The sequence below is a fragment of the Triturus cristatus genome, chromosome 10 (assembly GCF_964204655.1).
Source record: "Triturus cristatus chromosome 10, aTriCri1.1, whole genome shotgun sequence".
Lineage (NCBI taxonomy): Eukaryota > Metazoa > Chordata > Amphibia > Caudata > Salamandridae > Triturus > Triturus cristatus.
Genome location: NC_140593.1, coordinates 184,718,376 through 184,790,464, shown reverse-complemented (window position 1 = coordinate 184,790,464; position 72,089 = coordinate 184,718,376).

The following is a 72,089-nucleotide window of genomic DNA, read 5'->3' as shown; positions in this document are numbered from 1 at the left end:
ATAAGCTGTTCAGGTTTAGCCCCACCAACTTGCTGGGCGTCTGCCGCCGCAAGAGCAGCCCAGTCACCGCCTAACTCAGCCGCGTGATTCTCGTGACGGATTTTCGCCCAAATCGGCTGAGGCACTACATTGCCAAACAACATTTCAATATCGGCAAGGTTCATAACGGTAGCCTCCACTAGTTGGGACAACTCCTTATAATAACCTGCAGGATTTTTATGGGGGTCGGGCAAGGTTTGCTTTACCTGCAAAACTTCCGATCGCTTCCAAGGGAGGTGTATCCAAACTCTCTGAAAACGTGCTGGAATAGCAGGATTAGCATTAGGATCACCTGGCATCCATACTGGGGGAACTTCCCGCATAGGATACTGACCAGGTTTTGCCATCCACTCTTCAGTCTCGTCCTTAAACAATGCTCGAGGTTGCACTGTACATCGAAAAGATAACAGACGCTCTAGAGCACATCGAACATTATCACCTACAATCACACCAGTCGTAAATTGATTCTGGAGCTCAGAGACCTCGGGCGGTACATTATCCACCGCATCATTATCCCACTCTTCTCTCAAAGATTTACACATTTCCTCGAACACGAATCTTTGTGTGGGCGCATTAAACTGAGAAAATGTCTCAAACACTATACGCGAAGTGTACTTCACAGGATGGCGAATCCATTTACGCGCCATTTTTACCAACGACTCACGTTCCCTACCATCAGGAATCTGACTGCGCCTCTGAGCAACATCGGAAAGAGTCGACCCGAGTATTGGCCCAAAAAGCGGAGAATAGAGAGTAGCAACAGCATTAAAGAGACGGCTACAAACAGAAGGAGAAGAAGAAGGAGGTACAGGAGCAACAACAGTAGGAGTAGAAACAGTAGTAGTGGACGGGGTAACAGGAGTAGTGGTAACAATAGGCTGAGGAGGGACTGGCAAAGGAGCAGTAAGAAGAAGAGCTGGTAAAGGAGGATGAACAATCTGCGGCACAAGAGGATTCGGGAGAGCAGGAGGAACGACGGGCTGACCAGCAGCCGCCAGAACAGCAGGTTGAGGAATAGGAAGAATCACAGGACCCACAGTACCTGGAGCATAGGGAGGTGGCGATTTCAATAAATAAGACAATAGCGAATCTTCTATCACTTCCTCTCCCGTCTTATCAGAATTAGACAGTAACACCGGATAACATTTATCCACCGCCATATGATGAAGTCGAGCACTGACTTCCTGCTCCTTCTCATCTTTGTCTCGCTGATACTGTTCTGCATTTCGCATCACCGTAATAACACCTTCTCTCTTATTTTTCTTAATCTGTTTGATTTCTTTCTGCTTGGCCTCTTTGCGCCATAACCGGAAGGAATCAAACATGGCCGGCCTAGCCTTCTTTTTAAACAGTTTAGCTTCAAGATTATCTAAGACGGCAGTTTTGAAACTACCATGTGATGGCCAACTAAGAACACCATCATTTTTAGTGTAACGAACCCAATATTCATTATATACGATTGGACCTACGCCATGGCGACTATAGAGCTCATAAATTGGAGTTCCAACCGGAGGTATCGGACATGAATCCTCCAGCCGGGAATCCATGCTGCAACATTTAAGGAAACCAAACAAAGTACTACGGCCAGGCATCGTGCACACTAACCGAGTTTACAAACTTCGAGGGCTATCGAATTATGATGTCCTCGCACAAAAAATGCAAGACCCTCAGTTTTTGGCAATTGCAATCGTCAAATAAAACCCAACAACTAAGAACCAACAACTAAGAACCACAAATGCAATGGAACCATGCAAACAACAAGGTAACTCTGGGAGCGACCCACAAATACTTAACTGAAAGAGCGATGGCGTCACCAGGAAGGCCCGTCTATCGTCTCGCCGTACAAAGGACTACGCCAGGCGCCAAAACAGGTTGACAGTCAGGGCATCAGTCCGTCGCAGCCGTCTGGAAGCGGGAATCTTCGCGGGAAAAAACTTCGGGCCACTTATTTCGACAACTGGATCGATGAAGCGGGGTGCACCTTCCCTCGGAGATTTCACACGAAGTTCCTCACGATCGTCGGGCTTTGGACCGGTACCGCTGATGTCGCCCCACGTTGGGCACCAACTGAAGGACTGGGTTATTCTAAGACCCAGCGGTGCCAGGGGACAACACCTGAAACCTTCGTGGGTTACCTGTTCTGGCGTACAAAACACAGAGACACGGGACACTTCCAGCGACGTCAAAGATCGGCGTTTATTTACTGCAGGGATACAGAAATTGCAGGAAGTACACAACGTGTAGGTTCTAGGAGACTGCTTCGAATTGCAAAAGTGGATCGCTCCTTTTATACACATTTTTGCCATTGCACAACATGGCAAACAAAGGTTACAACTCAGTTCCCACAATAAACTTCAAAAGAGTCGCGTTCATGTTTCAGGAGGCCGGAACATAATTACAGCAGCATTGCCGGTTCCCAACTGTAAAAACATATTATCCCCACAGTTAAACACATTCCATTCTGACTGTAAACACATTAGGAGAAGGGACAGAAACAGATGTAAAGAAAGAACAAGGATGCACGACAGATTGGAAAAGAGTGTTGGGAGTAATAACGGAAACTTGATTACAGGATCAAAGACCTCGTGCCCAATGCATGCACGACTGAAACAATAGACCAGCACGGTAAGATGAGCCTTGAGCGGGGCCATCTGCCTTTGTCGTGTCATTTCCACTATCATAAAAGTCACCCTCAAAGAAACACGTGTCCTTAGTTTAAGGTTGGGAATCCCAGGGTCACAGAGCGGACAAGGTCCGTTCGCTGGCTACTTGAGGGCAAGAGACAAAATGGATGCCGCATCTAAAATGGAACCCGAAGGTTCGGATGGACAAACCCAAAAATGAGACGAACCATACGTGGTTGCGTAGCGAAACCGCGTACACCCACTAAACTCGTCATTTGCGGTTCGTAGATACCAAACTCATCCATATTCGACCACACCTAAAAAGTGTCGTTCCGTCTCGCACGGAACCTCAGTAACCACCGATCCATGGCATAGCCGGGGCTCAACGCCGAGCCATAGACGCCATGATTAAGCGCGCACAACTGGGTGGCCCAGTAGTATCTTCGAATGTCCGGAAGCGCAATACCACCATCGTACCACGGGAGCGTCAACTTAGCGATCGCTATGCGCGGCCGCCCGTCCCACAATAGCGAACGCTGGAGGCTCTCGACCTCTCGAAAGTAACTGGTCGGGACCCATTCAAGGGTATTCTGCAAGGCATAGAGGAAACGGGGAAGAGACATCATTTTAAACAACGCGGCGCGCCCGAGGAGGGAGAGCGGCAACCGCCGCCAGCCCGCCGCATCCCGCCGCAGACGCCCCAGGGGGGGGAGCAGATTCTAGTCATATCGCAGGATAGAGTCAGTGGAGATGTAAATCCCAAGATACTGGAAGCCCTGCTGGGCGATCTGGATCGAACAGTTTCGGGGGACAGGCGGAACATCGCCACACAAAACATACAGATATGACTTTCCCCAATTGATAACAAGGCCCGAGTTCCTACCAAAAGAAGTCAAGACGTCGCAAACCACTATGAGAGACCTCTGGGGCGAGGCGAGGTATAATAGGATATCGTCGGCGTAAAGTGAGATACGGTCCTCGTGGTCGGGCGACCATCGAAGGCCACGTATACTCGGATGCCATCGTATCCACGCTGACAGCGGTTCAAGAGCAAGGGCGAACAACAAAGGCGACAGGGGCAACCCTGCCGGGTGCCCCTCCCAAGCTTGAACGGCTTGGACGCCCTCCCGTTTACCACAACACTAGCAAGGGGACCCTCGTAAAGCAACCTCACCCAGTCCACAAAACCAGGCCGGAAGCCGAACTTAGCTAGCACCGCCCACAGGTATGCCCACTCCACCGTATCAAACGCCATCGTGGCGTCAAGAGACGCCATAATAGCCGGCTCCCGCAGCGTGCCCGCCCTAGCAATCACCCCATGGAGACGCCTAAGGTTTAATGCAGTGTTACGATGCGGAATGAAGCCCGATTGGTCCGGGTGGATCAAATCCTCAAGCACCCGGACCAAGCGGTTCGCCAGGATCTTAGCGAGGATTTTCGGCTCAGCATTAAGAAGCGATATCGGCCGATAGGAACTACACTTGTCCCGAGGCTTACCGTCCTTATGTATCACCACTATGGTTGCCAGTCGTTGATCAAGCGACAGAGACCCATTCACCCGCGCCTCCACGAACATGGCGCGCAGGTGAGGAGCGACCTTATCCGGACAAAGCTTGTACAATTCAATAGGCAAACCATTCGGACCGGAGGCCTTACCCGAGTTCAACGCCCGAATAGCACCCGCTACTTCATCAACCGTTATATCACCATCTAGGTCGTCCCTATCTACGTCAGAAAGGCAGGGCAGAGCAATATCACGCAAAAGATCACACGAGTCCGCAGTCGGCCTGTCCGAAACCGAGGTGTACACTACGCAGAAATAATCCGAGAAACACTGGACTATACCTTCGGGGTCAGTAACAACCTCTCCCTCCTCCATCGTTAACTCCGGCACCACTCTATTGACCCGCTCTTTTTTGTCCAACCAAGCTAGCAGTTTCCCGGCCTTATCCCCAACATCATACAGACGGCCCTGCTGCTCCCTGCTAAGGGTCTTGGCAGCATTCTCCGCCAGATCCCTGTACTCCGATTGCTTCAAACTCAGATTATGCAGAGTGTCCGCTGTAACCTCCTCCTCCAGGGTTACCTCTAGAGCCGCGATCTCATCCTCAATCTGTATCACCTCGGTGTCTTTCCGTCGCTTGGCTGCCACCACCAATGAGAGGGCCTCCCCTCTCAATACGGTCTTGAACGCCTCCCACAGAGACACCGCTGAATCAACCGAATCCTGATTGTCCTGAAAATAGTGATCAACTGCCTTCAGCAATGCCCTGCGCGTCTTGGGGTCACGGAAGTACCAGGGGTTAAAAGGAGCCACCCTACCCCCTCCTACCCAGCCAATGTCGAAACGGACTCACACCGGCGAGTGGTCAGATATGCCACGTGCCATATGCTTAGCCTCAGAAACTAGCGAGGCATGCGCAGCCAGGGTGAGCAAGTAATCAATCCGGGAGAGACTATCATGCGCCCTGGAGTGAAAGGTATACTGACTCTGGGTAGGGTGCCGGAGTCTCCAGCAGTCCGCCAAACCAAAAGTGTCTATGAAGTCAGGAAGCCACTTCTGAGCCCCCCCGGTATCCCTGGGCGGATGCCTATCAAGCAGCCCAGAGCCAACAGCATTGAAATCTCCCCCCACCACTAGCAGCCCCTCAGGGAGTTCCAACAAGGCCCTGCCCAGATCCGCAAACGTGGAGGCCTGCAGGGCCGGAGGAACGTACACAGAAACCAATACCAACGTTCTACCCTCCCATCTCCCCGCCACAGCTACGAACCGCCCCCTATCGTCAACAATGGTGGAATCAACCTCGAGTGGCAGTGAGGCTCGAACAAGTATGCCCGCCCCCCTGGAGCCCGATGAAAAGCCAGAGTGGGCAATGAATTTGTAACCCTTTCTATTAAGTGCATAACACATATTCCCTATAAGATGTGTCTCCTGCAATAGGGCAACATCAGGCGAGGTCCGCTTCAGGAATTGTAAGACGATCCCCCGCTTAATACGATCACCCAAGCCATTAACATTCCAGCTAATAATATTTAGGCCCCTACCCCCATCCCCAAACACCAAGAGACCTCCACCCCCCCCGAAAAGCCACCACCAAACTATCCTGACAACCATTACTACGCCTTGCAAGAAAACCCCCCCCAACAACCACCCCAACATCCCAAATCCTCCCCCCTCCCTGCACCCCTGCGTCAGCTTACAAAGCCCCCCCAACTTGCAGTGTGCCTGTCGCCCTATCAAAAACAAATCTACAAAAAGAACCCCGAGGGAGGAAAGAGCTCCAAACGGCCCTCCGCCACCCCCCATTACTGCAGTTAGCCACAAGTCATTGTCCGGGGCCAAATAAAAATAACCTGACACCCGGGGCATCACTCCTGCTCAGCCCGGCCACTGTCCACTCCCGTGACACAGTCCCCGCCGGTCCGTCTCCGTGGCAGAGCGTCCAACCAATCTCCGGCCATTTCAGGCGAGTCGAAGAAGAAAGTCCGATCCTCATACACCACACGTAGTCTGGCAGGGAAAAGCATTGTCAAGAACGGCAATACGTGTTCCTACACGGTTTCCCCCAGGTCTGATCGCAAAAGAAAACTTCTCAATTACCCTTGGAGTAAGCTGTTTCACTTCCCTTCCTTCAGACGTTCCAAAAAGAAGACTAGTCTGCTAAAGACCATTACCAACAGGGCGCCCGTTCTCGGGGCGATCTTGTAGGTTAGCGGTCTAGTGTTTGAAAGACAGTTTGTTAGAACGTGCGCGCGTTCCCTGACCGCGGCGCACTTCAACTGTAGAGATTTGTGAGGAGGCTGTGTCGTTCGCGTCTCTCACAGAGTTTCCTGAAGTATTCGTTGGGAGTGTGAGATAGTTTATTCTCCGCTGCCTAACAGATTCCGGAGGTGGAGTTTAGTAATCCTCTACCTCAGCTCGTGTCACTTGAACATTCTTGTTTGTTTCCAGCGTGTGGAAATTCACCTGAGTCTCGACCTGCGGTGCCTTTGTGGAAGGATTATCAAGGCAAGAACTTATCTCTGAGAACAAGTCTACGGTCATTCCCCGGTGAGTGACTACAATGTATAAACGCGCTGGTACAGGAGCAGCAGTGCGTAGTGAAGCATAAACGCGCTGGTACAGAGCAGCAGAGCGTAGTGAAGCATTCAACAAGATTGAGACTGTTCAGGCTTCTAGTATTCCATTACAGCGTTCCACTTCTGTAGAACAAGTTGCAGTCCCCATAGACTTACTTATTCCTTGGATTGGGTGACTGACAGAAATTGCAAAAGAGTACAGATCAGGCTTCAAGCTCCAAGTTTCTATGAGGAACATTCTTCTCCGGTTCAGATATCAGAAAAAGAATCCACTTCATCATCTAGTATGTAAATATATATAAATATTGCTTACCACCAATTGCCGCAGCAGCAACCATCAAGCACAGCAGCGCCTGCCCAGCGAGGAGTTCATTAAACAGCAACCGAAAAGAGAGAGGCTAATCCACAGTAAAAGTCAGGTAAAGGATAGGGCGTAGGGAGTGGGTAGCGAGGGCCTGTTAAGGGGACTTCTCAGTAATCCTCTGTTAATTTCAATTACAGATGCCAGCGTAACCCACTCTAGTCCAGGAGAAGCAGGCATCACAGTGGAGTCTCTCTTATTATCCAATTCCCCTTTCCCCCTTCTTGCTGGAAGTGAATTTAATTCGCTGTAGCGAGGCAGGGGAGCTGGGAAGTTATCATCAATAGAGTCCAGGTCCTCAGTCCAGCTGCTCCCGTGGCGGAAGGGAATTTCAGGTGCGTGGTACCTTCTTTCGCTTGATCTTGACAGATTGAAGTGCCATCCAACTTATTCCCACCTGAGCGGTATGGCTGAGGGTCTGGATGTTAAAACATTGGCGGTAGTGCTAGAAAGAATTCAGGAACAGTTAAATGTCACCATGGAGGCAAATAAGACTCTCAGTGAGGAGGTCAGGAAGTCTAGTCAGGAAGCGAATTTCCTTAGACAGAGGGTGGAAGAATTTGTTACCGGAGCTAGTGCTGAGTTTAAGGCCCCAAAACCTTTCCATTTCTCGCCCACGCCATCTACATCTGAACTGACCACTCAGGTTATCCATGCCATGTCTCCCACAATACCTTTGGCAGCCCCAGAAAGATTTACAGGTGACCCCCATAAGGCGCAAATTTTCCTCACCCAATGCTCTTTGCATTTACTTTGCAAGCCAATAGTTTTTAAGGAGGACCAATCCAAGGTGGCCTTTGTACTGTCTTACCTGAGCGGAGATGCGGCAGCCTGGTCTATGCCGCTTGTGAGTTGCAATGACTCAATTCTGTATAACTTTGAGGAATTCAAGGAAGAATTTCTTCGCATTTTTGATCGTCGCACTGTGTCACAAACGACAGACAATGAACTTTTGGATCTGAGACAAGGGAGTCGGGAGTTAGTAGCTTATATTGCCCAATTCAACAAACTAATAGTGGAAACCAAGTGGCCTATGGAAAAGAGGGCGGCAATTTTTTATCGAGGACTGAGAGATGAAATAAAAGATGGGTTGGCACAAATTCCTAGGAGGCCCACAGATGTTTCAGAATTAATGGACCTTGTTCTTCAGATCGACTCGAGACAAAATGAGAGGCGGAGTGAGCGTCGCAAGGAGATGCGGCCTTTCCTTCCGCGTTTCGATAGAGCAAGGTCTGATCCGGTTAAGTCGTCTGAGACAACTTCGGGGGAAGAACCTATGCAAATTGGGTCAGTTAGGGGCCCATTAACTAAGGAGGAAAGGGAGAGACGACGTAATGGAAAGCTGTGTATGTATTGTGGAACAGCTGGGCATTTTGTCAAGGAATGTCCACGAAAGCCTAAGATCGGCACAGGGCCAAAAGACAAGCCCCACCAGTAGGAGGAGTTGCTCTGGTGGGTGCAGGAGATAAGTCAACTCCAGATCCACAAATGCTTGCTAATACCCTTCAGTCCTCGGCTCCTCATTTGATTATCCCCTGTGGAATTAAATTTGGAATAAAAGCTATGGAAAACATTTCCGTTATGATTGATTCTGGGGCAACAGGGAATTTCTGCGACATCAAATTTGCCAAATCCTTAGGAATCCAGTTTGTTCGCAAGATCAAGCCAGAACCGGTGCGGGCTGTCGACGGCACAAATCTCTCTTCTGGCCCCATCACTTGGGATACAGAAGAAATCATCGTGGAAGGTCCAGGGAGCCATAGAAGCATTTTAAAGTTTGCTTTGATTGATGCCCCTCAGTTTCAGCTGATATTGGGTTTGCCCTGGCTCACGGAACACAACCCAAGGATTGATTGGGCTAGAAGATCGGTGGAAATGAGCTCAGATTATTGCAAGGAACATTGCTTTCAAGGAGAGGAAACCAATCTCCAGCCCTCCCAAGCAACGTTATTGGCGGAGCCGTCCTTGGTGGTCTGTGCTTTGGAGGTTCCAGCGATTCCCAGTGAATATTTGGATTTGAGAGACGTTTTCGATGAAAAGGAGGCAAATAAATTACCCCCACATAGGGAGTACGATTGTACTATTGAATTGGAACCAGGGGCACTTTTGCCGTGCAGTAGAATCTATGCCCTCTCTGAAGCCGAGAACGTTCATCTGAAGGAGTATCTGGATCAATATTTAGCTAATGGATTCATCCGGCCTTCTCAGTCTCCGGCATCTTCTCCCTTATTTTTCATTCCTAAGAAGGATGGGAAGCTTCGCCCATGCATAGATTATCGCGCCTTGAACCAGGTGACAAAGAAGAACAGATACCCGCTACCACTGATTTCGGAACTTTTGGATCAGGTGAAGGATGCTTGCATATATACTAAGTTGGACCTTCGCGGAGCCTATCATTTGGTCAGAATGGCTGAGGGGCATGAGTGGAAGACTGCTTTCCGGACGCGGTTCGGCCTCTTTGAGTACCAGGTAATGCCATTCGGCCTGTGCAATGCCCCAGCTGCCTTTCAGCATTTTGTAAATGATATCCTTCGAGAATTTCTTGACCGCTTTGCAGTGGTTTATATTGACGACATCCTTGTTTTTTCTGCTAATTTGGAAGAACATGTACAACATGTGCGTGCCATCTTGAAGAAGTTGCGGGATCATCAGCTTTTTGTCAAGTTGGAAAAATGCGTTTTTCACACCACAGAGGTTGAATTTCTGGGATTCATTTTGTCTCCTGAAGGAGTGGCTATGGACGATTCCAAGGTAAAAGCAATAAGAGACTGGCCCCCACCACATAATTTCAAGGAAATACAAAGGTTCATTGGATTTGCTAATTTCTACAGGCGATTCATTTCAAATTTTTCTGAGAAGGTTCGTCCAATCACTCTCCTTTTGAGGAAAAAAGAACCTTTTGTGTGGGGACCAGCGACTGAGGAAGCCTTTCAGTCTTTAAAAAAGGCCTTCATTTCCGCTCCAATCCTGCAGCATCCAAACATTGAAGAACCATTCAACGTGGAGGCGGACGCTTCCGATCAGGCGATTGGAGGAATTCTGTCGCAGAGACATCGAGAGACTGGCCAACTTCATCCAGTTGCTTACAGGTCACGAAAGTTAACTGCGGCTGAAGTCAATTATTCCATTGCTGACAAGGAACTATTGGCAGTTAAGGATGCTTTCCAGGACTGGCGGCATTACTTATTAGGGGCCAAGCATGAAGTAACAGTCTATACAGATCATAGGAATCTGCAGTTCCTGAAGTCTGCTCGAACACTCTCGCCACGACAACTGCGATGGTCATTGTTTTTCGCAGATTACAACTTCATTTTGACATATAAGCCAGGAACAGACAATGGAAAGGCAGATGCCTTGTCTCGGTTGAATTCAAGTGAGCAAAGAGAAACTTCCCGAGAAGTTCACATAATTCCTGAGGAAAAGATAATTGGTGCAATACTTTACTCAGAATTGGAAGAGAAGATCAGAGACTCAATGTCGCAAGAAGACCTGGCAAGATGGATAAATGAAGCCCAGAGAGAGAAAGCAGAGATGGGAAACCTTATCATCACGGAGTATTGTTCGTCCCACAGGCTGATCTACAAAGAAGAGTCATACAGCATTGTCATGATGATCCTTTGGCTGGCCACAAAGGGGTCACGAAGACCATTGAATTGATAAAACAAGACTTTTGGTGGCCCGGTCTGGAAGCTCAGGTGAGACAGTATGTGGCATCTTGCGCCAGTTGTGTCAAGGGGAAGGCCGTAAGACAAGCCCCACAAGGGTTGCTCCAACCTTTGCCCATAGCACCAGCTCCTTGGCACACAATCTCAATGGATTTTATTGTGGATCTTCCTTCTAGTCAGGGGTTGTCCGCTATATGGGTGGTGGTAGATCATTTCACCAAGATGGCTCATTTTGTTCCATTGAAATCGCTCCCAACTTCAACTCAACTTTCCACTCTGTTTACTCAGCACATAGTCAAGGCACATGGGATTCCAAAGGTGGTCATATCCGATAGGGGTCCTCAATTCATTTCACGATTCTGGAGAGCCTTCCTAGACAAATTAGGGGTGGATTCTCGTTTGTCCACCAGTTTTCACCCACAGACTGATGGGCAAACGGAGAGGGTAAATCAAGAGCTGGAGCAATATTTGTGCTTGTACTTGATGGATCAGGAGGGAGATTGGCCAGAGTTAATTTGGGCAGCTGAATTTGCATATAATAACGCAGTTCATTCTTCTACTGGATTTTCCCCGTTCTTTTTGAATTCAGGCCGACACCCCAATACCTTAGTGAATAAGTCTGAAAGTCTAGTACCAGCTGTAGAAGAGAAGGTGCGTAAATTACAAGAGACTTATAAGGTAGCAACTCAGAACCTGATTAAGGCAAAGGCAACACAGAAGGTGCAGGCAGACAAGAAAAGAAGGAAGAATCCCGTTTTTGAGCCTGGGGATAAGGTTTGGTTATCTACTCGATACATGCGCCTCAAGGGGAATCGGAAATTCCAGCCTAGATTTGAAGGTCCATATGAGGTAGAAAGGATGATGAACTCAGTTACAGTGAAACTCAAGCTTCCCACTAGTCTAAAAATACATCCAGTGTTCCATGTATCGTTAGTAAAGAAAAACCCCGTGGGCATGAGAATGGAGTTGCCTCCAGCTCCAATTCACAGACTGGCTGGAGAAGAATTTGAAGTTAAGAGGATTCTAGACTCAAAATTGAAGAAAGGGGAAGTGTTTTATTTAATTGACTGGAAAGGGTTTGGTCCAGAGGATCGTTCTTGGGAGCCCAGTTCAAATGTCCATGCCCCCAGATTGGTTCGTGAATTTCATAGGACACATCCCAATAAACCAAAAGAGAGAGGAAGGGAGTTCTTGGTGGGGGGTACTGTCAAGAACGGCAATACGTGTTCCTACACGGTTTCCCCCAGGTCTGATCGCAAAAGAAAACTTCTCAATTACCCTTGGAGTAAGCTGTTTCACTTCCCTTCCTTCAGACGTTCCAAAAAGAAGACTAGTCTGCTAAAGACCATTACCAACAGGGCGCCCGTTCTCGGGGCGATCTTGTAGGTTAGCGGTCTAGTGTTTGAAAGACAGTTTGTTAGAACGTGCGCGCGTTCCCTGACCGCGGCGCACTTCAACTGTAGAGATTTGTGAGGAGGCTGTGTCGTTCGCGTCTCTCACAGAGTTTCCTGAAGTATTCGTTGGGAGTGTGAGATAGTTTATTCTCCGCTGCCTAACAGATTCCGGAGGTGGAGTTTAGTAATCCTCTACCTCAGCTCGTGTCACTTGAACATTCTTGTTTGTTTCCAGCGTGTGGAAATTCACCTGAGTCTCGACCTGCGGTGCCTTTGTGGAAGGATTATCAAGGCAAGAACTTATCTCTGAGAACAAGTCTACGGTCATTCCCCGGTGAGTGACTACAATGTATAAACGCGCTGGTACAGGAGCAGCAGTGCGTAGTGAAGCATAAACGCGCTGGTACAGAGCAGCAGAGCGTAGTGAAGCATTCAACAAGATTGAGACTGTTCAGGCTTCTAGTTTTCCATTACAGCGTTCCACTTCTGTAGAACAAGTTGCAGTCCCCATAGACTTACTTATTCCTTGGATTGGGTGACTGACAGAAATTGCAAAAGAGTACAGATCAGGCTTCAAGCTCCAAGTTTCTATGAGGAACATTCTTCTCCAGTTCAGATATCAGAAAAAGAATCCACTTCATCATCTAGTATGTAAATATATATATATATTGCTTACCACCAATTGCCGCAGCAGCAACCATCAAGCACAGCAGCGCCTGCCCAGCGAGGAGTTCATTAAACAGCAACCGAAAAGAGAGAGGCTAATCCACAGTAAAAGTCAGGTAAAGGATAGGGCGTAGGGAGTGGGTAGCGAGGGCCTGTTAAGGGGACTTCTCAGTAATCCTCTGTTAATTTCAATTACAGATGCCAGCGTAACCCACTCTAGTCCAGGAGAAGCAGGCATCACAGTGGAGTCTCTCTTATTATCCAATTCCCCTTTCCCCCTTCTTGCTGGAAGTGAATTTAATTCGCTGTAGCGAGGCAGGGGAGCTGGGAAGTTATCATCAATAGAGTCCAGGTCCTCAGTCCAGCTGCTCCCGTGGCGGAAGGGAATTTCAGGTGCGTGGTACCTTCTTTCGCTTGATCTTGACAAGCATAGCGTACTTCAAATCCATCTCCCTATGGCGTCTCTTAACCCCCAGGAAACACTGCCTTTGCTTCTGCACCATCTGGGTGAAGTCAGGATAGAAGCTCACAGAGGCGTTCTGAAAAGGAACCGGGCCCGTCACCCGCGACGCTTGCAGGATAGCGTCCCGATCTCGAAAATGGAAGATCCGGGCGACAATCGGTCTCGGGGGAGCTCCCGCCTTAGGCCTCCCGCCAGGCACCCTGTGAGCCCGTTCTACGGCAAAAAACTTTCCAAGGCCCTTAGGCCCAAGATGGTTCACCACCAAGTCTTCAACGAGTAGGTCCACTGAGCGCTCTTCCGAGGATTCCGGGACTCCAGTAATGCGCACATTGTTGCGCCTGGCCCGACCTTCAAATTCCTCTAGCCGGCGGGCGGAGAGGTCACTAGCAGTCCGCAGCTTCTCGACCTCCGCCTGCAGTCCCAAAACATCATCCGCAAGGCCAGTAGTCTTGAGGTCCAGGCACTTGACCCGCTCATTGGTTTTGGCCAAATCCGCGCGTATCAAGTTAACATCGACCAAAATCGTGTCCACTTTTTGTGCCAAGGCATCAAACCGTCGCCCGATCGATGTTTGCATCCCCTCAATAGCCCCCATGACATCCTGCAACGACAGCTCCGAGGCCGGGGACGATTCAGCTTTCTGTACTTCCAGCGACTGTCCCGATCCACCAGGCGACCCCTTCTGCTGGGCATATCGATCCATATTGTTGGATTGGGTATAGCTTCCCCGCCTGGTAGCCTTGAATTTCGGCTTGTCAGCCTCCGCTTTGGCCGACATTGCAGACTCGATGTAGGCAATTACGGAGAAACGTCCCTCAACCAGCTAAATGAAACAGGCCGGACCGTCACTCAATGACCAGGGTCGGGCGCAAGTCCTCCAGATGTCCGTGGATCCTCAGGAAGCACTCTCAGGCCAGAGCCAACATAGGGCGAGAAAGTGAAAGTGAAAGTGCGGCGATCTTCATCCGCCCGTTCACACCCCACAGGCCCGCTGTTGTTCAATTAGAGGCCGGGCATCTTGCCAACGCAAGCTCCTGGCATCCCTCGGAGGTAGGCCGCAATCTGCCGTCGTCCACAACTCCGGTCCCCGGCGGGCGATTTGAGCCCGGGCAGCGCCAATCGCCCCCGCGATGACTCATCTGCAGGATACCGTGCATAAGAAACAGGATGAGGAACAGGATAGTTGACGGAGGGCGCGAGGGTCCCGGGAGCTCAAAGCTCACGCAGCCATCTTGGTCACGCGCTAGGCTCCTCCTACAAGCATTTCTAAATCCAACAGGTATTGGCTCTCAAATGACGTGCTTTTATATTTGTTATTGTTATTTTATTTGCTTTTGCATTCAAACACATTTGTCATGGGGACGCATGGCTGGCAATTACTAACGGAAAACCCATTCGAAGAGAGCCACCAATAGGTACATGCGTGGATCGTAACGCATTCATGTATGATCTACTTTGTGAATAACTGAATAACGCTTGCTTATATATTCTCTTGTGGTGGCCATGTTTAGTTAACGGTTCTAACATTGCAGACCGCCATGTATAGAAGAAAACATTAAAAGGTGTTAGTGTGAATTGTTTTACTTCTAGAAACTAAGGTTGCTTATAAAGAAGCCTTATTCTTTCGGAAAGAATTGGTCCTGGATGTGGCTTGCTCTGAAGCTTCTGGTAAAAGAAATGGGATTATAACGTTTTTTTTCCAAGAATTCTGGTCTAACTATTGTGGCTGCAGAGCACGATTCAGATGGTTGATGGCTGCTTTCTCACATGTCTAATGGATCAACTGAGTTTTACGTTATGAATATTTATGCCCCCAATAATGATGATCAATCTTTCTGGCGTGCTATTAGTAAAAAACTTTCTGACATCCCTCAAAATGCTAAAGTGATTGTTGGCGGGGATTTAAATCTTCCTATGGATCCTATTCTAGACAGAAAATCGGCTTGTAATTTTCGTCCACCTAGAGCGCATAAACAACTGCTGGATATATGCTCTTCTCATCATCTTCTGGATGTATGGAGAATGCATAACCCTAATGGTAGTGATTTCACCTTTTCCTCCTCTCCACATTCTACCTTTTCTCGTATTGATTATCTCTTAGTGGACGCAGCACTTTTGTAACATACTATTAATGTGACGATCCATCCAATTGTTGTCTCTGATACTACTAATGTGACAATCCATCCAATTGTTGTCTCTGATCACGCGGCGGTTTCGTTTACTCTTCTTAACTTCACCGATAATCATAGATCGCGGCCTTGGCACCTGAACACAGACATTTAGATGATAATGAGGAGGTTAAACAATTGAATGTAGATATTCATAATTTTTTCAGACAACTTGCCTTCAGTAAGCTCCCCAGTAGTCTTGTGGGATGCCTTTAAATGTACTATTAGAGGTCATATTATTAAAAAAATTTCGAAAAGGAACGCTGATATCAGAAGATCACTCATTGCCTTGGGTGATGAAATTAAAAGTAAAGAGATCTTATATAGAGGCTCTAAGGGCAAATCGCTTCTACAAGAGATCAAGAACCTAAAATATTCTTACAACTCCATAGTTACCAAAAGGGCTCACATTGAGGTTCAGGCGCAAAAATCTAAACATTTAATTCTACCTAACCGCGCAGGTAAGATGCTAGCTGCTATTCTAAAATATCAGGATACAAATGTTAAAACGGCTCAGATCTCTTATATCGATGATATTTCTGGTTCCAGGAAGTTTCATACTCAGGACATTCTTGGGGTTTTCTGTGATTTTTATAAAAAATGACATACGCCCAAAGTTCAGTGTAACTTAGCTACATGTCAACAATTCTTGGCCTCTATTCCGACAAAAACTATTTCTAATGCAGACATGGCTGACTTGGGGAAACCAATTGATGCTGAAGAAATAATTCAGACCATTAGGGTTACTAAGTCAGGGAAAGCTCCAGAACCTGACGGGTTCCCTATTGCCTTCTATATGACTTTTCTATCTTCTTTTTTAAATTATCTCAAAGATGTTTTTGACAATTTTGTCTCGTCTGGTAAGGTCTCTGGCTCAGCTGCGGAGGCCACTATTGTTGTAATTCCTAAGGAAGGAAAGGATCATTCGGACCCTAAAAATTTCCGCCCAATTTCCCTTCTAAATATGGAAGCTAAGATTTTTGCCAAAATTCTGGCCAAACGCTTGGGCCATATCCCTAGTCTTATCCACTCCTCCCAGACTGGATTTGTGAAAGGAAGTTTGGCTAGAGATAATATTCGAACTTTTTCTCATATTCTGGAAAAAGCGAAATTTTCTAACCTTCCTTCAGCAGCGATTGCCCTCGACGCTGAGAAGGCTTTTGATAAAGTGTCTTGGCCTTTACTACAAGCAGTTCTTCAATCTCATAATCTTGGAGATTCATTTATTAATATGGTAATGTCCCTAAATGCTCAACCTAAAGCTAATATTAGGGTCAATGGGGCTACATCTTCCTTTTTTGATCTTTGCCAGGGCACTAGGCAACACTGTCCATTGTCTCCTTTTCTTTTTCTTCTGTCTATAGACCCACTTCTTCAGTTACTTAACCTCAGTCAGGACATTAGAGGTTTTCAATTTGGTTCGCAGACCATTAAAACGGCCGCTTATGCAGATGATGTGCTTATTTTTTCTCAGGATATCGTGAAGGCGATCCCTTCCGTTTTCAACACTATTGAAAAATGTTCTCTTGTTTCAGGGTATACTCTGAATAAGGATAAGACGGAAATGTTCCCCCTGAACGCGTTATGATTCCCTTCTCAAATGGGGAATGTAGGGTTTAAATGGCAATCGACGCGTATTAAGTATCTGGGGATTTGGTTCTGTAAAAATATGTCAGATACTATTTCATATAATGAATCTCTTATCATAGCCAAGGTTAAAGACCTACTGAACGTGTGGTCGCCTAAATACATTTCCTGGTGGGGACGCTTTCAAACCTTGAAGATGATGATTACTCCCATTGTTAATTTTGTTTCGTATATGCTGCCTATGAAGCTATCCTCATCCTTTTTCCACGAGATTGAGTTTCTTACTTCAAAATTTTTATGGAGTGATAAACGCGCTAGAATAGCATATACACATTTTAGAAAACCCTATGCCCTGGGGGGATGCAATCTTCCGGACTGGAACTTGTATCAAACTGCCTTTTTAGCATCCCAAGGGGCTCTCTGGTTTGCACCGGTTTCCAGCCACACCCCTCCTTGGATCTTTATTGAACAAGAGTTGCGCTCTCCTCTTCCCACTTCTACTTTTATGACCGCATCTACGTTGACCCTTCCGTTCTCAAGTAGCATTATCTCAGATACAATCAATGCATTAAAATGCATTGACAAAAAGGTTTCTAAACCAATTCATGAATCCAGGTGGTCCTCTCTATGGCATAATCCGAAAATTGTGACTGATATTGACTCTGGTACAATGTTTCCTGGGCGAGGAAGGGTATTACGTTGGTCAAAGACCTTTATGATTCTAAGCAAGACCCGATTCCTTTTTCCTCTTTAGCTAAAGACGATAATCTCAGGAATATGAATTTTTAATCCTTTCTGAAACTGAAGGTAGCTTTATCTAAAATACCTTTTTATCCTGAGTCAACGTTTCGCTTCTCTCTATGTGGTACAGATCAGGTCATATTGCCTCCAAAATGTATACGTTTTAATCTGCTACGTCACCCTTACAGTCTACTCTTACACAGGAGAAATGGCTACACCATTTTGAACATGATACTTTTAAACATATCTCACAGGAAGCCTGGCAGCTCATCAGGAAGTTTTCGCTAAGGAATAAGATTGCTCCTTCTCTTATTCAATCAAAATGTTTTACTCTGAATCTCCTACACTGGACCCCGGTTCGTCTACATAAACTAAAACTTAAAGATAACGATCTTTGTTGGAGTTGCAAACTAGTTGCTGGAACCCATCAACATATGTTTTTTGAATGCTCGATATTGCAACCTTTTTGGGAATTGGTCCACAAACACTTACTGCTAATTTTTGGTATTAATTTTGAGCTCTCAATAGCTTTAATCTTATTAGGCCCATGGGCTGCACCTACCCCGTTACCGCTTGATGATACGGATATGCAATTGCTAGACTTGCTTATATCAATTGCTGTTAAAATGATATTAACAGAGTGGAAATCTTTTAATTCAGTATCGTACCATACTTGGTGGGCTTGGGTTTCATTTCTTCGAGGGGCTCATACCTTGGTTGAAGACAGGCACTATACGCTGTCTATTTATAGTGTGGTTTGGACGTCTTTGGATAGATACATGGACTTGGCTTCGCAAGGGTTGGTGGCTCAATTTCCTTTTGTGTCTTCCTCTTAAGCTATTTCTCTCAAAGAAGCAGGTGTTCCCATCTCGTGCTTATTCTCTTGATTATTCTCCTCTCTTCCTCTTCTTCGTCTTTACTTTCCTTGTCTTTCTTTCCTCTTTCTCTCTCTTCTTGATTCGCATTATTTATTTATCTAAGCAATACAACCACTTTCATGAAATTGTTTTTTCTTCTCAATTAATTATGTGGGTATTACATTTAACTTATTTATTACCTGAAATATACTTCTATTTATGAATTGCTCATATTGGTATGATTTATAAGACTTGTTGTATTGTATTCTATATAATCTTAATGATCTGTATTCCTTTATTAAAACAATAAAGAATATTGGAACAAAAAAAGGTGTTAGTGTGAAAGCTAGAAACAAGTATCACGGAAGAGGAGAGGGTATGGCGCAGTGAGAAGAGCTGCTTACTCGAGCGCTGGGGATTCTGATTCGATTCTCCAACATGCAACATCCTGCAATTCTAGGCTAATCACTTAATCTCTCCTAAGGCTATATAAATCCGCTAATTGTAATTTAAAGTATCACGCAAGCGAGAAATCAGAAAGAGGCAACAAAACTATGAAAAAATAAAATAGTTTCCCCAATGGAAGCAGATCAGGAACAAGCATTAGTAAATGCAGGAACATATGCCACAGCCAATATAAATGGAGTAAAAGAAAGTGGCAAAAAAAGGAACCAATGAAAACCCAGGAAAGTAAAAGAGCAGGATGTAAGCACCGTTTATGAATTATATCAAAAACAATAGGTTTCACAAGCCTTTGCAGGCGAAAACTGAAAAATAAATACAACGAGCTGTCCAAAGGCTAAGTCTGTCTTGATAGGATGTAAACGTGTCTTTCAGCTTGCAGAATTTTTCCCAGCAGATCATTCAACTCCCTGAGTCACCCAGGCAGAAGTACATCCTCCTTTCATGTAATCCCACCACTTATAATTACGAAGTATACTGTTAGCGAATTTCAGAAGGTTCACCCCTTTGAAGAAGTAAACATGCATTGGCAAAGCCACTATATCTGCCTTGCAGCTCTATTTATATGCCTGACCTACTGGTTGTGCCTGTGCTTGTTTAGGGTTCCTGTCAAAAGACAGCAAAAAAGATAGTTTTATTATTTGCTCTCTCGCTTTCACCTCAGTACTCGAGGAACCGGCATGTGTTTGTGTAAACATTTTTCTCAAGCTCTTGGCACACTTAGCTGTTCATCATTGGCCCCTCTGGACACATGTGGATGTAGAGCAGACCTAGTTTTATTTGAAGGGTAGGAAGTGAAACACTGTTTTGTGGCTTCCCCTTTCACAGCAAGCTTTCTAAACAGACATTATTGCTTTTGTAAGAGCCCTACAGAGACAATTTAGCAGAGCAGATGGGAGCCACAACAGTTTTACAGGGGAAATGATACATTTTGATGAAATTTGCCCAAACACACTTCCTGTTTTGCCGAACAAGGGCCATTGTGTCCATAACAGAAATAGGAATCATAGAGAGAAGGTTAATTAAGAAGTAAGTAACTCTTTCAATATCGAACACATGTACTTGAAAAAAGTATGTTCCATTCTTTTGCAAAAAATAAAAAAGTCAGCGTTTGCAGAGAATCTTTTCTTCTCCAGTAGTGAAGCTAATTACTCTCAGCATGCGCTGGTAGTGTCTAATTGTGATCCAGGCAGTGCTGTGTGCTGCAGGAATTAAAACCCAATCACCAGAGATAATGAGGCGCTGCACAGCACATCTAGCCTTTCAGCTGCCATTTGCTAAAAAAGTCATTTGGAGAAACAATATGAAAATCTCAGTTCTGTACTTTTAGGAGACACTCTGGAGGAGGACACGAAGGACATAGCCACAGCCACATAGCTTAATCGATTGTTTACAGCTTAGCAACACCAACTTTCTATTGTTTATGATTCGTGATTAGTTATTACAGCACTTCACGCATTTTAGACATGTAAAAAGCTCTATATTGAATCCCGTTTCTACCGGTATCTAAATTGGAAATTGAACATTTAGATGTAAAGTCGCTTAATTAACTACAATGTAAATACTCTGATTTGATAGATATTACAATTTATTAAATTCCTACCACACATCTCCCGTTTCTAAGCGCTGTAAATAACATATGCTACAGTGGCTTAGTTTATGTTACTCAATTTAATAGCCACTGAAGGATGGACGGATGAGGGTGTCTTGCCAGAATTTAAAGACATGACCTCTAGAGGGTGGGTTGATAAGCAAATCATCCACACATGTGTCTTTCTTTGCCTTCTGAGACATGTAGGGCCACATGTTCTACCATCAGGTTTTGCGACTCACAAATTGCGATTTTTAGCGACTAGCAATTTGCAAGTCGCAACACCTGAGGTACAACAGTGTCTCAGACACTGTGATTCCCAAATGTTTCGCAAGGGCCAGTCTCATTAATATTCATGAGGCAGGTCGCAATTTGCGACCCATTGAGAATGGCCGGCACCTCACAGGGATGGTGGACTGCTGGCGTTAGAAGATCCACCATGTCTGTGACTGCTTTCTAATGCAGCCCCGTTTCCTTCAAGGGAAATGGGATGCATTTCAAAAATAAAAATCTAAAGGTTTTTTTTATAGTGGGCAGTGATCACCTGGACCACAGCCTGCTCTGCAAAAATGTTGACATCTCCTTTCACATAGGTTTGAAATTTGTGGTAATCTGCAAATGTTTTGTGACTACATTCCTGGTTGAAAAACATTTATACATACCAGTGTGACTTGTTATTAGGAAGGCACACCCTTTAAACGCCCCTTCCTAATAGCGACTTGCAAACCCTATTTGTAAGTCGGTAATAGGTTACTGTTAGAAATGGGGGTCTCTAGTTGGCAGAGGTAGGTACCTTTGTCCAAGTAGGGACCCTACATCCTAGTCAGGGTAAGGGGATACACTTCTAAAATAACCCCTGCTCACCCCCTTGGTAGCTTAGCACGAGCAGACAGGCTTATCTCAGAGGCAGTGTGTAAAGCATTTGTGAACACATAAAGTAATACAGTGAAAACATTACAAATGGACACCCCACCAGTTTAGAAAAATATGTAATCTTTATCTAAACTAAACATGACCAAAACAACAAAAAATCCCAATACAGTAATCAAGATGTGACTTTTAAAGGTAAAAGTAGTTCTGTTCAAAGCAAATTGCAGATGTGACAATTTTCACACAAAGCACCTTGGATGTGATGTGTGATGATCGGGGATGCGTTGGTTCTGGATGCGGCAGCTGCAACGGAATTGCGTTGGTTTCTTCAGCCGCAGTCGCACGATGCATTGATTCGTACAGCCACACAGCAGGGCCCGTGTTGGACTCAGTGCGGTGATCTCAGCCATCGTAGATCGGAGCACTCGATGCGGTGTGCGCCAATTTCTCGAGCCACTGGCAAGCGCTGTGTTATTTCTTCGGCGACGAGTCAGAAACAGTACGGATGCATCGTGCTTCGCAAAGTTGAGTTACTTCTCCAGCTCCCAGCAGCAAACGCCTCCAGAGGTCCCAAACAGCAGCAGGCACCTCATAGCAGGTCAGAACTCCTAGTAAGGAAGTTCAGGGAAGCTGGTGGGTAGGTCTTTGTGTCCCTGGTATTTCAGAACAGGAGGCAAGCTCTATTTCAAGCCCTTGAAGATCTTCCTGAAGCAGGGGACACAGGACAGAGCAAAGGCCTTGTGCTTTCCTTGGCAGAAACAGCCACTGCAGGCCAACCCCAGACAGCAAACAGGGCAGTACTACTCCTCAGTTTCCCCAGCTCTTCTCCTATGCAAAAGTTCCTCTTGATTTCCAGAAGTGATCTCTGAAGTCTTTTCTAACCCTGAGACTTACAACAGGAGGCAAGCTCTACTTCAAGTCCTTGGAGAAAACTCTAACAGCAGGATGATGAAAGCACAGTCCAGTCTTTTCCCTGCCCAAGACAGGAGCAACCACTGCAGGCCACCCAACAGCACACAGCACAGAGGCAGTACTCCTCCTCCAGCTTTCCCAGTTCTTCTTCCTGGCAGGTTCATTAGTTCAGCAGTAATCTGAAGTTCATGGGTCTGGGCCCCACTCTTTATAGCACAAAACCATTTGTTTTCTGGTGGCAGAGAAGCTCTTTCCCCAACCAAACCAGTTCTGTCCTCTCTGGTGCAGCTTCCTGGCAGGAGGTGGAGACAGCATTGTATAAGGCATACAGGGCCTATTCAAGAGCAGGGGAAATCTCTCCCACCACTCAAAATGCAGAACTGGCCTATTCATGTCCAAGTGAGAACTCCTCCCCCCACTCTGAAAGGAGCCCAGGTCTATTCAACCCATCCCTGACTCATTCACCAAAGGCACAACACACATCAAACCTCCCCCGTCTGAGAGAATGCACCTCCCCAGCCGCTGTCACTCCAAAGCCAGACAGCCAATACACAAACCAGCAGAGGCTCATAGAATGGCTAAGCAAGAAAAGACATACTTTCTAAAGGACTGATAGCATCTCAATAGTGAAAAACGAAATTGGCAGTATTTATCTATCAGGACATGCCACACACATCAGGGCATGTCCTACCTTTCACATACACTGTACCCTGCCCACCAGGGTACCATGGGCCTATCTTAGGGGTGACTCACATGTATGAAAAGGAAAGATTAGGGCCTGGCAAGAGGGTGCACTTGCCAGGTCGACATGGCAGTACCAAACCATGCACAGACACTGCAGTGGCAGATCTGAGGTGCATTTACAGGCTGCTCATGTGGGTGGCACAATCAGTGCTGCAGGCCCACTAGCAGCTTTTGATTTACAGGCCCTGGGCACACACAGTGCACTGTAATAGGGGTTGACTAGTAAATCAAATATGCCAATCATGCAATCACCAATCCATAACCACAATTTTCAGGGAGAGCATATGCACTTTAGCATTGGTCAACAGTGGTAAAGTACCCAGAGTCATAAAACCAACAAAAACAGGGTCGTAAACAGGAGGCCAAAAAGCAAAAAGTCTGGGGATAAGCCACTTGAAAAGCCAGATCTGACAGTTACCAACTCGCAAAATAGCGTTGGTACATAGGAAAATGCAATTGGGGATTGCAGCCAGTAAAATGCATCGTACGTCTAGGCCGTAATATTCTATTTTACAGTGAAAATTTAGAACTGCGGGTGCAGGTTGTGTAGAATAAAATCAGGTTAGGCTGTGTTACTCACATCTTCACAGAGAACAGCTGAAGAGCTCCGAGTGAGCATTGCTAACCGATACTGCTTAAGATGGCAAATGTTGCATTTAGGCTCTTGAGGCAAGACAGATTAACAGAAGGCGATGACATGTTTCTTAATATAATGCTGAAACTATGAGTCCAGTCATGCTGTGCTGCTGGATGGAAAACATTAGTACTGGTCACCTCATGATAAGAGGCAGAATCTTAGTTCACTCCCCCCATTTTCCTGTTCTTTCTTTTTTTTATCGCCCATTATTTCAGTAATACATGAAACACCGGAGGAAATACCAGGGGTATTTAACTGGGAACAAAATGCAATGTAACCTTCCCAACAACTTGGTGCAGGAATCTGAAAGCAATGCCAGACAGATTTGACCTCCTGGTTTCAAAAGTGCCTGTGCTGCCTTAAATGAGGTATGTTTGGCTTGGCAAACTTTAGTTTAATGAAATATTTCACAATGCAAAGGGTCACATATAATAAAGAAGGAGTCAACATTGTATTTTAATCTTGATTTGGACATTTAGTGTGGACAGATATAGGCTGAACCGCTGCAGTGAAATACTTTCCAGTGAATAACTGAGGTCAGTCTCCGAGCAGCTGTTTTACAGTGTCAACGCTTTGAAGTTTCCCTTCTCCATCCAAGAACAGCTCCTACAGCCCAGGTGTTTCTCTGCATTGTCCTATACGCATTCTCACATTTATGACGAGATGACCAGAGCTACCAGCATCCAGGCGCACAGGTAAACGCCCTGGATGGGAGGATCTCCTGGCATGGAGTCCATGTAATAAGAAAGCGCAAATTTGCACTTTTGAAATGTTTACTTTTGGCTAGAAACAATTAGAATTCTCAAATGAACAGGACAGAAACCATGCATATGCTAATCCTAACAATCAAAGCCCAGCTCGTCGTGCTACTATCACAGAATGGGCTAATTAAATCACAAATTAGTTTGCAAATGAACGCATTATCTGGACCGATAACTTGGTCAGACCAACTCATTGGAAACTTCATCCGCAAAAAACTAAAAGAATTCACTCTTAGGTACATACGCATAAAGGTACAATTTTTTATTAGATTGATACGGGGAAAATCAAGTGATACATTTAATCTGCACTGAGTAAAACAGAGCAATATATTATTTGGGTATTGATACTATTGAACAATGTCATGTAATATGTTCAAAAACGTACTTGAACACTTCCTCACACATTTGCAGGCTTAGCGAGAAAAACGACTGTCGGACTCATCCTGCTATCTGCACAAGGGTGGCCTGTCGCAGAAGGGACCTTGAATATATCTTGGATATGGCATTCGTAGATCTTTTCAAAAGGGACCTGAGAGCAAATAAAAGATTCATTTCAACATATTTGCCCGCCTTTGTGCTCTTAAAAAAAATATTTCCCTAAGCCAATTCCAATTAAATTTGGTTTTCAAAGTACCCTACTGGGCCAAGTTATATCTGCTGCTGGCCAATTGGCAGTTCAAACTAACTCTTCTACTGCATAGGGCAGAGGATGGGGAAGAAATACGTATAGGGTTATTAGATGACCAACTGACAAGCCTGAGCATGCACTCCTCAAGAGACAAAAGGGAAACAAGTGGAACTCTGTCTGCAGTCACACCAGGGTTTCGCCTTGTAGTGTCTGGTAAAGGCAGAACTAAGACACTAGCAGAGCTCTTGCAGACCACAACTTGAATCTGCCATTTTGAAAATACCCAAGATGCTCTTCAGGAGGGTAGGTCAGCATTTGGCTTGCTCTGAAGAAGTGTCTGTGAGGGGCTGATGGGTGATATGGCATCTCTTAAGTGGGCAGAGACAGCCACCTACTAAAGCTTTCAAGCTCCACTTTAAAACCCCTGCAAAAGGGAAAGACATTGACAAAATGGGGAACTGCAGAAAATAAAAACGACCCACCCTGGTACAAACCTCTGTCTGCAGAGGACTTCAGATTTTTACACCAGAGCCAGTGGCACTTGTCTTCCTAGTCCCTCTGTGGAGAGTAAGGTAGACATCCTGGGGCCCCCATTAGCAGATGTTCACCTGGGACTTCTCCTGACATGTTATGTAAGGAGGGTCCCTAGGTTGGAGTTTCCCAGACTCCTGATAAATACACACTTGCAAGTGGTGAGGATGCTGTGGGATATGGGAAGCGAAGGCAGGTGGTGTGTTCTGCCTTTAAAGCCATGGGCACTGGTGCTTGAAAACCCTTGGGGCAAGAAGGTATTAAACGCTGAATGGCAGGTGTGCAGGTCCCTGAGGATGTTCCTCAGTAGATGAAGAGCAGGCAAACAAAAAGCTCAAGGAAATCACAATAGAGAAAACCACTCAAAACGTATATAGGTCAAGAAGCCCTGAAATTATACTCTTGGTGGATGGAACATGCCAGGGGTGGCAACCAATAAAATCCCCATTAGAAAATGGCCAACGGGCCTGGATAACTGTGGTTGTTGGCTTCACTTATGCAGGGTCTGCTTGGTGAGTCCAGAGGCTGCCGGGCCAAAGAAAACACTAATGTATCCTGTGGTTTAATAATTATTCTGTTGGAGCGAGCCAGTGCCCCAGAGAACCACTCCCCAAAGAGTCAACTCTTGTGCAGAGAGGAGGAGTCCACCCCTGGAGGTTCAGTGCCCTAGCGGGACCACCCAGTTAAGAGTACATGATGCTGCCTGTCCTGGGAGACACTTGGCTGGTTGGAGCTGGCCAGTAATGAGGAGTTGTCTCTTGGCACAAGGCATCCCCCAGATGCAGGGTCATGCCACCTTTCATCTCGCTCCTGTGCCAGGATTGGAACACAGAAGCAGAAACTGGCAGGAGGTAGAAAAAATTATGTTGGCTCCCCTGAAGGCATGAGAAGCACCCAGTGGGTGAGAAACTGGGATTACCCCAAAGATTTGGGGTTATGTGTAGGTTTGGAGCTGAGCAGGGGCGGCTCCTCTGCCGCATCGCCCCACTGCTCTTTGAGCAGGAAGAATAAAATGATGATAACGTAGTTATTATCATTTTATTTTTTACAGGTTCGAGGCTGGGTTAGGGAGGAGCATGGCTGGGGGCACAGGAGGAGGAGTGGTTTGCACACTCCAAGTGCTCATGACTGCTTGGCCGGCCGTCTTGGCCCGGCCAAACAATCATGCGCAGTTTGCATGTACCCCACCAGGCTGCATTACACAGCATGGTGGGGAACATGCCCAGGCCCCCAGTCCCCATTTGAGCGCCGATGCACTGCACTCAGACCAATCACAATGCATTGCAGCATTGTGATTGGCTATGGGGAGCCAGGGTGCTTCCTGGTTCCGGGACTTCAGAAGCGGAGGAAAGACATGGCAGGCGGAAGAGGTAAGTGGATTTTTTTTAAACTTTTATTTTATTTAATAGAATAGGCACTGACTGGACACCAGTTTATTTTTGACCTCTTTTCAAGTTCAGTGAACCTTACCTGGAGTAGTGGGATTTACCAAGTGTGATCAATATTGCGGCCTAATATGCCTAACTTGTAATGAGGGCTTAATTGTTGTTTTCATTTAGCTGAGTTCTGAGTTTATAGCTCATAATACTTCCCTTAAGTAAGAGTTAGACTTCCCTGCCTAACTACCCTGAGAGTTAAGTGCTAAAAAACATACTTCGTTCTCGGTTTGGAAGTCTAAAGAATGAAGTTTGCAAGACACCAGAGGAGAAAGACCCCAGTTGTTACAGTTGGAGCCTGGTACCTTCTGACTGCTCTGGAATCATCCGAACCAGATTTCTCACAGTAATGCAGTTGATAGGCAGTCACTTCAAATTATACACACCTAAAGAATTTTTCATAGCTACTGAGAGCCTGTTCAAATCACCTGGGGGTCGAATTTGAGGTTGTCACAAACTGCTTGTCCCAACCCACAACAGCAAAAGAAAAAGACTTGTGAGTGAGACAACAGCCAATATATGCCAACCACAAGTAAGAGTAGAAAAAAGATGGTTACTTGCCTTGACCTACCAACAACAAGCATTTGCTAAGCTATTGGTCTGGCTTTTGTAATAAATGAAGTTACTTCTTCATTGGTTATTGAATTTGTCTGTATGGTTGTGGATAGGTGTGAGTTGGAGCATGTGGAAATGTGTCAACAGTTGGATAAATGAGTCAAAGGATGCATGGAAGAGCGTACAAACAGCTGAGTGCACAGATAATAAAAGACTAATTGAGTGTCTTATGTTATGTTATGTTAATTTGTATACTGCACTAATCACCAGAGAAGGTATCCAAGCACTTGGGCAGGTATGTAGGTGTGTCATCCTCAAGATGCTTATACAAAGAGCCATGTCTTCAGATTCTTCTGAACTTAAGAAGAGAGGAAGAGGATCTAATGTGTTGAGGAAGGTAATTTCATGTCTTGGGTGTGATGTAGCAGAATATACGACCTCCAACTCTGCTTTTGCAGTTGTGGGGAGTGTGTACAAGTGAAAGTGAGGCAGAGCATTGCTATCTGGTTGGTGGGTGAAAGTGTATGCTGCTGCTCAGATGTTCTGATTCTGTGTTGTGTTGAGCTTTGTATGTGTACGTTAAAATTTTGAATTGGCTTAGTTTGTGAATGGGGAGCCAGCAAAGCTTCACGAAGTGCTGTGTGACATCGGTGTCTAATGCAAAAACAACAATTGATGGACAGAATGCAGAACAATGTCATACATTCACCCCAGTACAGAGATCTGGGCCTAAATCCATCGTTTATTTGCTCACCATGCCTTTCTAGTTTGAACCCAGCCATATGCAAATCAGTCTTGACCCTGTGCCTCAAGGGAACAGTCCAGCCCGAACTGCCAAGCCAGGTCCTCCCTGGACTGGAAACAAGCATCCTAGGACCGGTTTCGGGGTTTCAACCCTCCTCAGCCAGGATAGCTTGATTCCAGTGGCATGGAGAGCAAGGGACCCACGTCTGGCATACCCTTCCCACTCGGGGTGACTAATGCAAAAACAACAATTGATGGACAGAATGCAGAACAATGTCATACATTCACCCCAGTACAGAGATCTGGGCCTAAATCCATCGTTTTTTTGCTCACCATGCCTTACCAGTTTGAGCCCAGCCATATGCAAATCAGCCTTGACCCTGTGCCTCATGGGAACAGTCCAGCCCGAACTGCCAAGCCAGGTCCTCCCTGGACTGGAAACAAGCATCCTAGGACCGGTTTCGGGGTTTCACCCCTCCTCAGCCAGGATAGCTTGATTCCAGTGGCATGGAGAGCAAGGGACCCACGTCTGGCATACCCTTCCCACTCGGGGTGACTAATGCAAAAACAACAATTGATGGACCGAATGCAGAACAATGTCATACATTCACCCCACTACAGAGATCTGGGCCTAAATCCATCGTTTTTTTGCTCACCTTGCCTTTCCAGTTTGAGCCCAGCCATATGCAAATCAGCCTTGACCCTGTGCCTCATGGGAACAGTCCAGCCCGAACTGCCAAGCCAGGTCCTCCCTGGACTGGAAACAAGCATCCTAGGACCGGTTTCGGGGTTTCACCCCTCTTCAGCCAGGATAGCTTGATTCCAGTGGCATGGAGAGCAAGGGACCCACGTCTGGGCATACCCTTCCCACTCGGGGTAACTAATGAAAAAACAACAATTGATGGACAGAATGCAGAACAATGTCATACGTTCACCCTAGTACAGAGATCTGGGCCTAAATCCATCGTTTTTTTGCTCACCATGCCTTTCCAGTTTGAACCCAGCCATATGCAAATCAGTCTTGACCCTGTGCCTCATGGGAACAGTCCAGCCCGAACTGCCCAAGCCAGGTCCTCACTGGACTGGAAACAAGCATCCTAGGACCGGTTTCGGGGTTTCACCCCTCCTCAGCCAGGATAGCTTGATTCCAGTGGCATGGAGAGCAAGGGACCCACGTCTGGGCATACCCTTCCCACTCGGGGTGGCTAATGCAAAAACAACAATTGAGGGACAGAATGCAGAACAATGTCATACCCCAGTACAGAGATCTGGGCCTAAATCCATCGTTTTTTTGCTCACCATGCCTTTCCAGTTTGAACCCAGCCATATGCAAATCAGTCTTGACCCTGTGCCTCATGGGAACAGTCCAGCCCGAACTGCCAAGCCAGGTCCTCCCTGGACGGGAACCAAGCATCCTAGGACCGGTTTCAACCCTCTTCAGCCAGGATAGCTTGATTCCAGTGGTATGGAGAGCAAGGGATCCACGTCTGGGCATACCCTTCCCACTCAGGGTGACTAATGCAAAAACAACAATTGATGGACAGAATGCAGAACAATGTCATACATTCACCCCAGTACAGAGATCTGGGCCTAAATCCATCGTTTTTTTTGCTCACCATGCCTTTCCAGTTTGAACCCAGCCATATGTAAATCAGTCTTGACCCTGTGCCTCATGGGAACAGTCCAGCCCGAACTGCCAAGCCATGTCCTCCCTGGACTGGAAACAAGCATCCTAGGACCGGTTTCGGGGTTTCACCCCTCTTCCGCCAGGATAGCTTGATTCCAGTGGCATGGAGAGCAAGGGACCCACGTCTGGGCATACCCTTCCCACTCGGGGTGACTAATGCAAAAACATCAATTGATGGACAGAATGCAGAACAATGTCATACATTCACCCCAGTACAGAGATCTGGGCCTAAATTGATCGTTTTTTTGCTCACCATGCCTTTCCAGTTTGAACCCAGCCATATGCAAATCAGTCTTGACCCTGTGCCTCATGGGAACAGTCCAGCCCGAACTGCCAACCCAGGTCCTCACTGGACTGGAAACAAGCATCCTAGGACCGGTTTCGGGGTTTCACCCCTCTTCAGCCAGGATAGCTTGATTCCAGTGGCATGAAGAGCAAGGGACCCACGTCTGGGCATACCCTTCCCACTCGGGGTGACTAATGCAAAAACAACAATTGATGGACAGAATGCAGAACAGTGTCATACATTCACCCCAGTACAGAGATCTGGGCCTAAATCCATCGTTTATTTGCTCACGATGCCTTTCCAGTTTGAACCCAGCCATATGCAAATCAGTCTTGACCCTGTGCCTCATGGGAACAGTCCAGCCCGAACTGCCAAGCCAGGTCCTCCCTGGACTGGAAACAAGCATCCTAGGACCGGTTTCGGGGTTTCACCCCTCTTCAGCCAGGATAGCTTGATTCCAGTGGCATGGAGAGCAAGGGACCCACGTCTGGGCATACCCTTCCCACTCGGGGTGGCTAATGCAAAAACAACAATTGAGGGACAGAATGCAGAACAATGTCATACCCCAGTACAGAGATCTGGGCCTAAATCCATCGTTTTTTTGCTCACCATGCCTTTCCAGTTTGAACCCAGCCATATGCAAATCAGTCTTGACCCTGTGCCTCATGGGAACAGTCCAGCCCGAACTGCCAAGCCAGGTCCTCCCTGGACGGGAACCAAGCATCCTAGGACCGGTTTCAACCCTCTTCAGCCAGGATAGCTTGATTCCAGTGGTATGGAGAGCAAGGGATCCACGTCTGGGCATACCCTTCCCACTCAGGGTGACTAATGCAAAAACAACAATTGATGGACAGAATGCAGAACAATGTCATACATTCACCCCAGTACAGAGATCTGGGCCTAAATCCATCGTTTTTTTGCTCACCATGCCTTACCAGTTTGAGCCCAGCCATATGCAAATCAGCCTTGACCCTGTGCCTCATGGGAACAGTCCAGCCCGAACTGCCAAGCCAGGTCCTCCCTGGACTGGAAACAAGCATCCTAGGACCGGTTTCGGGGTTTCACCCCTCCTCAGCCAGGATAGCTTGATTCCAGTGGCATGGAGAGCAAGGGACCCACGTCTGGCATACCCTTCCCACTCGGGGTGACTAATGCAAAAACAACAATTGATGGACCGAATGCAGAACAATGTCATACATTCACCCCACTACAGAGATCTGGGCCTAAATCCATCGTTTTTTTGCTCACCTTGCCTTTCCAGTTTGAGCCCAGCCATATGCAAATCAGCCTTGACCCTGTGCCTCATGGGAACAGTCCAGCCCGAACTGCCAAGCCAGGTCCTCCCTGGACTGGAAACAAGCATCCTAGGACCGGTTTCGGGGTTTCACCCCTCTTCAGCCAGGATAGCTTGATTCCAGTGGCATGGAGAGCAAGGGACCCACGTCTGGGCATACCCTTCCCACTCGGGGTAACTAATGAAAAAACAACAATTGATGGACAGAATGCAGAACAATGTCATACGTTCACCCTAGTACAGAGATCTGGGCCTAAATCCATCGTTTTTTTGCTCACCATGCCTTTCCAGTTTGAACCCAGCCATATGCAAATCAGTCTTGACCCTGTGCCTCATGGGAACAGTCCAGCCCGAACTGCCCAAGCCAGGTCCTCACTGGACTGGAAACAAGCATCCTAGGACCGGTTTCGGGGTTTCACCCCTCCTCAGCCAGGATAGCTTGATTCCAGTGGCATGGAGAGCAAGGGACCCACGTCTGGGCATACCCTTCCCACTCGGGGTGGCTAATGCAAAAACAACAATTGAGGGACAGAATGCAGAACAATGTCATACCCCAGTACAGAGATCTGGGCCTAAATCCATCGTTTTTTTGCTCACCATGCCTTTCCAGTTTGAACCCAGCCATATGCAAATCAGTCTTGACCCTGTGCCTCATGGGAACAGTCCAGCCCGAACTGCCAAGCCAGGTCCTCCCTGGACGGGAACCAAGCATCCTAGGACCGGTTTCAACCCTCTTCAGCCAGGATAGCTTGATTCCAGTGGTATGGAGAGCAAGGGATCCACGTCTGGGCATACCCTTCCCACTCAGGGTGACTAATGCAAAAACAACAATTGATGGACAGAATGCAGAACAATGTCATACATTCACCCCAGTACAGAGATCTGGGCCTAAATCCATCGTTTTTTTTGCTCACCATGCCTTTCCAGTTTGAACCCAGCCATATGTAAATCAGTCTTGACCCTGTGCCTCATGGGAACAGTCCAGCCCGAACTGCCAAGCCATGTCCTCCCTGGACTGGAAACAAGCATCCTAGGACCGGTTTCGGGGTTTCACCCCTCTTCCGCCAGGATAGCTTGATTCCAGTGGCATGGAGAGCAAGGGACCCACGTCTGGGCATACCCTTCCCACTCGGGGTGACTAATGCAAAAACATCAATTGATGGACAGAATGCAGAACAATGTCATACATTCACCCCAGTACAGAGATCTGGGCCTAAATTGATCGTTTTTTTGCTCACCATGCCTTTCCAGTTTGAACCCAGCCATATGCAAATCAGTCTTGACCCTGTGCCTCATGGGAACAGTCCAGCCCGAACTGCCAACCCAGGTCCTCACTGGACTGGAAACAAGCATCCTAGGACCGGTTTCGGGGTTTCACCCCTCTTCAGCCAGGATAGCTTGATTCCAGTGGCATGAAGAGCAAGGGACCCACGTCTGGGCATACCCTTCCCACTCGGGGTGACTAATGCAAAAACAACAATTGATGGACAGAATGCAGAACAGTGTCATACATTCACCCCAGTACAGAGATCTGGGCCTAAATCCATCGTTTATTTGCTCACGATGCCTTTCCAGTTTGAACCCAGCCATATGCAAATCAGTCTTGACCCTGTGCCTCATGGGAACAGTCCAGCCCGAACTGCCAAGCCAGGTCCTCCCTGGACTGGAAACAAGCATCCTAGGACCGGTTTCGGGGTTTCACCCCTCTTCAGCCAGGATAGCTTGATTCCAGTGGCATGGAGAGCAAGGGACCCACGTCTGGGCATACCCTTCCCACTCGGGGTGGCTAATGCAAAAACAACAATTGAGGGACAGAATGCAGAACAATGTCATACCCCAGTACAGAGATCTGGGCCTAAATCCATCGTTTTTTTGCTCACCATGCCTTTCCAGTTTGAACCCAGCCATATGCAAATCAGTCTTGACCCTGTGCCTCATGGGAACAGTCCAGCCCGAACTGCCAAGCCAGGTCCTCCCTGGACGGGAACCAAGCATCCTAGGACCGGTTTCAACCCTCTTCAGCCAGGATAGCTTGATTCCAGTGGTATGGAGAGCAAGGGATCCACGTCTGGGCATACCCTTCCCACTCAGGGTGACTAATGCAAAAACAACAATTGATGGACAGAATGCAGAACAATGTCATACATTCACCCCAGTACAGAGATCTGGGCCTAAATCCATCGTTTTTTTTGCTCACCATGCCTTTCCAGTTTGAACCCAGCCATATGTAAATCAGTCTTGACCCTGTGCCTCATGGGAACAGTCCAGCCCGAACTGCCAAGCCATGTCCTCCCTGGACTGGAAACAAGCATCCTAGGACCGGTTTCGGGGTTTCACCCCTCTTCAGCCAGGATAGCTTGATTCCAGTGGCATGGAGAGCAAGGGACCCACGTCTGGGCATACCCTTCCCACTCGGGGTGACTAATGCAAAAACATCAATTGATGGACAGAATGCAGAACAATGTCATACATTCACCCCAGTACAGAGATCTGGGCCTAAATTGATCGTTTTTTTGCTCACCATGCCTTTCCAGTTTGAACCCAGCCATATGCAAATCAGTCTTGACCCTGTGCCTCATGGGAACAGTCCAGCCCGAACTGCCAACCCAGGTCCTCACTGGACTGGAAACAAGCATCCTAGGACCGGTTTCGGGGTTTCACCCCTCTTCAGCCAGGATAGCTTGATTCCAGTGGCATGAAGAGCAAGGGACCCACGTCTGGGCATACCCTTCCCACTCGGGGTGACTAATGCAAAAACAACAATTGATGGACAGAATGCAGAACAGTGTCATACATTCACCCCAGTACAGAGATCTGGGCCTAAATCCATCGTTTATTTGCTCACGATGCCTTTCCAGTTTGAACCCAGCCATATGCAAATCAGTCTTGACCCTGTGCCTCATGGGAACAGTCCAGCCCGAACTGCCAAGCCAGGTCCTCCCTGGACTGGAAACAAGCATCCTAGGACCGGTTTCGGGGTTTCACCCCTCTTCAGCCAGGATAGCTTGATTCCAGTGGCATGGAGAGCAAGGGACCCACGTCTGGGCATACCCTTCCCACTCGGGGTGGCTAATGCAAAAACAACAATTGATGGACAGAATGCAGAACAATGTCATACATTCACCCCAGTACAGAGATCTGGGCCTAAATCCATCGTTTTTTTGCTCACCATGCCTTTCCAGTTTGAACCCAGCCATATGCAAATCAGTCTTGACCCTGTGCCTCATGGGAAAAGTCCAGCCCGAACTGCCAAGCCAGGTGGTCCCTGGACTGGAAACAAGCATCCTAGGACCGGTTTCGGGGTTTCACCCCTCTTCAGCCAGGATAGCTTGATTCCAGTGGCATGGAGAGCAAGGGACCCACGTCTGGGCATACCCTTCCCACTCGGGGTGACTAATGCAAAAACAACAATTGATGGACAGAATGCAGAACAATGTCATACATTCACCCCAGTACAGAGATCTGGGCCTAAATCCATCGTTTTTTTGCTCACCATGCCTTTCCAGTTAGAACCCAGCCATATGCAAATCAGTCTTGACCCTGTGCCTCATGGGAACAGTCCAGCCCGAACTGCCAAGCCCGGTCTTCCCTGGACTGGAAACAAGCATCCTAGGACCGGATTCGGGGTTTCACCCCTCTTCAGCCAGGATAGCTTGATTCCAGTGGCATGGAGAGCAAGGGACCCACGTCTGGGCATACCCTTCCCACTCGGGGTGACTAATGCAAAAACAACAATTTCCTTTGGTTTTTGCTTTGTTCGCCAGAAGTTGGCAGGGTATGCTCAGACGTGAGTCCCTTGCTCACTTTGCCACTGGATTCAAGCAAGCCTGGCTGAAGACAGCTGAAATGCCAGAAACCGGTCCTAGGAAGCTTGTTTACGGTCCAGGAAAGACATGGCTTGGCAGTTCGGGCTGGACTGTTCCCATGAGGTACAGGGTCAGACTGATTTGCATATGGCCATGTCTGAACTGGGGTGGCAGAGTGGGCTAAAGAACGGTGATGGATTAAACCCAGATCAGTTGACTGGGGGTGAGTGCTTGCAATGTTCAACACTCCGTCCATCATTTCCTTTGGTTTTTGCTTTGTTCGCCATAGGTTGGCAGGGTATGCTCAGACGTGAGTCCCTTGCTCACTTTGCCACTGGATTCAAGCAAGCCTGGCTGAAGACGGCTGAAATGCCAGAAACCGGTCCTAGGAAGCTTGTTTACGGTCCAGGGAAGACATGGCTTGGCAGTTCGGGCTGGACTGTTCCCATGAGGAACAGGGTCAGACTGATTTGCATATGGCCGTGTCTGAACTGGGGTGGCAGAGTGGGCTAAAGAACGGTGATGGATTAAACCCAGATCAGTTGACTGGGGGTGAGTGCTTGCAAAGTTCAACACTCCGTCCATCATTTCCTTTGGTTTTTGCTTTGTTCGGCATAAGTTGGCAGGGTATGCTCAGACGTGAGTCCCTTGCTCACTTTACCACTGGATTCAAGCAAGCCTGGCTGAAGATGGCTGAAATGCCAGAAACCGGTCCTAGGAAGCTTGTTTACGGTCCAGGGAAGACATGGCTTGGCAGTTCGGGCTGGACTGTTCCCATGAGGCACAGGGTCAGACTGATTTGCATATGGCCATGTCTGAACTGGGGTGGCAGAGTGGGCTAAAGAACGGTGATGGATTAAACCCAGATCAGTTGACTGGGGGTGAGTGCCTGCAAAGTTCAACACTCCGTCCATCATTTCCTTTGGTTTTTGCTTTGTTCACCATAAGTTGGCAGGGTATGCTCAGACGTGAGTCCCTTGCTCACTTACTTTGCCACTGGATTCAAGCAAGCCTGGCTGAAGATGGCTGAAATGCCAGAAACCGGTCCTAGGAAGCTTGTTTACAGACCAGGGAAGACATGGCTTCGCAGTTCGGGCTGGACTGTTCCCATGAGGCACAGGGTCAGACTGATTTGCATATGGCCATGTCTGGACTGGGGTGGCAGAGTGGGCTAAAGAACGGTGATGGATTAAACCCAGATCAGTTGACTGGAGGTGAGTGCTTGCAATGTTCAACACCCCGTCCATCATTTCCTTTGGTTTTTGCTTTGTTCGCCATAAGTTGGCAGGGTATGCTCAGACGTGAGTCCCTTGCTCACTTTGCCACTGGATTCAAGCAAGCCTGGCTGAAGACGGCTGAAATGCCAGAAACCGGTCCTAGGAAGCTTGTTTACGGTCCAGGGAAGACATGGCTTGGCAGCTCGGGCTGGACTGTTCCCATGAGGCACAGGGTCAGACTGATTTGCATATGGCCATGTCTGAACTGGAGTGGCAGAGTGGGCTAAAGAACGGTGATGGATTAAACCCAGATCAGTTGACTGGGGGTGGGTGCTTGCAATGTTCAACACTCCGTCCATCATTTTCTTTGGTTTTTGCTTTGTTCGCCATAAGTTGGCAGGGTATGCTGAGACGTGAGTCCCTTGCTCACTTTGCCACTGGATTCAAGCAAGCCTGGCTGAAGACGGCTGAAATGCCAGAAACCGGTCCTAGGAAGCTTGTTTACGGTCCAGGGAAGACATGGCTTGGCAGTTCGGGCTGGACTGTTCCCATGAGGCACAGGGTCAGACTGATTTGCATATGGCCATGTCTGAACTGGGGTGGCAGAGTGGGCTAAAGAACGGTGATGGATTAAACCCAGATCAGTTGACTGGGGGTGGGTGCTTGCAATGTTCAACACTCCGTCCACCATTTCCTTTGGTTTTTCCTTTGTTCGCCATAAGTTGGCAGGGTATGCTCAGACGTGAGTCCCTTGCTCACTTTGCCACTGGATTCAAGCAAGCCTGGCTGAAGACGGCTGAAATGCCAGAAATCGGTCCTAGGAAGCTTTTTTACGGTCCAGGGAAGACATGGCTCGGCAGTTCGGGCTGGACTGTTCCCATGAGGCACAGGGTCAGACTGATTTGCATATGGCCATGTCTGAACTGGGGTGGCAGAGTGGGGTAAAGAACGGTGATGGATTAAACCCAGATCAGTTGACTGGGGGTGAGTGCTTGCAATGTTCAACACTCCGTCCATCATTTCCTTTGGTTTTTGCTTTGTTCGCCATAAGTTGGCAGGGTATGCTCAGACGTGAGTCCCTTGCTCACTTTGCCACTGGATTCAAGCAAGCCTGGCTGAAGACTGCTGAAATGTCAGAAACCGGTCCTAGGAAGCTTGTTTACGGTCCAGGGAAGACATGGCTTGGCAGCTCGGGCTGGACTGTTCCCATGAGGCACAGGGTCAGACTGATTTGCATATGGCCATGTCTGAACTGGAGTGACAGAGTGGGCTAAAGAACGGTGATGGATTAAACCCAGATCAGTTGACTGGGGGTGAGTGCTTGCAATGTTCAACACTCCGTCCATCATTTCCTTTGGTTTTTGCTTTGTTCGCCATAAGTTGGCAGGGTATGCTCAGACGTGAGTCCCTTGCTCACTTTGCCACTGGATTCAAGCAAGGCTGGCTGAAGACGGCTGAAATGCCAGAAACCGGTCCTAGGAAGCTTGTTTACGGTCCAGGGAAGACATGGCTTGGCAGTTCGGGCTGGACTGTTCCCATGAGGCACAGGGTCAGACTGATTTGCATATGGCCATGTCTGAACTGGGGTGGCAGAGTGGGGTAAAGAACGGTGATGGATTAAACCCAGATCAGTTGACTGGGGGTGAGTGCTTGCAATGTTCAACACTCCGTCCATCATTTCCTTTGGTTTTTGCTTTGTTCGCCATAAGTTGGCAGGGTATGCTCAGACGTGAGTCCTTTGCTCACTTTGCCACTGGATTCAAGCAAGCCTGGCTGAAGACGGCTGAAATGTCAGAAACCGGTCCTAGGAAGCTTGTTTACGGTCCAGGGAAGACATGGCTTGGCAGCTCGGGCTGGACTGTTCCCATGAGGCACAGGGTCAGACTGATTTGCATATGGCCATGTCTGAACTGGAGTGACAGAGTGGGCTAAAGAACGGTGATGGATTAAACCCAGATCAGTTGACTGGGGGTGAGTGCTTGCAATGTTCAACACTCCGTCCATCATTTCCTTTGGTTTTTGCTTTGTTCGCCATAAGTTGGCAGGGTATGCTCAGACGTGAGTCCCTTGCTCACTTTGCCACTGGATTCAAGCAAGGCTGGCTGAAGACGGCTGAAATGCCAGAAACCGGTCCTAGGAAGCTTGTTTACGGTCCAGGGAAGACATGGCTTGGCAGTTCGGGCTGGACTGTTCCCATGAGGCACAGGGTCAGACTGATTTGCATATGGCCATGTCTGAGCTGGGGTGGCAGAGTGGGCTAAAGAACGGTGATGGATTAAACCCAGATCAGTTGACTGGGGGTGAGTGCTTGCAATGTTCAACACTCCGTCCACCATTTCCTTTGGTTTTTCCTTTGTTCGCCATAAGTTGGCAGGATATGCTCAGACGTGAGTCCCTTGCTCACTTTGCCACTGGATTCCAGCAAGCCTGGCTGAAGACGGCTGAAATGCCAGAAACCGGTCCTAGGAAGCTTGTTTACGGTCCAGGGAAGACATGGCTTGGCAGTTCGGGCTGGACTGTTCCCATGAGGCACAGGGTCAGACTGATTTGCATATGGCCATGTCTGAACTGGGGTGGCAGAGTGGGGTAAAGAACGGTGATGGATTAAACCCAGATCAGTTGACTGGGGGTGAGTGCTTGCAATGTTCAACACTCCGTCCATCATTTCCTTTGGTTTTTGCTTTGTTCGCCGTAAGTTTGCAGGGTATGCTCAGACGTGAGTCCCTTGCACACTTTGCCTCTGGATTCAAGCAAGCCTGGCTGAAGACGGCTGAAATGCCAGAAACCGGTCCTAGGAAGCTTGTTTACGGTCCAGGGAAGACATGGCTTGGCAGTTCGGGCTGGACTGTTCCCATGAGGCACAGGATCAGGCTGATTTGCATATGGCCATGTCTGAACTGGGGTGACAGAGTGGGCTAAAGAACGGTGATGGATTAAACCCAGATCTTTTGACTGGGGGTGAGTGCTTGCAATGTTCAACACTCCGTCCATCATTTCCTTTGGTTTTTGCTTTGTTCGCCATAAGTTGGCAGGGTATGCTCAGACGTGAGTCCCTTGCTCACTTTGCCACTGGTTTCAAGCAAGCCTGGCTGAAGACGGCTGAAATGCCAGAAACCGGTCCTAGGAAGCTTGTTTACGGTCCAGGGAAGACATGTCTTGGCAGTTCGGGCTGGACTGTTCCCATGAGGCACAGGGTCAGACTGATTTACATATGGCCATGTCTGAACTGGGGTGGCAGAGTGGGCTAAAGAACGGTGATGGATTAAACCCAGATCAGTTGACTGGGGGTGAGTGCTTGCAATGTTCAACACTCCGTCCATTATTTCCTTTGGTTTTTGCTTTGTTTACCATAAGTTGACAGGGTATGCTCAGACGTGAGTCCCTTGCTCACTTTGCCACTGGATTCAAGCAAGCCTGGCTGAAGACGGCTGAAATGCCAGAAACCGCTCCTAGGAAGCTTGTTTACGGTCCAGGTAAGACATGCCTTGGCAGTTCGGGCTGGACTGTTCTCATGAGGCACAGGGTCAGACTGATTTGCATATGGCCATGTCTGAACTGGGGTGGCAGAGTGGGCTAAAGAACGGTGATGGATTAAACCCAGATCAGTTGACTGGGGGTGAGTGCTTGCAATGTTCAACAGTCCCTCCATCATTTCCTTTGGTTTTTGATTTGTTCGCCATAAGTTGGCAGGGTATGCTCAGACGTGAGTCCCTTGCTCACTTTGCCACTTGATTCAAGCAAGCCTGCCTGAAGACGGCTGAAATGCCAGAAACCGGTCCTAGGAAGCTTGTTTACGGTCCATGGAAGACATGGCTTGGCAGTTCGGGCTGGACTGTTCCCATGAAGCACAGGGTCAGACTGATTTGCATATGGCCATGTCTGAACTGGGGTGACAGAGTGGGCTAAAGAACGGTGATGGATTAAACCCAGATCAGTTGACTGGGGGTGAGTGCTTGCAATGTTCAACACTCCGTCCATCATTTCCTTTGGTTTTTGCTGTGTGACATGGGTGTGGCATGGGAGGTTGAGAATGAATCTTGCAGTGATATCCTGAATGGTCTGGAGTCTGTGTGTACATGAGTGAATGTATGTATGCATCATGGAATAATTAAAGAGGTGAGTGCATTGGTTAGTGCATAATAGGATGGTTGAGTGAATGCAAGTTACACCAGTCTAACTTGCTGAGGATTCAGACAATAGTAGTGATGGTATAAACATGCAAGTGTTGGATTGGCCATTCAGCAGGGTGATCCCCAGAATTTTTTGCCTTCCTCCTCCTATTTTTGATAAATTTGTTTTGTTGTCCATAGGACTCTGTGCACTTTACCCACTTCTAACAAGTGCTAAAGTGCTTGTAATCTCTCCCTAAAACATGTTAGAATGGCTTAAACCCAATTGGCATATTTAATTTACTTATTTACTTGTAAGTCGCTATTAAATTGGCACTGCCTGTGCCCAGGGACTGCAAATTAAATTCTACTAGTGGGCCTGCAACACTGATTTTGCTACCCACCTAAGTAGCATTTTAAAGATATCGTGGTCCTGCAATTGCAGACTGTGTGTGCAGTTATTAAACTGCCATTTTTGACCTGGCATAGTAAACCTTTTGCCAGGCAAAATGCTTCCTTTCTAATTCATATAAGTCACTCCAAGGGTAGGCCCCAGACAGCTTAGAAAGCAGGGTGCAATGTATTTAAAAAGTAGGAAGTGCATTATTATGTTTACATTTCCTGGTAGAGAAAAATTACTAAACTAAATTTGTTTTTCACTATTGTAAGGCCTACCTCTCCCATAGGATAACATTGGAGTTACCATATTATTTTGTATAACTAAAATTTCCAAATGAGAAAAGGGAACCAGTTCATGTTTGGTATCTCTGGAATTGGAATTCAAAACCCTAACTTATGGCGAAGTCTGATTTTAAATTACAATTTTGAAAATGACACTTTTAGAGAGTTGGCATTTTCTTGCCTCAGACATTTGGTACCTGCAGCCTATCTCTGAGTCACATCTGGGTGTAGTTAACAGTAAGGCTTTGAGTATTCCTACTAGACAGCCAAACACAATGGGGGGCTTAGGTGTAAGTGGATGGGCCATCACTGGCAGGATAGGAAGGAGGAGCTGGGTCCAGCCTTATTTATACTTGAATAGGTTGTGTCCTACCTCGACACAAAGGGCTGCATACCCTCTGTAGTTAGTATGGAGCCAGGAAGGCAGGGTATGTGTGCACTTCAAATGCATGCCTCTAGCAGCTTCTCCCCACTTCAAAGGCCCAACTGGATATAAATGCTGGTCTTCAGACACTAACTCTTCAGTACACTTCCGGACAGGTGGATACTCTGCAAGGAAGAAGGACGTCTATGCCACTGAAAAGACTGCCACTCTGATGGACTGCTGCTCTGAAGGAAATACCTCCCTGATGCTCAGCTGACCTACTGCCTGCTACACTCTTGCCTTGGTGAGAAAAGAACTTAAAACTCACTAAAGTTACGCTCTACTAAAATCGGGGGTTGTGTATTTGGGACAAGGGGAAGTAGTCCTTTATAAGGATGAGAATCCTCACTCACCCAAGGGTGACATGCTTCATCATTGGGCTCCCTCCTCACATCGTGGCTGCAAGGTCCCAGATGTGGGCTACAACTCTCCACCTAGTGTAGTGGGTGGAGAAGAGCTGAGGTGTTTTTTAGTCGGGGATGCCACAAAGCAGTGTAAGTGAGTGAGGGGCAGAATGCTGAGAAAAAGTGTACGTGATGAGTTAAAACTATCTCAAGGGTTCAATTTCTTTATTCAGCAGTATCCTTGGATTGGGTTAAAAAGTGAGAGGACTGGAGGTTCAAAACAAATATACCCCTTAGTGGTCAACATGTTTCTACCTTTGTTTGACTCCAACTGGAGTTCATAGGCATTCTTCAGGACCAGGTATTCACACAATTCCCTCTACTAATACCACAGAATTATTTTTAAACAAGACGGCTATACTGACCGTAATCATGTGCGGTCATCAGAACATGGGTACTTAATACACCATCTCCATCTGTAAGAGGAGATACACTTAGCCTCTCTACAGACACAAGGTACCCTGCTAGGACACTGCTCTTCACAGTACCCACGGCCGAGGACTGTGCTTATGAGCCAAACTGGCCGCGGGGTACCTTGTGTTACATTGTTTGTATAACTGTGTAGTACCCTTGATAAATTTCAAAAGATAAAACCTTTTTCTATATATACCCGTGTTTTGAATATTTATTGTTTTGTGATTGGTTCATTGGTTCTTATGTCCTCACAAGGAACAAAAATATTTCTTAGTTAAAATGCATTTGAATAATATCTCTCTGGCGAGTTTATCAATAATTCTTGCGGTTAAAAATATATATCAAAAGCAATAGAACAGAGTTTTCCAAACAAATCCCTTGAAGGCGCCTTTTACCCGTTCATTCCCTGGGTACAGAGGCACTCGAAATAGCAACAACAACAACATTCTCCCATTTGTGAGGTTAAAGGAAAATAATGAATAAACAGGGACGGTGTCAGCATCACTTAATCTCCCTGCACCTAAAAACAAAAATGTAACGTGACCTTGTGTAATGGAACTGGCGCTTTTATAAAGAGCTCCAATACCTTCGGGTAAGTTAAATTTGTGCTCTACAAAAATGCCCCCAAAAATTAAACTGACCTTTGTCTAATGTAACTAGCTCTCATATAAAGCGCTGTAACACCTTTGGGTCGCTCAAGTTCATGTTATATAATAAAAAGTGCCTCACAGTCCCTGGGTAGCTGCCTTGAATGTGCTTCAAAATGAGAGCTCTGAGAGGAGGAGGACAACAGGAAGAGACAGCGGGCATGCAGTGACATGGAAGGAGGTGGAAGGGACAAATGCTGCTCCCATGCGTCAGGTAGAGGGGAAATAATTAATAAACACAGATGGCGTCGGCATCACTTAATCTCTGTGCCCCTAAAAACAAAAAAGTTAAACTGACCTTGTGTAATGTAACTGGCGTTTTTGTAAAGGGCTTCAACACCTTTGGGTCAGTCGATTTAGCGTTCTATAAATTGCCCCCACAAATTATTGTGACATTGTTTAATGTAGCTAGTGCTCATGTAAAGCTCTTCCAGACCTTCGGGTAGCTCAAGTTCACATTATATAAGCAAGCGTCAGAGAAATGCTACGCGAGTTGCCCAAGCCTTGCCCTTAACTGTGCTGCAAGGTTGGGCCACTGAAGGTCCAGTGACCGAGGCTCGCTAAAGCAACAAGCAGCGAATCGGGAGATATTCGGGGGAAATACTCACACCTTGATGTCAGCAAAAATAAAAGCACCGATTACAAAAACAGCGTCTGAATTGTCTGACATTTCATCTCACTATTTGAATGGGATGGGAGATTAAGTGATGGGAACCTAAATTGAACCACTGAAGAAGTGCAAACAGTGACACGAGCAGGAATCAAAGAAAAAAATAACCACCCCCCCATTGAACACAGAAACACTGAAGCGTAATGTTAACAGTAATTGGGCGGTGATCTGTGGGAGGAAAGCAAACACAAAAGGGGGGACAAAGAGGAAGGATTAACCACTAGCAAGCAAGCATTTGTGCACGACAATCCAAGGGACAAATAAAAAGGCAATGGGTGGGCTGTAAGCCCACAGATGAATCCAGCATGTTCCGACCTACAAACATATTCTATCACCCATGTGTCACGCATTATAAATAAAGGTTATTTGTTATAGTGGCTCAAATAGCATGTAGAAGAAAGAAAATTATATCTCGACCAAACAGAGACAACAAAAATAACATAAACTGTGCTCAATTTTACATGCAGGTAGTTACTTCCATTTATCCAGATTCATTCTGGTAGCAACAAACTTCCTAGATTGTGCGGGAGGTACAGTGTATGTCAGTGGTTTCCCCCACTACTCTGTCAGAAATACAATCCTGGAACTCCCATCCTCATCACGGTTAATATTTGTATTACATCAACTCTACAGGCCCTGTTGATTTTAATGGATTGTCTTTTTTATGGCATTATAGAAATATAATCAATGCTCAACAATTGCACTCTCACAGAATATTTCTGTTACAGAGTAACTTCCCAATATGCCTGTATACTTTTCAAGAAAAAACACTTAAAAAATTGTAAGCTCCTCTGTTAAGAGACTCGGGTGGTGCACCGCCCTGTAGTATTCTGTAGGTTCTGTTGTGCAAGCCTGGGTCACATGCTGAGGCACAAAGGGTAAGAAAAGCCGTAGACTTACCAGGAAAGATGACTCTGACTGAGATATGGATTGGGTAGCTTTCGGTGACTGTTCACATCTAAGCGCAGCTGAGGTGTAGAGGTGGTGTTTGCTCTGCTAAAGTGAGCTTACCTTAAAAAAACAAAGCCTGCTATGACACAGATCGCGGCATAAGAGGGCCATGCCTTGAGTCCTCCACACTACACCACATGGCTTGCATCTAGGACCTAGTCTGAGCTATATCAAATCGGTCTTAGGAAACCAAACCCAGGACATTGGAAGGGAAGGAAAGAAGGGCTAGGGATTGAACCCTCCACTCCACATCAGCTGTAATGGAAGTCATACTTTTTGCAATGCTATTCGCAAAGGTATTTTACACAAGTAGTATCTTTATGACTGCAGAGTCCATGCACATGCACATACAAAGAAAGGACTCTCCACTCTTTTTATGAGTGGAGACTCTGCAATTGTGGAGATACTATTCGCAAAATACCTTTGTGAATAGTAAACAATTGTAAACGTACACATAAGTGAAGTTTAACCCCTTGTGTGCCACGCCCTTTCCCTGCCCTGTGCCGGCCGTTGCATTAGCGGGCGGGGTTTATGACGAGCTGGACTCGTCATGGGCACAGCGCAACCGCGGCCCATGACGAGTCCAGCTCGTCATGGGCACAGAAGGGGTTAACTTTGTGAATCAGGGACATGGTCTCTGGTTCTTTGGACAGGACTGCAACTTTTTCTACCACTCCAAACAATTGCTAAAGTTGACATGATTATGTCACTATTTATATTCTTTTCTCCCAAGCAAGGAAACAGGATGCTCTAGTAGTTTGCTTTTTCCTCAGATTTTGGGTTGCATTTCTGCATTCAAGAAAAACTTTCCTTTTAAAAAACGATTTGATGAGCATATTTTCTTTGTATCAATCACAGTGGAAATCCTGCAGTGAGACACATAGGACAGATATAGTATATGTACTAAAAAGGTGCACAGTGCATTGGACTGAGAGGAAACATTTTAGAAGGAGTACAATCAAATATTTGAATATGTAAATGAACAAGCACCTACATATTAAAGCCCAGGAAATTCCCAAAAGGAGCCAAAAGATGGTCAGAACAGACTTGAAGTGGTCGATAAAAGGAGCTAGAGGTAGTGAACTGAAGTATTCTTGGGAGTGTGGTAATGATGATGCACATCTTGACCTTCTCAAAGTGCTTCTTCTACTCCTGTTTTGCTGCTACTGCGTCTCCTATACACACTTCACACAATTAATTCAGCTGTGAAACTGTCTTATGTGCCAGACATCATTGCCTTTTGATGCTCCCTTTCCTGAAGAGGACTCCTAAGTAAAAAGGAAAGATGTTATCACTTATGCCGAATATGGCTGCACAAGGTTGGATACCTTCTCCACAATGTCCGCTGAAATCAATTTGCCTCTGAGGAACATTCTTGCAGCATGACCATCCTGAATCTTTGGTGCGAGACCCCTCGTAAGCAACAGCCACAGTGCCTGTTGGGGTAAACCACAAAAGTCACTAAATTAACCTGTGCTTAATCTTCTGGTAGCTTGGCACACAAGCAGTCAGGTTTAACTTAGAGGCAATGAGTAAAGTATTAATGCAGCACTCAAACAGTAATAAAGTGAAAACACAACACAAGAAAAATCCCTTACAAATTTAGAACAATAGATTACATTTTAATGAATTACTTGACCCCAAAATGACAAAAATCACTAGAACCAGAGATATGAATTATTAAAGATGTTAGTAAAAAAAAAGTGCCTAAAAGATCAAAACACCAACCACAGACATCTAGCTGTGTGAGAAATGGTCAAAGTAAGAAATTTTAAAGAAAAAATTCAGAGAAGGTAAAGTTCAGTAGGGCAAGGCTGCAGGCAGTGTCCAAGGAGGGAGCATCATCATCGGGAATCCACTGGACAAAGTCTTGGTGAAGATTCCTACATTTGGACGTAGTCACTTTTTGGGGAGTTGAAAACCTCCAGTGGGATGAGGCAGGAAGATATAGCCGGCAAGTGTTCCAGGAGGCCAGATACCCCTTTGGTGAAGGACCACTGATCAGGATTTGCTGCTGCGGAGAAGAACTCAGCTGGAGCCACCGCAAAGTCATGTCGACTGGTGATGCACCTTGGGTGGATAGACAAGCAGGTTGGTCCCAGCCTTCTCTCTGTTCTCATATCAGTTTTTAGGCCAAAACTTTCTAAGTCAGAAGTTTGGGATTTTGGCTATAAGTCCAGGACTAGATGGTCACTGCTTGGTGAGTTTGGACTCACTCAGACTGGTTCTAGGTGCGTGTTCAAGATGGTGATAGTCTGTTATCTACCTATGACTCTAAACAGGAGGCCAGCAAATCTGCCCTTGGAGTCACTGTGGTAGTCCTGGATTCGGGTGAAGAAGCAGGACTCAGGCAGCAGGGAAGGCCTCTGAGGATTCAAGGCAGGCAGCAAAGCTGTCCCTCCTGGTGCAGCAGAGTAGACCTGTGTAATAGACAGCAGGCCGCAGTGGCGGAAAGTCCTCTGAGAGTCCATCCACAGGTCTAGAAAGTGGACAGAAGAGTGGGCTTAAGGGTGATATTTTTATAACAGGCACCTTCTTTGAAGTAGGAGACATTTCTAGAGGGTTTTATTTGAAGTGCTTGGAATTTTCTGACTCCCCTGCCCTGACTCCAGGCTGGCTGCAGGAATAATGTTAGGGTAGCAAGGCCTTTGTGTGAAGGCAGAGCACAGCCTATTCAGTTGCAAGTGGGACTGTGCCCAGCTCCGAACCCCCATCCTGCCAGCAGATGGCCTATTCAGACACACCTAATCCCTCTCTTCTGTGAATGTCTGAGAGGAATCCACAAAGTCCAATTGGTAACTACACCCAGTCATGTGACCTACAACAGAGCACCAAATGGCAAAGGATAGGAAAATGGCAAGTTTTGAAAAGTGGCATTTTCAAAATTGCAATTTAAAATTTGACTTTACCATTAAAGAGGATTTTTATTTACAGTTTCATAGATAACAAACAAATATATCATTTGATAATGCGCATGACTCACCCCCAACTGGGTATCTCAGAGTGCAGTCAACCCAAGAACATGAAAATCTTATCTATCCCCAATGAAAGTTTGCACTTATTAAATGTAATAAGGCAACCCGATGTTATCCAATGCAATAGGTAGGTCTTACAGTAGTGAATAATTGAGTTAGGAGTTTTTTACTTCCAGCACATGTAAAAGTTAAACCACATGTCCAACCTTATGGGCTACCTAGCTCCTTCGTTAGGGGTGACATATGCAATTAAATGGGAATTTAAGTTTTGGCAAGGGGGTTATATTGTCAAGTCAATTTGGTAGTTTAAAACTGCATTCAGGCTGCTAGGACATGCTTTAAAGGGCTACTGACGTGGGTTGCACAATGAGCTCTGCAGACCCACTAGTATTTTGCAGGCCCTGGGTATGTATGTATGTATGTATAAAATATTTATAGAGCGCACTCCACCATACTAGGGACTTATAAGTAAATTAAATTAGCCAATCAAGTAAAAGCCAAATTTACCATGTGTAAGGGAGTGATACAAGCACATTTAGTACTGGTTAGTAGTGGTAAAGTGCACAGAGTCCTGATGCCAACAGATACATTTCAGCAAAATTGGAACGGAAAAGGCAAAAAGTGATTTTGCGACGGGTTTCTGCATGATATTGCGGTGCCTAATTCCTAGCACTGCCTCAATTTACATACACGATAGCAATCAATGTTATGTTGTGGGGATGGTAGAATCAAGCACAGATGTCTAGCGCTTTCAAGAGGCCCTTGTTTGAATGTTTGAGAAGCTATTGTTAGCATCTAAAATTATAGCTCATTCAAAGGTCAAACCACTGTGTGGCATTTAAAATCAACCATATCTTTTACACTTTTAATTATTCTTTTTCATATGTCACAAAATAATTTTTCTAATGTGATTTAGCATTAAAAAAGGAAATGTTGCTATGTAAATGTAAATACCTTTCTGCCAGATGAAGGTTTGACATCTGAATTTCAGCTTTTCTAGTAACTTTCTACATTTAGAGTTACTGACATTTTAAACAGTGCATAGATGAGTAAGTAATCATTAAGCAAATGAAAATAAGTGTGTTGCTAAAATGTGTTTCCGACATTATTGTGGAGCGTTATCAGCAGTGAAACACTATGTCAAACATGATTGGTGAAGCACCATTTCTGTCAAGACCGTAGGACTTTGGGCACCTTCCCACTGCCCTTTCTACACATGCCAGGATGGGCTGCTTACTTGATTGGTTTAGGTGTCGTACCTGTGAGTGTCCTGTTGAAACGTACACCACATACCCAGGGCAGGGACGCAGCACTGATTGTGTCACCCACCGGAGTAGCCTTTCAAACATGTTTCATGCTCAGGTTGGCCTTTTTCACTCATTAGCCAACCCTGAGGGGGCCTTTTACTACCACTAGAGCGGCCCTAGAGTAAGCCCTGAGGGATGAAGTTTGGGGTGGGTCAATGGCCGTGAAGGGACACTTGCGTGTTCGCTGCCAGGGTAGGGAAGAACCCTCATGTGGGTTTTTCCTATCTAGGGGGTCGGCTCTTACCATGGGACACCTGTTATGTTATTAAAATTTATAGAGTGTACATGTACCCTGAGGTGTCTAGGTGCTAACTGCTCTTGAGTGCTACCTGACATGCCTTTAATTTAAAAAAAAACATGTTTTAAGCTCTTTCTTGAAGGCAAGTTGGGAAGAGATGGCTCTAATATGGGGAGGCAAAGTGTTCCAAAGTTTGGGTGTGCAGGTGACAAAGCTTCTTTCGCCCCAATTAGCTTTCCTGAATCTGAGGATTGTGAGAGTTTTGGCACCAAGGAGCGCTGTGGTCTACTAGGAATGGACCACTCAAAGATATGTGTCAGAAACTAGGGGCTTGCACTGTGAAGTGCCTTATGGGCAATGGAAATTGCTTTGAATTTAATCTGACTGCTCACCAGGAGCAAATGAAGCTTCCAGATTCTAAGGAAAATTGAATTGACTTTAGCCAGTCCTAATATCATACTTGATGTGGTGTTTTGTACAATCTGAAGTCTGCTGGTATGTTTTCATGCAGGTTCTTATAGACGCTGTTTCAATAGTCTACTTTGGATAGTACTAGAGGGATGATAACTGCTTTTTGGGTATCTGCAGGAATGTGGGGGAGACTTTTTTGATCATTCTGAGGGTGTGAAAGGATGAAGAAACTACAGCCAAAACCTGTGTGCCATAGTTAAGCCTGGTATCAAATAGTATACCCAAGTTCTTGGCTTTGGGTACTGCAATGGGGAGGGGCAAGCTCAGCTGGCCACCAAGAGGGAGACCAGGCTGGAGAAAGCTTGCCAAATGTTATCACCTCTGTTTTACCTGAGTTCAGGATTAGACAGTGCCCCCTCATCCATGAGCTAATAGCTCCCATACAGTCCTGGAAGTGGGTGGAAATTCTGAAGTCATCATTGAAGGCTAACAGTACTAACTGAGTATCATTGGTGTAGGAGGTAAGTAAAAGTCAAAGCTTTTGATAAGAGTACCCAATTCAGAAATGTAAATGTTAGAAAGTGTAGGGCTAAGCGAGGATCCCTGAGGGACCCCGCAAGGCAGTGAAAAAGGGGTGGACTCGTAAGAGCCCATGGCCACTGATTGTTTCCTATTCTGACAGGAAAGAGGTCAGGGGGACAGCGTCTTGTCCTTAACACCTAATTCTGCCAGATGGTTGATCAGGGTCTTCTGATCAACAGTATCAAAGGCTGCAGCCAGGTAGAGGAGGATAAGGGCTGCAGAGCCTTCTTTGTCTAGTGCAGCCCTTACCTTCTCTGTGGCTTTAATTAAGGCTGTTTCTGCGCTATGCCCAGGTCTAAAACCAAACTGAGTTGGGTCAAGAATATGGCTTTTGTGAATGAATTGGGCTAGCTGCATTTTTGCCGCAAGCGGAAGACAGGAAATGGGGTGGTAGCTCATGGGGTCAGCAGAATTCAGGCTAGGCTTCTTTATTAGGATAAGGATGGAAGATGTTTTCCATATAGATGGAAAGACTCCTGTAGAGAACATGGTGTTGAAAATGGATGAGAGGTTGATTGTTATCACCTCAGGAACAATCTTGAGTATGCTGGGAGGGCAAGGGTCTTGTGGAGAGCCAGATTTGGAACTATTCAGTAGTTTAGCAAATAGGTGGGGTTGTAGGTAAAAGTTCAGTGAAAGGTGCACGGGTAGGTTTTTCCTGAGGGGTCCTGTCTTTGAGCTCTACCTTGAAGGATTTGTCAAAGTTCTGGAATATTTAGTCTTCTTTATTTCTGAAGCTGCGAGCCAAGGTGTCGCAGAACTCTTTGCTACGAGCAGCAGCACTGTTACTGGGAACAGAAGAGAGTTTAGTAACAACTTGAAATAGCTTTTTGGTAGAGTTAGTGGCTGATTCAATCAGCTGTGTATAGTAGCTACATGTTTCTTTAATTAAAAGATTTTTATACTTAGTCAGTGCTAGTTTGTAGGCTTCTTTCTCACAAATATCATAGTGCTTCCGCCAGCATCTTTCCGGTCTCCTGCAGATTTGTTTCTCTAGCCTGAGTGCTGTGGAATACCAAGGTGCTGAGGGTGTCCCTTTGTTTGAGCGAACGATTTTGGTTAAGGGAACTTTTGAAGAGGTGGCGTTGATCTAGCCCGTATTGCAAGAAGATTCTTACTTAGCATCAGTTGGAAGGGTAGTTTAGAACTGAAGTAGGTATTGGGATCAGATATTTTCGTCTATTTTACTCCATACCATACGACAGCAAAAACCACCAGATTTGGAAGGAGCTTGGAGGTTGTAAGTCATATCTAATTCAAAGATAATAGCCTGGTGGATGGACCAGCTGAGTGGGAGCACCTCTTCTAACCTGATGAGAGGGTTCTTAGTGAAGAGTGTGCCCCGCTTGATGGTTGGGGCGCATAATAAGTTGAGTCAATCCAATTGAAGTTGTGATATCTAGAAAGGCTTTCATATCTTTGTCTGACTGGGATTCAAGGTGCAAATTGAAATCGCCAAGTATCGTGAAGTTGTTAGCATGAATACTGTTTTATAGCAGTGAGCTGAAGTTGCTAATACATCTATTTCTAGGCCCTTGTGGGTGATATAAAAATGAATGTGCATTTACTAGTGTTTCTTAATGTAAAAAAGCTGGCTTTGCATTCAAGTGATAAAGCACGATTGAAGGTGGTAGTGACCCAGTTGCGATAAATTAAGGCAAGACCTCCACTCCTATTGTGTGGCCTGGCTAATCTGTATATCGAGAAACCAGTAGGGACAGCAATGTTAAAATCGTGGCTGGCGGCAGGTAAATAGGAAAGATGTTATCACTTATGCCGAACATGGCTGCACAAGGTTGGATACCTTCTCCACAACGTCCGCTGAAACAAATTTGCCTCTGAAGAAAATGTTCAGAGCAGGAGCATCCTGCATCTTTGGTCCAGAGGCTGCGCACCTTCGTGTCCCCTAGTAAACAAAAGCCACTGTAACTTTTGGGTTAAACCACAAAAGTCACTAAATTAACCTATCCTTAACCTTCTGGTAGCTTGGTTCACAGGTAGTCAGGTTTAACTTAGAGGCAATGTGTAAAGTATTAATGTAGAACTAAAACAGTAATAAAGTGAATACCATACCAATTTAAAAAATTGACTAATATTTATAAATTATTTGAAAAAATTCAGATAAAATAGAATTCAGCAGGGCAAGGCTGCAGGCGTGTCTAAGGAGGGACAAAACAACAAATACAAAGGAGCGTTAAATTTGTAAAAGGTATTCTGTTCCAAAGTTCCCAGCTCTATGCAAAAATTAGGATCTCCTTAAGGGTGTGCCTGGATTAACTGGCTCTGTCACTAACAAACCTCTGGTGACATATAGGAAAGGTCCTTCAATTGGCAATACATTCACCAGCAATTCTCTGGAACCAGTAAGAGGCTCAGTGTCCAACAGGTTGCCCCCACAACCAAATGGTTTTCACACGTGTGGTTCATGCTTCATCTGTGGACTTGGACTCAATAGATTAAAGGAGTTCAAGTACAACACAGGTAAAACCTACTGCATAAATGAATTTATCAACTGCAATAGCTGCTCCATGATATATGACATTGTATGTAATTGTGGGAAAGTGTACATTGGGAGCACGAAGAGAGCATTAAAAATGAGGATCCGGAGGAGCCTAGCGCGCAACCAAGATGGCCACGTAGGCTTACGGCTCTCGAGGGCCTCCGCAACCTCCCACGTCTATCCTGACTTAATCCTGGTTTATTTGACGGGCTTTTGCAGATGAACTTGCGCTGAGGTGCCACCCGTTTTCCAAATTCAGATCGGACGCCGGGAACCGGAATGGTTGCACTCCGAAGTTTGCGGCCTGCTCTTGCCTTGGTCCCGATCTCGAGCTGGTGAAGTGCCCGGGTACGAAGTGAACAACAGCGGATGGCTGGGCTTGACCTGCCACGGACCCCGCACTTTCACTTTCGTTTTCAAGCTTGTTCTCTGATATCGGCTGAGAGACTTTGGTGTTTCAGAGGGGCGCGGACGGCGGAGTGCCTGGCCTGACTCTCGGACTATACATGGGCTTACTGTCGGCGACGGCTGTGTTCAATTGAATTAGCTACCTGGTCCCTTTTTCCTGGTGCGGGCGGGTGCCAGCCTTGGTGGCCTCCGGATGATGGCGGCGAGACTAGACGGAGACAAGTCGAAACCCAAGTCAACCCGGAGGGGTGCCTATACCCAGGTCAATAACATGGATCGATATGCGCAGGCAAAGGGATCCCCTGGTGGCTCGCATAAATCGCCTGAGAGGTCTAAGGAGGTCTCAGGCCCATCGTCAGAATTGACTCTGCTGGACGTCATGGGCGCCATTGAGGAGATGAAGACCGCTGTGGGTCAGCAGTTTGATACCCTGGCTCATAAACTGGACGCGGTCCTGATCGATGTGAATTTGGTCAGGGCAGACCTGTCCAAAACTAACGAGCGGGTCGACTCCTTGAGTCAAGCGGCGTCAAGCCTAACTGTGGACGTGGCCGCCCTGCAGACGGAGGTCCGTAGGTTGCGGCTAGCCAGTGACCTGACGGACCGTCTACTTGAGGACTCCGAAAGCAGGGCTAGACGGAACAATGTTCGTATCATTGGAGTGCTGGAAAGATCGGAGGAATCTGCTGCGGATCTTTTTGTGGAGGATCTGGTGACCAATCGTCTCGCGCCCAAGGGACTGAGCAAGTTCTTTGCGGTGGAGCGGGCCAACAGGATTCCGGGTGGTGCGCCCAAGGTGGGTGCTCCCCCGCGGCCTATAATCGCCCGACTCTTTAACTTTCGGGATAGGGATGCTATCCTTCAGGCGTCGAGGGTGGCCGGGCCGCTGAAGTTTGAGAACTCTAATGTCAGCTTTTACCCGGACTTCACGCAAGCGGTCCAGAAACAACGGCTGGGAGTTTTGGGTGTCAAACGGCGCTTGAGGGACATGGAGCTGAAATATGCGATGTTATTCCCGGCGAGGCTGCGGGTTGAGTTCCAGGGTTGCTCCCACTTTTTCGACCGGCCGGAGGCGGTTGGAGACTGGTTGGATGCCCTGCCTCGAGGACAGGATCGAGACAGTCGGATGGCGGAGAGCGGACAGGATTTGGTGGAGCAGGACTAGAACTTGGTTCCTGGTGAGGGACTGGACTGGTGACGTTTTGTACCTTGGCTCAACTGGACCCTAGTTTGGCACAATATGCCCTCCAAATGCCTGGGGGTTGTGGGGAGCTTATTGGGGTCCTTTCCTCCTTCTGGGGTTCTTTTTGTGGTATATGTTAGGGCGACAGGCACACTGCGAGTTGGGGGGGCTGTTTGGGCTCAAGCAGGGGTGCAGGGAGGGGGGAGTTGTGGTTTGGGGATTGTGGAGGAGGGGGGTTGTTGGGGATTGTTTGTTTGTTTCGCAAGGCAATGTGAAGTTCTCTGCTGACTTATCCGGGTTGTGCTTTCCGGGATGTGGGTATCATGCACGGGAGTGGGATGGGGGGTAGGGGATTGAGAATCCTTTCGTGGATTGTGAATGGACTGGGGGACAGGATCAAGCGCGGGGTGGTGTTGCAGTTTTTGAAACGGATTTCGCCCGACATTGTTTTCCTGCAGGAGACACATTTGATTGGGAACTCCTTCCGTGCCCTAAATAGGAGGGGCTATTGCCTTGCCGCTCACTCTGGTTTCACTTCTGGCTCTAGGGGAGTGGGCATTTTGGTTAGGGCCTCTCTCCCATTGGAGGTGGACGAGGTGCTTCACGATGATAGGGGGCGCTATGTGGCACTGGTGGGGAGATGGGAGGGTAGGACTGTTTCGCTCGTTGCTGTGTATGTGCCTCCGGGGTTACAGACGGCTACATTTGCTGATTTGGGGCGTTTGGTCCTGGGATCTCCCTAGGGCTCAGGCCTGGTTGGGTGGCTTTTTGGACACTTTGGGACTTGTAGATTGCTGGAGATTGATGCACCCGGGACAGGCGCAATATACCTTTCACTCGGGGGCCCATGGGAGTCTCTCGAGACTTTATTACATGCTTATGCCGGCGATCCAAGCTGGGATGATTGGGGAGGTGCGTCATTTAGCCCGAGGTATTTCTGACCATTCCCCTATATGGTTGCAACTGAAGGTTGTCCCTGGGGCAGAGGGGAGAGTAGCACCCATTAGCCCCTGGTATCTACGTAACCCTAAGATCCGCGCGGAACTGGTCAAGTCCACTGATCACTACTTCAATGATAATGTGGGGTCGGTGTCGTCGGCTGTCTCCCTATGGGAGGATTATAAAGTGGTGATTAGGGGGCAGGCCTTGTCCCTTATCTCCCATGCTAAGAGGTGCGAGAGAGCAGAGGTGGTTCGCCTGGAAACTGAAATAGCTGAAATGGAGGAGGACTTGGAGCGGGGAGTTACTGATGAGAAATTGCATGTTCTCAGCCTCAAACAATCAGATTATAGAGCGCTAGTCACGGAAGCCGCTAAAGGGATGAGTAGAGAGCAGCAAGGACGACTGTATGATGTGGGGGATAAGGCCGGAAAGTTGATTGCTTGGTTGGATAAGAAGGAGAGAGCGAGCAGGGTGGTGCCCGTTGTGGAGAGAATGGATGGAGTGCGTGTGACTGACCCGGTGGAGATCGTTGACTGCTTCGCGGATTATTTCTGCGGGGTATACTCTCCGGTTTCTGTGCGTTCGGAGGAGGATTCTCATCTGTTGCTTAGAGACATTGCATTGCCAACCCTATCGGAGGCTGATGCAGTATTGATGGAAGCGAAGTTGTCGTCAGATGAGATTGCTCTGGCCACTCGCTCGATCGCATCGGGTAAAGCCGTGGGTCCTAATGGTCTTCCCATCGAACTATATAAATTGCGTCCCGATAAGATAGCGCCGTATCTTCGGGACATGTTTTTCGCGGCACGTGCGGCGGGCTTCCTCCCCCCTGACCAACGCCTCGCCAACATAGTTGTGATACACAAAGAGGGGAAGCCGCGAGATCGCTGCGCCTCCTATAGGCCCATTTCGCTGTTGAACGCAGAACCCAAAATTCTGGCTAAGGTATTGGCTAATCGACTGGTTCGGGTTGTGGGCGACTTGATTCATCAGGATCAGTCCGGTTTTATACCCCATCGGAATACCGCTCTAAATTTGAGGCGTTGCACGGCGTGCTTGCTAGAGCGGAATTTATACGTGAGCCGGCCATCTTGGAATCTTTAGATGCTACTATGGCGTTCGACACTTTGGAGTGGCCGTATATTTGGGCCGTGTTGGCGAAATTTGGGTGCGGCCCTGAGTTTATTGGTTGGGTAAAATTACTATATGCTGACCCACTGGCTCAGGTGGTGGTGAATGGTAGGGTGTCGGCTCCCTTCGCACTGGGGAGAGGTACGCGGCAGGGATGTCCGTTATCACCCCTTCTCTTTGCACTTTCTTTGGAGCCTCTCACCGCCTGGTTGCGCTGGGAGCCGTCGTTGCGAGGCATTAGATGGACGCCGGAGTTTGAAGACCGTGTCTCCCTTTACGCGGATGACATCCTTCTGTATCTCACCTCCCCCCGACAGTCGCTAATTGTATTGGTGGACGTACTGAATTCCTTTGGTCGCAACTCTGGCCTGGTCATCAACTGGGCCAAGTCGTGTGTTTACGTCCTCTCGGGCGAGGCCCCCCTCCTGCCATGGGATTGCCCTATCCAGATTGCTACCCTGGGGTTCAAATATTTGGGAATCTTTATCTCTCTGGATCCCGCGGTCCGCTATGAGCGAAACCTTCTCCCTCTCCTCCAGCGATTGAAGGCCGATGTCGCGAGGTGGCGACGACTTCCGCACTCGCCGTTCGGACGGGCGGCATTGTTTAAAATGATGTCGCTACCTCGCTTCTTGTATGCTTTGCAAAATACTCTGGATGTCGTGCCAGCCCGTTATTTCCGGGAGGTGGAGGGTCTTCAGCGCCAACTGTTTTGGGACGGGCGGCCGCGGATCGCTCTCGCCAAGTTAACGCTCCCTTGGTACGATGGGGGGGTCGCCCTCCCCGATATTAAACGATACTATTGGGCGTCTCAGTTGGCGGTGGTGAACCACGGGATATACGGTCCTGCCTTGAATCCGGCCTTCGAGATGGATACATTTCTGCTCCCGGGTGGGGATTATAATAGGGCGCTGTACTCGGTGACCCCGGATACGCGGTTGACGGGACCCACGCAGGTTGCGGTATGTGTGTGGCACGCGGCGAGTGCTGCGATGGGGTGGAGGGATCGCTTGACTCGTGCGACGCCGTTGTTTGCCTCCGGGCGGCTGGGCTGTTTGTGGAGATCGAAAGGCTTTGAGAAATGGGATATGATTGGTATATGTAAGGTGGGTGATCTTTGGGCGAAGGGGTCTTTCAAAACGTTTGAAATGCTTAAAACTGAATACAAATTGAATGATAGAGAGTACTTCCGGTATGCACAAGTCTACCATGCGCTGTGTTCGGTTTTTCCGGACGTTGCTGCTATCCCCGAGTATTCCCCACTGGAGGATAGAGTGTTGGATGGCTACGTGCCCGACAGCACTATTTCTATGATATATAAAAAACTCATTAATGATCGCGCGGACTTGCTGCTCCGTCTGCGGGAGGCATGGACGGGCGATGGCTTGGAACTGGACGATGAGGACTGGGTATCGGCGGTGGCCTCCCCGAAAGAGGTGGCGATCCCGGCCCGCTTACGATTCGTACAGCTGAAGATCCTTCATAGAGTGTACGTCACGGGGCCCGGTTTGCTGCGTATGGGTTACTCGAGGGATGGACTGTGTAAGCGTGGATGTGGCCTGCCGGGTACCTTTCTTCATATCTTATGGGAATGTTCGGAGGTTGTGCGATTTTGGAACGGTATCCACACCGTGATGGAGGAGGTCACGCACGTTGCTCTGTTGCCAGAGGCTAGGAGGTGTTTGTTGAATGTCTGGGAACCGAATGATTATAATGCGGCACAGACGCAGTGGGTGACTTTGGGGTACATGGTGGCTAAGCGTAACATTGCACAGCTATGGGGCTCCCCGAGGCCGCCCACGATCGAGGTATGGAAGGAGAATATGGACTGGTGTATGTTTAGGGAAAAGACTGTGTATGTGGCGAGAGGCAAGCCAGGGAAATGGACTAAGGTATGGGGTCCATGGAATTTATATCGTGGACGTATCTGCACCCTGCCTCTGCCATCAGATGTCGATATTGCTTTGTCCCCCTAGCCACGCATTCTGCGGGATTGTGTGAGGTGTGTTCCATGCTTTGTCTTCCCGTTGCCCCCCACTACCGCTTCCAGTCAAGAACTGCTTTGGACACTGTACGTTGTTCCCCGTCCTGGGAAGAGCACGCTGTTATTTCGGACTCTCATTGCCTTGAGTGTGTTTTGTATTTAATAGAAAATGAAACTGTTTTTTCCGATTGCTCCCGGCCTATGGCCACGGCCTGTTACATGTGCTCACGAACTGCCAGGAGCTTTGCCTCTGGTTCATTTGAATGTGTGGCATCGCATTGCGAGCCCTCGGGCTCTATAGCGGCCGGCCTTGGTGGTTGTAGGCCCTTGTATGTATTTTATTGTGTAATAACGGTTTCTAATAAAAAAAAAAAAAAAAAAAAAAATGAGGATCCAGGAGCACCGTATATCCTTTGCGAACAATTATGATAGATCTCCCATTCTACACATGAGCGACTGTCATCAGTTTTAAATTTCATGGGATCAAAAAAATGGATAAAGATAAGAGGGGGGTAACATGGAATTAGGGCTAAGACGGGAGAAGGCTAGGTGGATTAGTCAACTAAGGACGGTGCGTTTGGCATTAATACAGAAAATGAGTTGCATTCCTTTTTGTAACACCAGTGTTCTTGGCGATAATTGGAGGTCATGCATGTTGACTTACTTTCCTAATTTTATGAGAGGTTGGAGACTTGGGAGATAGGTTAACTGGCTATTAATGCGGGGTTGGAGCTACTGGTATCAAACTTAATTGATAATGGAAATGCAGTAGCTTTTGGTCATGAAGTTACGTGGAAGGTTTGTGCGTGATGTCAGCAGTTCAAGCGATCAGGAATAACTTGGGCGGATTTGGCCTAAGCACATGATCATTCTGTTGGATTAAATGGGAACCGGAGCAGAGTGGTGAGAGTTGCCACTCTGGTCTGGCAGTATGGTGACTGGACAGACAAGTATGTGACACATGCGATTTGAAAGGATTCGACAACATAATCTGGGCATGTGACTTTCATGTGAACGGATGTTTCACGGAGGAGTCCCATGTGGACCACTCCATGGTGGTTGAAACACCTGAGGTTTAATTTGTAAATTATGGCATTTACTAACCCGGTAGCTACACAGGCTGCGGTTGATGGGAATTTGTTGTAAATGCATCTTGATGTACCGTTCTTACTTCTAGAACTTTCCGTATGTTCTAATTCTTGTATTGGATTCCAGAAACGCCAGTTAGCGAATCAGCCTCCTACGCTGAACGCTACGAGAAGGCAGCATTCATGCTCCAGCTGCATGTAAAGGAAATAAAAGAGAGTGGAAGGTTAAAATAGCAGCTCTTCAACTATTCAGCTGTTTTCTTGTGAAAATCTTGTTGCAAAGAAAAAAAAAAAAAGCGTTTCAGTTTTCAACTGGATTTCTCCTCAGTCACACGTCTAGTTCAGACAACCTTAGAGATTAATACATGCGCTTACTGGGTGTGTAGAACATTTATTTCTGGGACAAAGGATTTGGTTTCGCTGTATTTACAGGTGTGCCGCATACGGTGACACGCACACCATACCAATTATATTGGACACCAAAATTTAGCACGATCTAAACTGCAACTTGACAAAGACAGTATAGGTTGGATTTATTCATTTAGGACCATTATCCATTGTTGTATCTGCATCAGCGAAGTAACACGTAGTGACTTCTTCGGAAATCTCCACCATGTCCCAATAAGTAAATGTTACTCTTCCACCACCTTTTCTTCCTGAACCTGGCAATCCTCCCATATCATGGGAAGACTGGTTTATTATGTTTGACAATTATTTAGAAGCGCTAGATGGTCAAGAATTCTCAGGGAAACGGAAAAAAGCGATTTCACTTAGTACTCTGGGCAAAGAGGGACAACGCCTATTCAGATTTTTACCACAAGCCCTACAGGCCAACGGTCAACCTGTTCCTGATGAGTACAAAGAAGCTATTTGCCGTCTTGAGGCTCGGTTTTCGAAGGAGGAAAACCTAGTCATGAATAGATATAAATTCTATACCCATCGCCAGAAGAGTGATGAGTCAATTGACGATTTTGTTGGTCACCTCAGAGAGTTGTCAGTCAAATGCAAGTTTGGAGCTATGAACGATGAACTCATCAGAGATCAGCTAATTGTACAATGCAATAACAAAAAAATTCAAGAGAGGCTCTGGGCGGCGAAAAATCCTTCTTTGTCCGTAGCCATTGATTTGGCTAAAGTGATTGAGGAGTCTGAGAGTTGTATGAAGGTCATTGAGAATCAGAAGAAAAACAACAGTCAGCACGAAGTTTCTGAAGTCTCTGAGAAATGTTCAGAAGACTCCAAGGAACAACCCAGTGAAGTATCTGTTGCCGCGGTAAGGAACAAAGTTAAACCACCCGAGAGGAAAGTTCAAAATCAAAACAAATTTTGTTCACGTTGTGGCAGTAATAGTCACACATCAGACGCTAGATTTTGTTTTTGCTTCAAACAAAGAATGCCTCAAGTGTGGGCGTCTAGGATATTTTTAAAAAATGTGCAAAACAAAAAATTGTCAGAAAATTGCTGTAGTACATGATGGTGAACAAGTCGGAGACAAACTATTAGTGGTTAATGAAATTGACATTATTCAAGATGACGACAGGAGACAGAATAGACCCAAAGCCACTTTCACTATCGATGGGTTGGAAGTATCCCTTATGGTTGACACAGGCTCCAGATATACCATTGTTCCCAAATCCTTTATGAATGGACAATGGAGCACCAAGGTGTTGTTAAAAAGTGACATTTCGCCAAGGGGTTTCCAAGGGGAAACCATTGACATTTTGGGCTATTTTGAATCTGATATCTTGTTTAAAAACAGGTCTACCTTTGGGAAAATGTATGTGTCAGTTGATGGGCCTCCCATATTAAGATGGGTTCACCAATATGACTTGCACATCATCATAAATCCAAGGGCTCCCAATCAGGTTATGGTCATTGAAGACCACTCCTTGGATGACATTATACGTGAGTGTGATACTGTTTTTAGGGATTATTTAGGGGAGCTGAAAGGGTATGCACATTTCATAAAAATTAAGGAGAACAGTGTACCCATTCAACACAAGCTAAGGAGAATTCCCCTATCTATCCGGCCCGAGGTTTAGAAATTGTTAAACGAAATGTTGCAGAATGGGGTCATAGAACCTGTTGAAGCCTCTCCATGGGTGTCTCCGGTTGTAATTTAAAAAAAATCGGATGGAAACCTGAGATTTTGTGTAGATCTAAGATCTCTCAACAAATGTGTGGTTGCTGATACCTTCCCTTTACCAAATATTGGGGAACTTGTCTCTACTCTTCAAGGTGCAAAATGTTTCTCTAAACTCGACCTAAAGAGTGCATATCACCAGATTAGGCTCCATAATGATTCAAAGCACTTCACTGCATTCATAACCACTGAGGGCATTTTTCAATTCACACATCTCCCCTTCGGATTAATCTCTGCATCCAGTGTATTTCAAAGGATGGTCACCGAGATTTTTAAAGGCATAAGTAAGGTTGTATTCTTTCAGGACGACATTCTCGTCTTTGGTGACTCAATATCTGAGCACAATCTCATACTCAAAGATGTTTTATTCAGAGTGATGAACTCTGGCCTTACATTGCGTAAAGAGAAATGTCGCTTTCTCGTGCAGCAAATAGAATATCTTGGGTATGAGATATCTGCTCTGGGTGTTAAGCCAAAGAAAAATCTGCTGGAAGCCATCCGTTCTGCCCCATGTCCTGTTGACAAAGACCAGCTTAGATCATTCATGGGTATGGTTGAATATTATTCAAAATTTGTAAAAAACTTCTCAGATAAAACTGCTCAACTGCGACTCCTCTCAAAAAAGGCACGAAGTTTATGTGGGATAGTGAGATAGATGCATGCTTTTCACAAATCAAAAAAGAAATCTGTGAAGCCAACATTTTAGCATCTTTTGATACCAAACGCACCTCCACCGTTATGGTTGATGCTAGTGCGACTGGTTTGGGTGCTGTTCTTCTCCAAAACATGCTGTGGGTGATAGGGCTATTGCCTTTGCTTCTCGCACTTTAACGCAATCTGAACGGAATTATTCCATCATTGAGAAGGAAGCTTTGGCTGCAGCATGGGGTGTCCAATATTTTAGGACTTACATTTGGGGTACCAAATTCCTGCTGAAAACTGAACACAAACCTTTAATCCGTATATTGTCCCCTGGTGGTGCAGGGAAAGGTACCCCTAGGCTAGCAAGATTGGCTTCTAGACTTCAGGAGTATCAATATGAGATATCACATGTTCAAGGCTGGCGAAATTTTCAGGCAGATTGTTTGTCCAGATTATCTTTGGTTCATAATGACTCAGGTGATTCTTCGGTTAATTCAGAAATTGATGATGATGCTGTTGCCTGGGTACAGGATGTTGTATCTGTTGGTGAAGGGAGTTTTACACAGGATGATTGGTCCAAGGCCATGGCTGAAGATCATGTCTTACAAGAGGTTTTCCGGCTTATTAAAAGTGGTGCAAGGCGTGAAAGTTGTGTGCACATTTCTGCTCGCCCATATCTTCAGGTGATTGATCATTTGTCTACGTGTGGCACTAGCATTTTAATGCGTGGTGACAAAGTTATTCCTCCTTCAGATCTAAGATCTAAATTGTTCAACATTGCTCATAAGGGTCATCTAGGTCAGACTTTGACACAGCGCAGGCTTATGGCTAATTTTTGGTGGCCGGGGTTGGATTCACAGGTGGCTTCATGGGTAGAGAGATGTCTGATATGTAAAGAAGGAGAGAAGAGACTTAAAGTGGCTGTTGGATCTGCTAGTGGTAATTTGACCAATCCTGGTTCTCCTTGGCACAGTATTTGTCTTGACTTTATTGGTCCCATGGAAGAATTACCTTCGAACAAACGGTTTGGTATTGTTTCCATTGATGTTTTTTCAAAGTGGCTCACTGTTGCTTTTGTAAGAGATATTACTACAGAGAGCACCGTACATTTTTTAAAGTAATTATTTCAGGATGAAGGCTATCCCAGTGTTTTAATTACCGATAATGGACCACAATTAGTCTCGCATGAGATGCGTGTGTTTCTCTCTAAATCTGGCATTACGAACCATCGCACGTCGTTATATAACCCACAGAGTAATGGCCTTTGTGAGAGAATTAACAGATTGATAAAAGGGACTATTCAAATTGCTTGCTCAAGAGGTGTTTTTGATGAAGATATCGTGCAGGACATGGTTAATGCCTATCGCACCACTGTGCATGGATCTGATGTCAAGTCACCATTTGAACTCATACGTGGTAGACTTCCTGGTACCAAGTTTGCTCCTTCATGGATCAAAAATTTGATATCCAATAATGGTGTTGTACTTTCCACTTCTTCTGATTCTAATAAATCTACTTCTGTTCCGCATATTTCAAAAGGAGATTTGGTTAAAGTTAAACCTGGCAGGATCTCCAAAGGTTTGTCAAAGTTCAAAGGTCCTTTTTGTGTTAGTGAGGTTTTTCCCTATTATGTCGTTTTGACCAATGGTGAAAAATGGAATCTGAGGAGAGTGGCTCTTTATCAAAAGGGGTCTACAAACCTTAATCATGATCATTCGTTTGTTTCCTCATACTCTCAAAATGGTGACACTAATAGTGGGTACATGTTATCTACCACGGCAGAAGTTACTCCTGCTTCATTTCCAATTGGCAGAAGTTGTGTTGGGGGAGGTGATGCTTCTGACCACAGTAATGTTGGCCCTTCTGGGTCTTTCACTTCAGAGAGTATTCCTTAACCTGTCAACATGCGTGTTACTAGGAATCGTAGACCACCATCTTATCTTAATGATTATTGTTGTGAATGATGTTTTCTCTTTCTCGTGCTTTATTGATTTTTGTCGTTTTAAATGTGAATTTAATCTTTACCTTGTCAAGATTTTAACCTATGCTGATTCTGTCGTAAATGTATTTGTTTTCCTTAGGTTGTTTTTTATGTTTCTCCTCAAAGGAAGAAGATATGTTGTAAATGCATCTTGATGTACCGTTCTTACTTCTAGAACTTTCAGTATGTTCTAATTCTTGTATTGGATTCCAGAAACGCCAGTTAGTGGTTGGTCAGCTGGTGAGGAGTTGTTATCTGCATTCATCTATATTAATTAAATTACAAGCTAAACCTACCATGATCCAGTGACGTTTCTTCAACAGAATTCTGACGTATTAAATGGTAGCTGGAACAGAGTGGAAAAGCTTTCCACACTGATGCGGTAGTGTGGCTTTTGATTAGGGAGAGGAGCATACTATGCAATTTGTTATGGCTTGACAATATTTTCTGGTCAGGTGATCAGATGTCTGGTGGAGAAAGCCAAACAGAGTGGAAAGGCTTTTCCATGCTGATTCGGCAGTGTGGCGATTGGTTTGGGAAGTATGCACAATGCGCAAGCCAGAAATGGCGGAGTAAGTATGTCCAGTCGGATGACCGGATGTCGGGCAAAGGAAACCTTCCCTGAGCCAATGAACATGGGCAATAACACTGCATGATGGAGTTATAGATGTCGGCATCTGATTGGAGCATAACTAGCCCTACAGGACCACAGGGTTTCCTCTATGGTCTGTTGTGGCCGTGATTGACCAGACATAGGGTCATTAACTCCTTTCTCAAGGATTGAGGTGGGCATCCTTCAACTTGGTTCACATTGTAACAGGGGGTTTCCATTCTGGTCCGTCTGGTCTGTGATTGGTCCGAGGAACGGTGGACGTTTTTCCAGTTTTAGATAAACAAGCCTTGACTTGAGTGTATATACTAAGGATTTTTTTTCAACTTTATGTCTTGAATAAAGAGATTGAAATATTTTTCCATTAGCGATTTCCTCATTAGATACAGGGTAAATCACTTTTTAATGATTGTTTGCTTTTGGTGATTAATGGAACAGGTAGTTGACACTCACTAATTTAAGCATGGATTGTGGCTCCGAGGAAACTAGCTATTTGATTTGTGCATTGATTATTGGATCAGAGAGGAACCAGTTAGTTACATGGGAGGCTGTAATTGGTTGGTTATCAGGTATAAATAATGGGACATAGAGGCCTTTAAGGTTAGGTGTGGATGGACATTTGGTCCAGGGAACAGAAGTGAAGAAGGTGAGCCGGGGAAGGGAGTGTTTCTTTTTGAGCTCCTGGGTTGTGGATTTTGTAGAAGTATTTAGACTTGTTTTTTTAAAGAAAGGTATAATTATGCTAGGGGCTATGATGCACAGTGGTCACTAGTCCACTCGTTTTTCTCGAAAGGATTGGTAATAATAGATTATTAGAAAAGGACATGATGGTCTTCCTTTTTTCCTTCGATACTGTATTATGGTTATGGGTCAGCTAAAAAGGTGCGATTGGTTTTGGATCATTTTTGTAAAACGTTTTTGGGAGTTTAAAAGAGGACACTGAACCTAATCCCTTTGTTGTAGACAGGATGGTAACACAACACTTTGCCTAGTGGTAAGAGACTGTATCCATGAGGAATTATAGAACTACAACAGGAGCCTCCAACGGGTTGAATATAACACTGAGATATTAAAGTGAGTGGAGTTACTTTCAGGTTAGTTCATCACACCAGGGAGGAAGAAGGAACTTTATTGCTCGTTTTTCCCATAAAATAAATTTTATTTTTTACTAAAGTGGATCCTTACTTTGGAGGTATATATTAGGGGAGTATATCGACACCTGATCTTTATACAGACGGAAAAGCCCGTGAATAATGGAACTCGTTGGATATTAGGCCACCTCAGTAACTTTTCAATGGGTTTGGAAATGTAATCATTTAAATAATTGACTAATTATGATAGATTATGTGTCACTTTGCTAAAGTAAAATCACTCAGCAAATAGACTGTATTAGCATGTATATAGGTAGGGAGTGTTGGTGGGGGTTGCGTGGATGGTTTTGTTGCTGTTAATCCCCTCCACCCCCCTCGGCACCTTGAGACCCTCAGGGGTGAGTAGCGCACTTACAATTCCCTGATTGATTGATTGAATGATCTATGGGTCATTTGATACTTTTGCATATATAAAACACCATAGATGATATGTATGTTTTAATTTTCAGCCCTGATGAAGTCCCAAAGGGACGAAACACCTTGGCTGGGCTGAAAGGATTGCTCCTGTCAAATTTACATGTGTTGAAGACTGCTTCTGTCAAGTTTGCATCTGCTGAATAAAAGTGGATTGAAAGCAACTCGCAAGACTCCTGAATGACTGCATCTATTACTAGAGAATTATATCATCATCTGTGAACCTTGGAATAGATTATCTTTTACAAATTTAAAGCTCCTTTGTATTTGTTGTTTTGACTTTGTGTTGAGGTGGATTCTTGGCAGTGGGGCCACAAACGTAGAACATTGGAGGAAATTGAATTTGAATTAATCACACACCAGTGCGACTTTTTGAGCCCACATTGCCAGTGCGCTGTTTTTTAGTGTCTAAGGCAAGAGCGTCGTCATCGGGAAGCCACTGGACAAAGTTGTGGTGAAATTTTCTACATTTGGACTTAGTCACTTTTTTGGGAATCAAAAACCTCCAGCTATAGCCAGCTAGAGTTCCAGGAGGCCAGATACCCCTTTGGCGAAAGACCACTGAACAGGATTTGCTGCTGCAGAGATGAATGTAGCAGGAGCTGCACCTTGGGTGGATACACAAGCAGGTTGGTCCTAGTCTTCTCTCCGTTCTCCAATCAGTTTTTAGCCAAAGACTTTCTAAGTCCCAAGTTTTGGATTTTGTCTATAGGTCCAGGACTGAATGGGCATGGCCTGGTGGGTTAGGACTCACTCAGGCTGGTTCCAGATGTGGGTTCAAGATGGTGATAGCCTGTTATCTACCTATGGATCTGAACAGGAGGCCAGCAAACTAACCCTTGGAGTCACTCTGGTAGTCCTGGTTTCAGGTAAAGAAAAAGGACACAAGCAGCGAGGCTGACCTCTGTGGGTTCAAGGCAGGCAGGAAAGCAGTCCTTCCAAGTGCAGCGGAGCAGTCTTGTGGAAGACACAGCATGCCCCAGTGGCAGCCAGTCCTCTGAGAGTTCTTCCATAGGTCCAGAAAGTGGACTGAAGAGTGGGACTGAGGGTGCTATTTTTATACTTGGTGTCTTCTTTGAAGTAGTACACATTTCTATAGGTTTCTCTTTGCTTGGAATTTTCTGACGCCCTTGCCCTGACTCCAGGCTGGCTTAAAAAATAATGCAGTAGTGACAAGCCCTTAGTGTGAAGACAGAGCCCAGTTTATTTGGTTGCAAGTGGGGCTGTGCCCAGCTCCGGCCCCCCATTCGCCCAGCAGATGGCCCATTCAGGCACACCTAATCCCTCTACTGCGTGACTGTCTGGGAGGAATTCACAAAGTCCAATTACCAACTACACCCAGTCATGTGACTATGACAGGCTGAGGATACCAAATGGCAAAGGGCAGAAAAATGGCAAGTTTATAAAAGTGCCATTTTCAAAATTGTAATTAATTTTTTTTACTATTACCATTAAAAAGGATTTTAATATACAGTTTCATAGATAACAAACATATATAAGATTTGATAACACACATGGATCATCTCAAACTGGGCATCTCGGCGCGCAGTCAAACCAAGAACATGAAATGCTTATCTGTTCCCAATCAAAGGTTAGCACTTATTAAATGTAATAAGGCAACCCAACGTTATCCAATGCAATATGTATGTCTCACAGTAGTGAAAAATGAAGTTAGGAGTGTTCACTACCAGGACATTTCAAACTCAAACTACATGTCCAACCTTTTATATTCAATATACTCTGCCCTATGGGCAACCTAGCTCCTTCGTTAGGGGTGACTCATATGCAATAGAAGGGGAGATTAAGTCTTGGCAAGGGGGCTATATTGTCAAGTCGATTTGGTAGTTTAAAACTGCATTTATGAAGCTATGGCAGTCGTAGGATATGTTTTATAGGGCTACTTATGTGGATGACACAATGGGTTCTGCAAGCCCTCTAGTAGCATTTAATGTTACAGGCCCTGGGTATATGGTATACCACTATACTAGGGACTTATAAGTACTTTAAATATGTTTAGGAGAGCGAGAACATGCAAATTCAGTACTGGTTAGTAGTGCTAAAGTGCACAGAGTTCTGATGCCAACAAAAATGCATTTCAGCAAAAATGGAACTGAAATGGCAAAAAATGATTTTGCCACGGGTTTCTGCATGCGATTGCAGTGCCTAATCCATATCACTGCCTCAATTCACATACACAATAGCGAACAATGTTATGTTATGGGGACGGGAGAGTCCAGCACAGATGTCTACTGCTTTCATGAGGCCCTTGTTTGAGTGTTTGAGAAGCTTTTGTTAGCATCTAAAATTATAGCCCGTTTAAAGGTTAAACCACCTTGTGGCATTTAAAATCAACCACATATTTTACATTTTTAAACATTCTTTTTCATATGTCACAAAATAATCTTTCTTATGAGATTTAGCATTAAAAAAGGAAATACTGCTAGGTAATGTAAATACATTTCTGACAGATTAATGTTTGACATCTAAATTTCAGCTGTTCCAGTAATTTTCTGCATTTTGCAGTATTGACATTCTAAACAGTGCATAGATGGGCGCGTGAAATTGGCAAATCATTAAGTAAATAAAAGTAGGTGTGCTGTTAAAATGTGTTTATGACAGTATTGTGAAGCGTTATCAGCAGTGAAACACTTTGTCAACCATGATCAGTGAAGCACTATTTCTGTCAAGAAGTAGTTTAAAATAAAGAAGAGGAGGGTATGTATGGTGAGTGCTTATAGGAGGCTTATTCGGGTATGTTTATTAAGTTGAAAAGGGTTGCCTTCTCAAATTTCTACATTCCAGTGAGATAGGACCTTGTCCAGCCATAACTAGGCTGTTTTAACAGTTGAGCAATAAAAAATGACAAATTTAGAGGTGAATATTTTTTTGGGGCAAGACATGTTTTTGAGTCATATTATACCAAGTCATATTGTTTTGTGGAAATGAAAACAATGGAGGGCAAGCTAGGATGAATCGTAGAGGAGTAAGAGTGCAGCGCCGCAGGGGTGCGGTAGACCAGTAAGCCCAGTCCAGCCAGGCGCTTTGAGGGTACGGGGTTACAGTTGGGGTGAGCAACCGGCCTAGGCCAACTCCGTTAAGGTAAAGTCACATGCTAGCCGAAGCGTCCCAACCAGGCTGGGTTGCGGCTTGCAGGTCGGCCAAACTCCCACCCCCACCAAAGCTCCTACCAGAGCATACTATACACTCCAGCTCCCATGGCATACTGCACTCTGCGGCTCCAAGGGCCTCCGTGGCTGCTGTGGTTTATGTAGCTTCACAGCACCATGCAAAGATGGCTCATTGACGGCTATCTGCTCTCACGCCTGCCTATGCCCGCCCCATGCCCACCTATCCATCGTTCTGGCAACACTCCTGTCTGGGGCTCATGCAGCAGTGGCAGTACTGCGGGCACCACAACACTCGAAAGGAAGGGGCCTTAAGAAGTAACCATCCCCCAGCCCACCAGCCCTCAAACCCCATCTCACACCTTCCTACCCATTCACCTTCCTTTCCACCTATTTAATTAGCAGCATTATCACCAGCGTAATCCAGTGACCCTGATGACAAAATGCCATTACTCTAACAATTTAAAGAAAAAAACTCACAGCTAACAAAGTAAAGCAAGGTAAAGCAAAATAAAGTACCTAGAACAAGGGTGCATATTTACAAGCCCCTATCACCACCAGAACGTCACTTTTAGTGACGTTCTGGTGGCGATATGGGCTACACCTTATATACAAGGCAGCTTTAAGCCACTTAATGTGGCTTAAATCTGCCTTGTAAATAAGGCACCCTTTCACGCTATACTTAGGGTTAAAGGGTAGGACAATGAGTGTTGCGGTGGGCATTCCACCGCAATTCCCGTTGATTTTGATGTTGCCCATATTTGCAAGGGTGGCGTAAATATGGGGCAACGCCCAAATTAAGACCAAAAAAACCTGGTCCTACCCTGGTGAAACGAGAAGAAATGTTGTATTTCTTCTCATTGTTGCTGTATCTATCACACATAGAAGCAGGAAAACACCATAGATTGTTTATGTGCAGGGAGATGTACCTTCCTGCACATAAACAATCTTTAAAAAATAATTACGAGTTCTGACTTTATGTGTGCTGCATTCGGCAGCGCACATACAAGTTACAAATCGTCATTGGTTATTGTTTATGTGCAGGAAGGTACACCTTCCTGCACATAAACAATCTTTCCCTGCAACACAGGCACCCTTGAACAATGGTGCGAGTGCCTGTGTTGGCATTAGGCAGCTGCAATTAGCGCCACCGCAGGGTGAAACGCAGGGCTTCTATATATTGTGCAGCCCTGCATTTCTGTAGTGGCAGAGCGCAGCGTTAAGCCAACAAGGCTAGCGCCTCACTCCGTCACTTCATTGTCAATATGCCCCTAGGAACTCAAGGAATTTAAGGAACCCCAGGCCAAATCAATGCAACCAGATAACACAGCGGTGACCAGGCTACAAGGCCGCAACACCAATGGTACACAACTTACCACTAGCTACCTACTGCTCGAGAACTGGCAAAACCAAAGAGTTTAGGAATCAATCACGCCCCCCTCCCCATTGCCTATAGGAGAAACAACATCTTCCAAGATAGCTGAAAGCTATACAGTAGAGCATTTCATCAGAGGCGGGCATTTTTCATGTCCAAAAATAGAGCTTGGCATAACAGAAACACTATTATGAGATCAGCGATAAATAAGGCTGAAAACAGCGTCCAGACCCCAACAATACTGGTCTGGGCCCAGGGTCTGTGTCAATACCATAAGTAAAAACTTTACCAGAGCCATAAGCTTAAAAAAGAAAATCCTGCAGACTGTCAAGATAATCAAACATTTTCCAGCCTGGATGGATCGTCTGTTTTAGTGGACCCAATTGTAGCCCAGTGGGAGTTAGGCACAGAACTCCAAGCAAAGCTGAGGGCATCTCTCGCCCAATGTGCTAACTCGACATCAAAGCCAGGGAGCAACTCTCAGCTATCCAGCTAACGGAGCTATCCTCTACGTCAGCTCTAGATGACAAAGTCCAACTCCCGATGGACTTTTTATAGGAGATTTGTTTCCATGGCAGCATTATCACAGAACAACAGCTCTACCCCCAATATCCCTCATCACAAAGGGGAAATCAAAGCAAGGGTGCAAGTTCACTAGCAGGCCTCCTAGGTCTTGCCTAGGCAGCGCATGCGCTGTCTCATTGAGACATGCAGTATATGCTTTAGTGGGGAGTCCCCGCCTCCGTTTTCCTATTTGTTTTTAAGTGTGTCTTTCAAAATGTCCTACTTGTTA